The sequence below is a fragment of the Paralichthys olivaceus genome, chromosome 1 (genome assembly GCF_024713975.1).
Source record: "Paralichthys olivaceus isolate ysfri-2021 chromosome 1, ASM2471397v2, whole genome shotgun sequence".
NCBI classification, from domain to species: domain Eukaryota; kingdom Metazoa; phylum Chordata; class Actinopteri; order Pleuronectiformes; family Paralichthyidae; genus Paralichthys; species Paralichthys olivaceus.
In genome coordinates this window covers 25,229,150-25,282,334 of record NC_091093.1, presented here as the reverse complement: position 1 = coordinate 25,282,334, position 53,185 = coordinate 25,229,150, and the positions used below count along the sequence as shown (strand labels likewise).

Below are 53,185 nucleotides of genomic sequence, written 5' to 3'. Positions count from 1 at the left end.
AAACTGTTAATTAAGCAGCCATAGGTTTTCTATATACTTGTGTCCAGAGTCTTATACTTTTAATAAAAACCTTAAGATGGATTGATGGACTTTACTCTCAGCTGCCAGTTAATAAGCTGCTTTCAGACACGCACTGAACTCATTTGCGAGAACGCAAATGTCCGATTGGGGTTCCCCTTCCAGCCTCACAGTGAAAACTCTGGATAATGTCCGAATGAGCTCATGTGAGATTCACGGCAAGCGAGTTTCTAATACTCGACAGAAAAAAAACTAAAAGGATACAAACATCTCAGGGGGACAAAGCATCGCCACACACGGAGAAGATCCAGACATTGGTGTTGAAGGTCCTGCCTCCTGTGCCCCCCCCCCCCACATCTCACTGCAGAGATTAAAGATAAACTCCGGAGAACGTCTGGACCAAACTGTGCGGAGATTCTCCAGAGTTCATGTCTGAAAACCGCTTTAAGAACAGAGACGAATGCCGTCCAGCAAGGTTCTAATGAAACGAAGACACACGTGTTGATTCAGATGTACGGGTTCAGGTTCGACCAAATAAAGACACAAATTCACACAACAAATTCTCAAACAAAGCCACGTTGTGTTTAAACATATTTTATTTGTGCAGGTTGGAATATGCGCCAACACTTATAATTACAGAAAAGGTCAAAATCAGCCAGTCAAAAAACAGGAAATAACAGAGAGAGAGTCACGGGAGGTGATCTCTGAAGAAAGCAGACTGAAAGTAAAAAAATAATAAATATTCTCACTGATAAGGCAGATTCGTATTTCAATGAGTACAATGCCAAACAAAAATAAAAATGGGTTTTGGAGCTTATTGTCAGATCTGTTCAGAAACATGAAATGATTTGTATTTTTGGTTTGGTAGCAAGACGACATTAACATTTTGCAGAAGGAAGTGGCCACGAGTCACGACACACTTTACATTTCACACTCATTTATTAGTATGTCCCAGATTGTAATGTGTTTAGCTTCAGACACATTTAGGCTAATTTAATGTCAGGTGGCTTTCTGACAGATGTATTAACAGTATGATAGAACATGACTAACCCAAAGTGACAGTTATATGAATATAACAATATATGCAGTAAAATGCAGAGTACATGTTCTATTCATTGTGGATCTATTGGAAAATCTACAATGATGTATTTTAGTAGCAGGAAAATCTTTAAATCTGAAGATCATAAATTATCTGAGTAATATCAATATCGACATTGCACACAGACGTCTTTCCTAAAGTATATTTATTTACACAAACTTGAGAACTTTGCCTCAGTTTCAGTTTCCTGAGGCAAATGACGGCTCTAATGAAACACGTAGATACGAGGGAGATCGTGCTGTAAACAAACAAACAGTGTAACTGGAAACACAAACTGAACTGCGGCTGTAACACAGAATGAAATCGGCTGAAATAAACACAATTATAAAAGGAACATTTATTATAAAAAATAATAAACTACTGGATGTGAAGAGGCATTAAAATAAAAAAATACATTTACCGTAGTCTGGGACCGCGGATCAAATAAAAAAAAGAAAGTGTGTTTTGATGAGTTCTGAGCTCAACCAGTAGAGGGCGCTACAAGGCATTTCAATTCTACGTTATAAAACTTCTTTGACCAATTAAAGGTCATTTCCACTAAGTTGGTGAACTGTGTCCGAATTCCGTCCCACACACAGCTGATACCTCGCACAACAAAATGTGCGTAGACGGATGACGGATAAACTGCGATGATTTCTTTTGGCAAATGAGTCTTTTGAATTGAGTTGGAACTTCCTTCAATTCGACTTTAGGTCCTTAGTTCATTTTAGCTTTATCACACTGATGTTTGCTCGAGTGTTTTCCCATCAGTTTGGTTTTAATAACTTATTTGATGATGATATAAAACACGGTGAAACATCAAAAGATGGCAGCGTCGGCATTCGGAATATTATTGTTTGATAGAAGGAGCCAGAGACACGTCGGCCATCTTTATTTGCAGTCTACGATGCTTACGTGAATGCACTGTGCAATTAAAACAAGCTTAGAACTGCAGATTACAATCATTTCAAGAGGAAAGTAAATGTTAATTTGCTAATGATAACTATTTCTGTAAATAAGAAAATAGATTTTAAATCCTGCCCCTCTGTAGACTTGGTGATTTAAACTACGAACAACATGGCTGAGGACACGTGTGACGTACAAACGTGTTCTCGGTTGCAGGTGATTTACAGATAAAGGCCGGAGATTAAAATCTACTGTCCATGTGTCAGAGCGGATAAAACCACAACTAACAGGACACTAAAGACACTGCACATCTCATGTATAGTAAAATGGGGCCATGGGCCTTTTCTGCTAATGCACTGCTCTTACGTGAAGCTTTCAGCATTGCTCACGCTATAAGTGCCACTGTAGGTTTGTTTACTTTGCCTTTGTGGAAGTAATGGGATTTAATTGCACTTAAGCACGACACATTTCACCGGCTGCACGCAAACACCTGCTCAGATCAATTCATTTTAGTCACTTAACCCATTATGTCCGCCTCAGTCATATAATTCACCTTTTGGCCCCTCGGTGATCTTTGGTGTTATGTGCGACACACATTTAAATTTTATCACAACGTCAAGCGATCTCACTGGCCACTGCAATAAAATAACAGTTTTTTGGTGATAATGTGGATAAAATAACTTAAATGTTGGGTTTTGGTTCCTGTTATGCTTCTGTCTGCAATTTCTCCACATCTCGATGGTTCAAAAACAAAAAAAGCTAATTTCTGCTGAATGAAAGTAAAGAATTGTTTCAGCAGATCTTTTTTCTCCATCAGCTCATTTGGCCGCTTTCAAAGTCAGGTTGGCTGTACTGGTGGAAATAAAAGATATGCGACAGAGTTAAAAACTGGTTTAAAGAGACAAAAACCCTGGTTCCTCTTGAAGACTGTAAATGATAAATAGTTCGGATCGTTAGCTTGAGAATCGAAAATAAGACGGGATTTGATTCCACTGTAACGCTGCAGCGCTGCTCAAGACTCACCGGTACGACAACCTCGCAAGGTTGGATAAAAATGTTCAAGAACAAACATTAAAAAACTAAAAGAAATGTTTTTGGCACCTAAAAATTTTACATTAAAAGTTCAATTTAATTCAAGCGTGAAATCTTGGTGTAGTTATTGGACTCCAAGAAAAACATGCATTATCATTTTCTGTGCGTTAGACGACTGCAGTTCATCAAGTCCTCACTGACACCAGGAAAGTAGAGCACATAACACTGCTCCTTTAATCACTGCACTCGCTTCCTGTGGGTCAGTGGACAAACTTTCAAATCCCATTACTTGTCTATTAAACACTAAATGTTCTCTGGCCTAAATAAATCTCTGATATATTTGTACATGGTGAAGCATCCAGAGCCCTCAGGTCATCTGGAGCAGGTTTATTCACTGACAGCAGAATCAAAACGGGAGTGAAGCAGCTTTCAGTTTCTATGCTCCTCGTGTAGAACAAGCTTCGTTAAGAACCTGAAGTCAGCTGAAACTGTTGCTCCTTTAAAACACTCATGTTTTCAGTGGCATTCGCAACCTTCTTTAATATTTAACTAGGTGTTTTCATCATTGTGATTTATAAATTTAGTTTTAATGTGCTCTTTATTCTTATTTAAATTTTTTTACATAATTCTTTGTCTCTGTGAAGCAATTGGAATTGCCTTGTTTGTATTGTCTTTTTAAAAATATATATTTCCATGCCTCTACAAAGCACGTTGAACTGCCTTGAGTCTGAATGGTGGCCTACGAATAAACTTGCTTCGTCCAGGAGCGGAAAACAGGGACATCTTTTTAAGATGGGGGGATAACAAATGTTTGCTGAGGTAATAAATTAAACCAGTGGAAAACCAGGCACACACATGGGCATTTACTCACAGGCAAAAACCATAACATTCACTAGAAGGCTGTCAACAGCAAAGCACAAGATGGTTATTACAGAAGCCACCCTTAAAAAGCAGATCAAACTCTGCCAGCCTATTGCAGTGCTTATTAAGGTGTTTATTGTCACAGCTCCTTTAAATGAGGACCACTTCATTCATCAGATCGAGACGCTCACTGCATTTCTGTGTACTCTCAAAAAACGTGGGGATGAGGCCGCGGCTGGAAACCCACAAAAAGCAGAGATCTCTCTGAACTCGCTGGACGCGGAGTTTCATATTCGCTTCAGAGAATGAGGGATCTTCATTGTCGCATGTGGTGCATGAGTGCTGTTAAATAGAGACTTACTCACATTAAGTATTTAACCTCTGGTGATTTTCGTCCGTGTGCATGAAGTCACCTGCACGGTGCATGAGGACTCGATCCTGAAGACTTTGATAAGTGTCCAAGGTTAGGGATCAAAAGTCCAGGTCCATCATGGGCGGACAGACAGCAGGAGGACGTCAGACACGTCCCTGAGTCTGCTGAATCCGCCTGTCCTCCAAGCAGCGACAGACCCACATGGACACCACCTCTGCATTACCGTCATTATACTGTACGATGAAGGAATGCTCCTAAAAAGTGGAGAAAGACCTGAAATCAGTTTTATTTAACAAAAACAACTGACACTGAACATATTATGCTCATATGGTTCATAATTTAAATGTGTGTTATTAATTATTAAATTATTTACCAAATAAAAACCAAGTCAAGTTGAGTTGCAGGTTGAGTTTGGTGATAATGAACCTGAACTTCCTGGTACTTAGATCTAATCTGTACCTTATACCTTTTTCAATTCATTTAATGAAATGTGTCTTTTTTAAGTTAAATCATTTTACTATTTCAAAAGTACAGATAATGATTCACGTAATATGAATGAATCTCTCTCGGCACTTATCTTATTCCATAAATGACCTTCAAAATAAATGTCATCTATGCCAAAAATGAACGGAAGTAGCAGTAAAACACAAGTAATGAGATTTCTCATAAAAACTGAGAAATGTATATTTTAACGGCCATCACAAAATGTTTATACCTATTGTGCAATATTATTTTTATTATCAAACAGATTGGAGCCACAAACATTATTACACTGCCGTATGACGCGTGTTGTTCAGTTTCTTACTTGTATAATTATTCTAAATCTTGATTCCAGAAATAATAATAAAATACACATAACCTCAACAGGAACATCATTAAACCATCTTAAATATTAACGACCAACAGATTTTGTTTTAAATGCAGAACGTTTAAGTAATGGGTTATCAGGGCGTTTTGAAGAAATATCTTCAGAGTTTAATGATCGACATGAGTCATAACAGATCGTAAAACTGGCTCAGTGATAAAACGCAGCAGTGGCACTTACTAACTTTGTCAAAATCCAAATAGCAATATTTCGAATAATTTCTCAATGACCCACAAACAAATACAATCGATTAATTTGATTGATTTCGATCGACAGTGCCGATAAAGGAGCTCTTGAAACCGCACGGTCAGTCTGCTGATTGGTAGCTCATCAAGTTTGTTAACCGTCGCAGCGTTCACTTGTTACCGCTGCACCACTTAAACAGAGATGTCACATGTGATATCTCAATGACAACACTTCCAATCACCAGCCTCATCTGGGGGGGCTTTCCAGACCAGAGCCGGGGGTCACAGAGGTCACAGAGGGCAGCCAGGGGTGATAGGGGCGGAGCCTACAAATGAGACAAGCCGACCGAGGCTGACCATGAATTTTATTTGCGGTGTCTCAATGTCCAATTAGATGAACAAGCCTGCAGCTGGCCAGTTCAAATGAACATGTCAACAACGATTTCAACGATATCGGTGCCTAACAACAAGAGACCGTCACTGTTGTACACTGTTAACAGGAGCTCAGCTCTAAGTGACAGATCAGGCTCCACAGAGGCGTTCATGGACAAAGACTTTTCCTGGGGTGTTGAGGGTCACTAACTGGAACAAGAGCCATAAATCGTCCGGGCTGACGCAGTTTCTAGGACGATCTCCGCTCACACCACATGTATCGATATTGTTCTATTGCACGTGTCAGCCAATCAGCAACAAAAGCCTCGAATACAGAAATGTCAAATTTATGAAATGAATTTTGCTTTTGAAAGGCTTTCAGTCAGTTGCAAATGAGCAAACCTTATGAACACGAAAAGCATGTCGCACTACAACAGTGGCATAGTTTGACTCACACCTGACGTAGAAAGTGACTCCAAGGTGAGCAGAGTTGTTGTCAGCTGTTTCTTCTGGGGTCAGACAATGTTAAATGCCCCCAAGCATCATGCAAACTGGTGCAGACAATGTAAGATTAGCAACAAAGTAGGACAGACCCAGTACTGACGGTTCACTCTTCCCCTCCTGAGATCCTCCTCGTCTATTTGCAGTTGCACAGAAAAATATGATAAACTGAAGATCGAGTGTATAAAATGAAATCACACGAGGGATCAACATGTTTTTAGGTTTTTGTATTATTAAGATTCTTTCATAAAAACCTATTGAAATGAAGAAGCTGGACTATCGTTTGACTTCACAGCTCACTGCTGTAACTTTTGAGTGTTCACCACACGTGTGTTGTAATTTGATGTTTCAGAGGAAAACGACAACACATTCCAGCGTTTTCTAATCCTGCACAAACTGTAGAGATTGTGAAGGACCGGGGGGGAGCCCCATCAATCCTGTTGTCCTTCTAATGGGCAGCTGGGGTTAACACAGTCTGAGGTTAATTACTCTCATATCTGTGTGCGTGTGTGTGTGTCTGTATGCAAGTGTGGAGTGGACGCTCCTGGGTGCCTCAATGTGCTGAATACCCATCTCATCCATCATTCTTCTTTGCCTCAGTAGAGCGCGAGTGATACAGAAATAAAGAAGGAAGTCCGGAGTGATTTTTTTTTTTTTTTTTTCTAAGCGCTCCACCTCTGCTCCAGAAATTAACCCTGACAGGCCGGAGACATCCACTGAAATTTGACCTGGATGAAGGTGTGTGTCTCATCACACCAGACAAACACGCATAAACACATTCATGCAGACAGAACCTTTTTCTACTGGAAGTAATTTTGTCAAAATAAACTTAATTGTTCACAGTCCATATTTCCTTCAGATGAATTACTAAATCACACATAAAGTCACTAATAACAAGAAGCAACAAGATATATATATAAGAAATATATATGTATATTTTGACTAAACAGTCCTGTCGTACCTGACTATTTAACTCCTGTATAACCAAGCAATATTTACTCTTTCTGTGTCATAGGTCACATGTCTAAACTACTAGTCAAGTTTTAGAACTCTAAAAGCTGCTCAAGTCCAGTGAATAAACTTAAATTGTACAAAGGAAAGAACCAAACTGCAAATGCATTAAAAATCAAATCACGCCTACACGCCTATTAATAAAATGTCCTGCTACTGTAAGTATGACATGTAAAAGTACTAAACAGAGTAAATAACTGCTCCTTGTTGTGTCACTGAACGTGTTCTGACTTTCTGCTGAAGCAGTGTGTGGACAGAGGTGAGACGGGAGAAACACTCATTTAAAAGTTACATTAATCACCGTCTGGCCACATCAAAATGGGATAATCACCTGAAACTACTCTGCTCAAATAGAAGCGGCCAGAAACCCAGGGGAAATTCTACCTAACTCTTTAATTGTTTGAAGCCTTTGAAGGGTCTGTTTAATCGAAGATTAATTTATGCAATTTTAAATAACACTACGTATGATTAATACCCTCAGAAGAAATTAAAAGCAGTTTGAGGCAATTATAACAAGAGACTGGTCACCACCTCATTAGAATAATGTTAGAAGAAACATGGTGTGTGTGTGTGTGTGTGTGTCTGTGTGTGTGTGTGTGTGTGTGTGTGTGTGTGTGTGTGTGTGTGTGTGAGTGAGTGAGACAGAGAAGAGGGTGAGGAGGTAGATAGAATAACTAGGGCTTTACTGATTTACATGCTAATCACTGGCTCCCTCTGGAAACTGGTCGCGACTGGGTGGTGTGTGTGGGTACGAGTATAGAAATTAGTGCTCAGGGAAACTTCTCTTACAGGTATTTCAACTGTGTTTATCTTACACCTGAAAAAATAAACCTTGTTTTGATAAAATCAAGGATACTGGATTTGAAAAAATGAATTTGTTATCCCAAAATTGAATTTCTCCAGGATTCAAACATTGAGGGATGTTATTTGGACTCCTGCTATCATTCAAAATGTCGTGACTGAACAGGTGCTCAGCAGTAGTAGTCCCAGGATGTGTGAATGGGGTTCATGTCAATGAAGACCCAAGGGTGAAATGTGAAAACATTTGGCAACAAAAAGGAAAGTTTAGGGGGGAGGAGACACCAGTGTCAAACCCAAAAAAGCTGCAAGGATACACAAGTGTGACTGTGAAAATCCTTTTTGCACATGTAGCGACGTTAACAAACCAATTCCTCAGACACCAACACTGCTTCCAAAGTTTGAGTCAGTTAGATAATTGTCAATGACACAATCTTCTGCCCAGGAGTTTTTTAAGCTCAATACTGAAGTATCATAAAAAAAACTAACATGATATGAAAGCCAAACACAAAGGAAAGCTCCGTCACTGTTGAAGAAATCAGATTGCAAAAACTGCAAAGAAGAATAACAACCAGAATGATTTAAATGTGACGGTTACGCAACTGTTCCAGGTCTGTCCATCTCTCTTCATTTTCTCCACTCACCCCAAACCGGTCAAGGCAGATGGCCGCCCACATGGAGTCCGGTTCTGCTTGAGGTTTCTTTCTGTTAAAATTGAGTTTTTTCTCTCCACAGTCACTAAAGTGCTTACTTGTTGTGGGAACTACTGAGTTTTTCTAAGATGTTGTAAAGTTTTAACTTTATAAATCGCCTGAGATACTGGATGTTGTTATTTTTTGCGGTATACAAATAAAACTGAATTGAACCAACTGCGTTCTTCATCCAAGATGGAAATTTTAACTAAATATAAGGACAAATATGTCACTTTATCAACAGTCCACATTACGTCTCATGTCATACATGCATCACTAAGTCAGTCCATCAGTAGAGGACATCAAAAGAAAGAAAAAACTATGACACTAAATAAACTACACAGATAACTGGTGTCGACATGTCATGATGACTGAATAAAAATGAAGGGAATTATTTATGTTAACTGTTTGTTAGAAACAAACATCCACAGTTTATGATACTGGATCTATCAGTGGTCAAAACTGTGTGTGTGTGTGTGTGTGTGTGTGTGTGTGTGTGTGTGTGTGTGTGTGTGTGTGTGTGTGTGTGTTTGTGTGTGTGTGTGTGTGAACAGTCGGAGACAGGAGGGCTTCCTTTGTGAAAAACCGAGGGACTCATCTGGTGTCTCCAGGGTTGAAAAGGGGGCGAGGGAATTTGTGCGCGTGTCTGTGTGTGCATATGAATAGAAAAGCAGAATAGGAGCGCTGCATTGACAAGGGTGCTAAAAGGCTGTTTGAAGGCTGCTGGCTGGGGCGCGAGGGATGACGAGGGAGAGGGAGGGGGAGAGGGAGGGGGAGGGAGAAATGAAATGTCCATCAAATCACAATCAAAGAATATAAGGGTGAGGGGGCCATCACTGTTGTTCTTCTTCTCTCGTACATAAATCAGGATAACCTGAGAACATATATCAAATGTTTGCGTCAACAAATTAACATTTTTGAGGCTTAATGTAAAAACAATTTTCTCTCTTTCTCGTCTTAAAGCTTAATAAATAGGCCAAGAACGCTGCATACACTCGGCTATGTATTGATGGAAAAGGGGGAGGAGAGAGACAGCCTGTTTAGAACCAAAAGCAAGAAACCTCAGACAGGATGGGTCATCACCAAATACCTGCCGCTAACGTCCTGGGAGCGGGCCAATGGAAAGTCTCCTCGGCTCACCCACGTCATTAGCTTATGATGACAGGATAGTGTGTCCACAATGAAAGATGCATTAGTAAAAGGAGAGAAAAACACACTCACTTTCCTCTCTGATGACTCATCATGCGATTCTTTACAGAAGAAGGGACTTAGAAGAAATGGGAGAAAAGATCCTCTACTGACACAGGAGAAGCACTGAGATTGATACGCTCCAGACGGGGCTCGGTGAGAGATTCTTCTTGATTAATTAGAGTCCAACAAACTGACAAACGGATTATGAGTCATGGTGTATACCAACCGGGCTCAGATCAGCTCCACGCTTCCACTGGTGTTGTGTGTTTTTTGCTGAGGTATCAAATAACGAGCCACTGATTAATTTGACACATCACAATAAACTCACATGCAAAGCGCAGTAATTGGCAAGTTCGAAAGCTAAAAATTTAATTACCAAACATTGTGACATTTTGTAGTCCATTCAAAATGGCTTTTTAAGAGACACTAACAACTAAGCATATTTCAGAAAAGCAAAGAAAACGGAACAAGTGAATTGGGTTTTTATTAATCTTCTCTTTTTTGTCTATAATTTATAATTTGTCGTCTCTTTTTAACTCTGTCAAGGAAGTTGTTTTTATCTGTTAGTTAACATAATCAAGCAAAAACTACTTTATGGATGACCACAAAACCTGGTGGAGCAATGCAGTATGGGTCAGGAGAGAACCCATACAATTTGGGTGTGGATCTGGATTGGATACAGGATTCCCCCCCCCCCCACTTGGGATATAGGGTATTTTTCAACATTTTTATTGATTTGACCTGGAAATAAAGATCTGCATCTGGTCAATCTAAATGTGGCCTCATAAGTGTTGTGCGTTGGTGAGGGTATGAGCTCTCTAAGTGCCCTTCTCAAATCATCAATGATACTGTCTGCTGATACACAGCAACAGTTGTTATTCAATGACGTCAGGGACGGCTCGTCATTGTCTCGCCTCAGTCATGGAAAAAAAAAAAAAAAAAGGTTGTTGACAAACATATTTAGTCTCAGTCTTTGTTAAAAAATTCAACACTAGTTGTAACAGACTGCGTCAAGCTTCAGGGACAGAACCCATCAAGAGCAGGCATGCAATCAAACAGCAGCCCTTTAAAGAACGTCTAATAGGCTCAAATCCCAGTGACAATAACAACATCAATAAAAGCTATACCAGTGATTAGAGAAACCACATGCTGAAACCTGATGAGCAAACTAGAGCTACCGGTTGAATAGTATGGTCATAAAATAACATTATTTGCTCAGTGTGTACACTTGTGTGTGATTTCCCACATTACCTACCAGGAGAAATGAGTTGCACAGATAAAAACTGAGAGCAAATGGTCGCACTTTCTGTACAGCAGACGAAGGGGGGAAAGGGGAAATGTGGCAAGGTGCATTAACATACAGATAGAATAGGTAAGAGTTTTAATGTACTTGGGAGGCTGGGGGAATGGGGAGGTAGAGGGAGAAGTGGGGAGGAAAGAGGGAATAAGGAATAGGAGGAGGAGAGAGAAAGACAATCAGCAGGCTGGTGCCACAGAGGCAGGCATCCATGACCTTATATTTCAGTTCATCACGGGCGAAGGAAGAAATGAAAGGCCTACAGGAGGACAAAAATATAGGTAAAGGAAAGACGAGAGGGGTCGAGGAAAAGAGGGAGTCAAAAAAAGACAAGAGAGAACAGTGAGAATTTAAATCAAGAGCACAGAGATCGCAATGAATGTGAATAAATTGGGGCAGAGTGGGAATGTGGATGACAGTGCTAAGAAATGTCACCGTGTGAGTTACGATCACCTGAAGCATTTCAAAACTACAAAGATTGAAAAGCAGCCTATATGGTTGAACAATATTGTGATGAAAAGATATAACTTATAAGATATAATAACACTGATGCTTTCCAACAAAATTGAAGAGGAAACAGCAAAAAAACCCAGAGTCGATACTTTATACCACGTGAGAAGAAAAGAAGAAAAACTTCTTGTTCATCAAAGCAACAAATATTCTTTGCGGGCTGTGTGTACATGTTGTGTACTCATACATCAGTGAAGACAGACTCATTCAATTTATCAGACCTTTCAACTGATTTGTTCTGCCAAGACGATAGATGTAAATCCAATAAAAATTATCATGCACAGAAACCTTGCACTCGGAGTCCTATGCATTTTATTTTTCTATCTACTCCAAAGATTTGCAGTGGGAGATAAAACGGAGACAAACATTGAGGTCCTCTCACTCTTTGAGAAAAGAAACATTGGGTCCATCCAATCCTGACCAATCACTTCCAAGTCTATTTCAAGATATCTGTGGTCCAGATTTAAAAGGAGAACACATCTCCGTGATCCAAGACACAGTCTAATTGAACCTGCTCTGAGAACTTCTTCCTCCTGTTCTCTGTTGTGTCCAGTACGATAACAGAAAAGAAGACCCACTCTGAATAATGTTGCTCCTTATTTTTCTGGTGGAGAAAAACTCCCCAGATTAAGTTCTTTAAGATAAAATGTTCCTTTTTTTGTCTTTTATTCGACAGCTCCCATCTACTTGCACACCGACTTTAAAATTTGTGAAAACTTGCAGGAGAACTGGATAACTGGGTTTACAGGGGTCCTGGATAAAATGTGTTCATATAACAGATGATAAATTGACCATTCATTGGTGAAGGTCTTATATTGTCTGATAAGTATTGGTAATAGAAGTTTGATGTAACCATTGTCCTTTTTGGGTTTGAATTAAGAATTGCTTGTGAAACCAAGTACTGAGGGACAGAGGAAATCACAACAACACACTGTGGAAAAAGAGTTAGTGTACAGCTAGGTAAGTGTAGTTCAGTCTCATCAAGTATGATTGTATTCTTGTTCAAGGTATGAGGACAAATGCAGTTAAGATGATATGTTAGTTGTTCCTTCAGCCAAACTAAAGGCCTTCACATACTGTCTGACATGAAGACACAGTGTATCAAACCTAATAATGCCGGCAAATGGATATTTTAGGATGTGAGGTCCTGCTGGAGATGTCAGGGCCACATCTGAGGAGGCACAGGAACAAACCAGGATCCTATCGATCCACAGCAGCGTCTCAGCTAAGTTGTTGTGTAGCCAAAACTACAATAGTGTACAGTGATTACAAACAGAAGCCCCAGTATGGAAAGAGAATGAGAAAGTGTCAAACTATCAACATCATCTCCACGACAATCTTTTTTTTTTTTTTGAAAGATTCACGCAAGAATGAATGATTTGAGTAAATGGTGTCACAAACTAGAAAGGTACTCAGAGCAGTCACCTCACCAAACCACATTTAAATTCACTGCACCAAAATGCCCACAACTCATAAATATCAGTCCCTTAAACATGCCTCATTCTTTTTTTTTTTTTTTATCCAGACCCATGAGTTATTCTCTGAGAAATAAACCAAAACGTTGCAAATATCACAATGTTGAAGAAAAGTGACAAAAACATTCCTGGAACCGCCCCCTGATCCGGAACTGCAACAAAATTTAACGGGTGCTTTCGTAACCGATAGCACATCTTTCCACCAGGTGTAGTGGAAGTCCGACCAGCAGTTTTTGCGATATACTGATAAATAACAGACAGACAAACAAACCAGTAACAATGGAAGTAAAAATTGAGCAGCAACTTCCTCAAAAACAGTCCCTCACGCTCTCGCTCTGAAGAGAACCACTTTTGTCCGGAGGCAAGAATTCCCAATGAGTGTCTCGACAACATTCCCCTCTACTCCCCCTTTGTGGTGTGAGACTGAGAACATACAATCTGTTAGCAGGTCTGCATTCACACCCTCCAGCCCCGCAACACAATCCTTCCCCCGTCCTCTCTCTGTGGACCCGACTGTCGCTGTCCTTGGTGCTGACACAGAAAACCGAGCATGTTGCAACTCTTAAAAGGCAGTTGGTGCAAACTGCTGTAGTCTAATGTGTTAAAAACTGCAAAAATCTGAGTCCACGTTGGACGGTTTGGCTTCTCCTGACAGGGAGAGCTGGAACTTAAGCTCAACTCAATCCCAGAGTCACAGAATAGGGTAAAGGAATACAGGTAATTGTATGGCATAATAAAAAAACACAAGTTTACGGTTTGTTAACATCAAAGCTTTCAGTTTTTTCAAAGGCCTACTTTACCAATTGTATGCAGGAAAAAAACTAAAACATTGGACCTTCGGACCTTGTTATCCAAATGCCTGAATATATGACACGAATAATTATTTTTGTGCTTCAGAACTTTACATCTTAGAAACCAGACTCAAAGAAATGTCCCTGAATGTATTTGACCTACTGTCAGTATTATATTATCTTTTGTTTCATTAAATTGGTCCTCTTTGATTGCATTTATTTTCACAGTTTTAGATTAACATTGATTCGTCTGCGTACGTACAGTATTCAGAACCTTTGAATATTATGTGAATTGTTTAGTGGACTTGAACCTTAACAGCATCTTTTGGGTTTAAAGTTGTTGAATCACTCTGTGACACCTACAGCAGTATAAGCTCTTCAGGAGATGAATGGACATTTATCATTTATTTCTACTTACTCAAACATTTCAATATTTCCTGTTTTAATTTGAATGAAGCATGTACGTACGTACTTCAATTTTTTACTTCAATCTGTGGCACACAAATAAAGTGCTTTCAAAAAAACAGTGCTGGTCTCTATAATGCTAATTTACAGATGAGATATGAGGTCACGTAAATGACAGTAAACCTTAAAGATTTTGACAGTGAATTATGTTCTGTACAGTAACGTGTTAAATTGATACCTCTACTAGGGCTGACCCGAATGGTTCAAAGATATCGGTATCGGTGATGTGCAAATTATTATTTAGAGCTCAATATTAGTCACTGTACTTTTTTCAAAGGGCGGGCAGACAGTGATTTCTTGCACCACTGATCTACTGTTAACAGCAGGGACACTGGGACAGGGACACAGGACATGTAACAGGCCTCCAAGTTTCAACAACACTAGTAAGATGTTTTAAAAGACAAACATCTGGAACAAATTTATAATTCATAAAGGTGCCCCCCCCCCAAAAAAAGGTTTGTTTCTATAACCAGTTTGGAAAATCACCTTACAAATTGAAGTTATGGTTTAATTGTGCTGTTAAGTCAGTGCAACCAAAATTTTAACTGAAGCCTTGACAAACCCCACAACAAAAACGCACACAGACACACATGTACTCCACCACTAACCCCAAACCCAATTCAAGCCGAACCTAATAACTAAGTCTCAACTCTGAAATTTAAAAGATAACCTGCCAAAATGTCCTCACTGTGTTAATAAACTAAAAATGGTCCAAACACACTTACACTTTCTTTTTGTCCCTTGCTCACAATTTCATTAGGCTATTAAACTTAATTTGGTAAACTAGAATTATGTGACTCTTGTGCAGCAGCTAGGCCTGATCCATTCAGTTCAGCTCGAATGCAGTGAATTAAAGGAATTGTTCCTTAAGTAGATCTTAATCCTATCTCAAGGTTTCTAGCTGACCTCTGTCTGACATTTTTCATTGGTAGCAAGAAGTTCATTGCTGTTGTTTCCACACAGCAATGACAACTTTGGGGGGGTCCTTGATCCACAACAACCCAATTATTGCGCTAAACATAACAGTATCTTCCAAAACTACAGAGATAATAAATTACGTTGAATTGAATTTTTATTGGAATGCACGGATATGATCACCTTCTGTACACAGTTATTCAAAACCTATATTGGGTGGTCCTTGGAACAACTTAATGGAAGGCTTGGTTTAACTTACCATGAGGTTATTGGGGGCAGGCCTCTCTTTGGGTTGCCGCCGCATACTGAAAAAAGAGATACAATCAGTTTATATCCAGCCACCATTCAAACTGTGTTCGTAAGAGACCAAGACTTGTTTTTGTTCATTCATTTAACAGCATGAATGTTCAAGAGGAGGACTGAAACAAAACTATTCATTCCACAGAAACTGAAAGCAGTTTCATAGACAAAAAACACATCAGCCTTAAAACACAGTAGCTTTATTTCAAATGAAATCAATTAATTAATATTTACTATTACTCATAATGCAACAACTGGGGCAGTTGATTCAATATGTGTTTGTTTCTCTGTGTGTCCTCCACGGCGTGTATACACAATCTATCAAAACAACCCACACTGGGGACTTGTCTTCAGTCATGTTACTGGTTTATGTACGACAATAAATGGGCCATGACCCCAGAAGAATAGCCCGGGAGAACCTAGTGCGGGTCCTGCACCAATGCAGAGCAGGTCCCCTCTCCTCAGTCTGTCCTGAGAGAGAGGTGTGCTGTTTAAGTAAATAAAGGTGGCATGGGGATTAAACAACAGCTGGTAAACCAGCTAGAGAGAACTGAGTGCGCACACACACAAACACACACACACTGCTTGCATTTGGTTGGAGTGGGTATGCAGATGTCTGTGTAACTGTAAAGGTTAAAAGAGGCTATTGAATCCGAGGCAAACCCAATGTAAACATTGTTTTTGTCCTGTTGCATTAGATAAATCAATCACTCCTCTTTTCAGCTTTTTTTTCAATATCAGTAGCACTGAATGTACCAGCTAAAACCATTAAATCCACAATGCATTGATGCACATAAGCAAATGCACTTTAATCTCATTGTAATCCCTTATACCTAGGATTCATCTACAATAATAATTTAGCTCACAGATCTGTGTTAAATGCAGCTTGTGGTCCTGGTAATAGTTCAGTCTGGCTCTCTGGGACTCAGGTGGTTGACTGTGGCACCACAAAGTCAATAATTACTGAACACAAATAAAATTACATTTAAAACTGGAAGACATTAATTAAAACTGGTTTTCAGGAATCAAATTTATTAAACAGTGACAAAGACGGACTCACCACTGAGTGATGAAGTGAACAAACTTTTCACTGAACTGGTCAACGGGAAGAACCGGAGGATCCTGTGAAGAGGAATGAAACATCTTTAGTTTAATTTTAACCTGGAATGATAATAACATGGTACAGTGCCATTTATATCATTAGTTAGAGGTTTCAGTTTTTAACAAACTCCACATAATTTGAGCAGAACGGGAAACTGTGATCATATCTTACAAGTTGTCAGAAACTGAACTGCTGTGTGTCGTCTTCCTCGTCGTGTAAAATTTTTTCCATGTTCACAGTGGTTTCTGTTTGGATTCGGCTGTAATAAACTGGAAAGTAGTTCTAATATGCACAAAGTTCATCTTTGTTGATCTCAAGAACGAACATGAACATATCATTTTAGGATGAAGATGGAAAATTGCTGCCAAAATAAACAATTTTCTGCTGTTTGTGTTTACATGTGTGTGTTGTCAGGCTTGCTACATCCTGTCAATGGAAGGTCTATGAACCGTGTCATGTACAACATCTGTGCCAGACTGACCCTCACCTCATTAGTCCGTCCATTTCCCTCCTCTCACTCTGAACGTTTCCCTCCTTATCTCTGCCAGTGTCAAAAGTTGTAGCTTTTATATTTTATCCTCAACATCCCTGCAGACAAAATGCTGACCAATGCGTAGCAACATTTAATAAAAATCTGGATTCTCTCTCTTTGTTTCTATGCCAATAATTGTAGTACTAAGAAAATATGATTTTATAAGGTAGCACAATTTACGAGATTTGTTATATATAGCTTTCATATCCAAACATAAGGAAATAAACTGTCTCATTCCTTATAAATTAGAAAACTAGCATTAAGTAAAAATAAAAATAATAAACTGTTTTTTTAATCAGAAATTTCTTCCACAACTTTGCAAGGCAGCAAGATTTCATGTAAGTCAGTGGCTGAACTACCGGCTTGTTGCTCGAACCACAGAGGTTTGTACCAATCATCGTCCAATGAGGGAAGAGCTACCAGCAGCCATGTGGGCGTGTCTGAGGTGTGATGACTCACTGTAAAAGACAACAAAGATGGCTAGTAAAGAGGTTAGCACTGATGCTACCATAGCACCATAGATTGTATTGAAAGAAGTGGAAAGAACAGAACTTGGATTTTCTTGATGGATGAGATGTTTCTGCAGTTTTATCGACTGGCTTTGGCAGCGATTAGACGGTGATGGACAGATGGTTCATCCAATCACCTGCCAAGTAGTTTTTGAGAGCACCTGCCTTTTTCCAAACCCTCTACGAAATCTTCACAGATGGTCCAGTGTAACAAACCATCTGGCGCATCAGGTCACATCTTCCTACATGTAACACTGACTGCTGAAATGTAACGTATTGCATTCCTACACACCAGCATGTGAACAACACAGTTATGTTCATCTCAGATACAAAGGGTGCTACCTGACAAGATCAGAAGTAAGTAGGAAGATAGACGGTATGAGCCCTACATAACTTAAAATCTGCACAGCAGTGACATCCGATCTCATATATATATATATATATGTATATATATATATATATATATATATATATATATATATATATATATATAAGAAACAAAGACATAAACTACTCAGACATGAACAAAACCTATAAAGACTGGACCCACAACCAGGCGTTTATTCAAATTCAGGGAATCAAACCTCTTTACATGTGAAGCCCCTGCTGTGCCATTAAAAACACCTCTGGGCAGTGTTTGCCATTCCTTGATGCTCTGATCGGCTGGTTCCCGCAAAGCATGACGCATGAACCCATTTAAATTAACAAAGGAATGGGTTTCTTCTAATCTCACCACACTTCATAGTGCTGTGGCCGCTTGGATGAGCAATATATCATAGCACATGTATACACACGCACAAACAAATGCCCTTGAGCTCTGCACATGCCGAGCCGGAGTATACACTTTGTTTGGAAAGAGGGTACCAAATAATTTGCAACCACTGTACTATGGTGTACACAGACGATCAATTGGACCCACAGTTTGTGCAAAATGTTGAATACACAACCAATGTATGTGTTGTGTCGGCTGAATCTGATACAAAATCTCTCCCTGCACTTTCCACACATATTTGCATGCACATGCACCTTTTTGCAGACACAAACACAAACACACATTTATGCATGTATTCATGTCTCCAGCTGAGAGTAACACTGCTGCAGCTTTGATGTGGCAGCAGGCGACGGCACAAAAGACAAGCAGGCTGATGAAAGTGGCTGGTCTGTGAATTATTCCTCTGGTTGTCAATATGCTCCACTATGAGATGAAGCACACACTACAAGGGTACAAGGGTACGGGTAAATATACATGTCATTGCCATGAAGCAATTATTAGGCAAAATTAGATCAGTAATTACAGGCTTGAAAATAAAGTGGGAGATCTTTATTAGTGCAGCCACTTGCTATTCAACAAATAAGAGGAGAGAGGCACATTAATGAGAGTGGACCGCCGACAGACGGTGGGAAAAACTGAACGGAACTTCTCTTTCAAGACCTGAGCTGAACAGGGCAAGTATGTTTCTCTGTCAAACTGGAAAACCAGCTTCCATTAAAAAAGATGCATTGAATCATTTGCATTTAAGTAAAGCTACATATGATTAATTTAATTGTGTTGAGTAAACCTGGTCATATATGATTATCTGATATTCCATATGGATATTCTTCCAAATCAACAAAGGCTTAAAATGGTGAATCAAAATCTGCGTCAATCAGGTTTTGATTCTCCTTAAACACGATTCTGTGTCTTTGTGGACTGTCCTTGTAGAAAGGCAGTAAATATTACTTTTGTTCAGTTAACAATGTGCATTTTGTGACTTCAGTATTAATTTAAACCAATGCCCACCAAAGAAAATTGCTGAGAGTTTGTTCTCTACAATTAGATATTCCATTTTTTTGAAATTTTAATTTGAACTCCATTAACCTCAACCATTGAGGTGCTGGCCAAACCAGCAGAGCTAAATAAAACAAAACCTATTTAATAACTTGAAAGATAAGACTCTTTAGGAATATTATCTGGTAAAAAGTAACTTTTTTCTTCTGCTGAATTTTATCTTGATGTCATGATTTTCATGCCACTCTCGCTCCCACTGGCTTAGAGTCTTTGTCCCTTTATGTTTTCACATTTATGTTTAAAAGTCATATCTGTTGACCTTCTGATTGTTCAACTTAGTGTTCATCTGCACATCTATTGCAAGTCTCATGAGGCTCAAATATTTATTCAAGCCTTTCTCAGCCACGTTTATGTGGGACAGAAATGGGAAGGAAAAAAAAAGCAGTATGTCACACTACACCCCCAACCACACACATACCTCTAGCTACAGTAATATTAATGATCCATTCACAGGAGCCTATTACTCATTCAGCCATTACAGCAACTTTCAAATCCCCAGTGGAGAAGTCACATGCTCACACAATATCAGATCACAATCAAAGAAAACATTTGGATCAAATCTACAACGAACAATGCTGAGTAAATGTAAGTGAGACAGTTCTGATGAAAAATACAGAAGAATTGAATTATTCACTAAAAATTCTAGTTCTAACCAGTCTTCTCTGACCTCTCTCATGTTTTTAGGTTTTCCACACTTTTCTGATTTAACTCTTAATTGTTTCGTGTAAACATTCCAGGAGAAATTTCAGAAATCCATTTACTATAACATCTGACATCAACAATCCCTCCACATAGTCACTGAGACCACTGTTCTGATGTTTGATGTGAGCATTCACTGAAGTTCCTGACTTCCATAACTTTACGCCCTGCACCACTTTCACATGATTGCATGGATACAGAGGTGTTCGTGTAAAGTGCTTGATGAGTGTGTGTGTATATATCCTTGCTCTGGTGCAGTCCTCAACCTATACAATCTCTGAGTGACTTCATCTTTCAGAACAGTGCTCATCCTCCTGTCTCTTCCTCCAAATCACAGCATTAGCTGGGACAGTGAACTGGTGCTGGCTTGCCAGGGACAAAAGAGTGTTCTCTCGCCTCAAGGGGAGACGGCAAAGGGCACAGGAAAAATAGTTTGAGTGATGCCTCTGTCTCGCTGACTAATGAACAGTTCAGCCCAGGTCAATCCATTACAACCAAAAGCATTTAATTATTAATTACGGCCGATCCATAGGCAGTTAAGGACAAGTGACATTATATGTTTAATGTGTGATCTGGCTGGTGATGGGGGTATCAGAGGAGCCGGTTTAGGCTGGAGAGGAAGTGTTGTAGCATTTTTAAAATTAGTTTATGTCAGAAAAGAACTTAGGTAAAAAAGAAAAATGTACACAGACACAAGACAAAATACATCCATATATAAAGAAATAGAAAACTCTTAAGGTTAGACTCGGGTTGTGTAGCATCACGCCTGTGGCAAGTGGGAGTAGCACGTGAGACTGCATGTGTGTTGAAGACGTTCTCTTTGTAAAATCAATAAGGGGGTGATAAAAACACCAGAACCCAGAAGAAGTCATATAAGGCAGAAATGTGCCACTGCTCTGTGTATGAGGCATGTACACCTGGTGCAGTCGTCAGAATAGTCCTGCTAAACCTACTTTTGTCTGCTTTGGTACTATCTTTGAAATATACAGACTGTGTGTGTGTGTGTGTGTGTGTGTGTGTGTCATTCATGACAGGTCCAACCTCTGCAGTAATGTGTGTGTGCATATGTGTGTTGCCTGAGGCACTTGCATAGGGTGAAGGGTTGAGTGAATGGGGAGCAAAGCCGCCTGACTGGTTTGCTTCATTAGGAAACAAAATATAAGCTTTCCGGGCCATTAGGACTGACTTTAGATGCAAAAGCACATAAGACGACGACTCACCTCATCAACGATGCATTGCAGTAACTGGAGAGGCTGGAAGAGGAGAGACACAGGGAGATTAAAAAACAACAAACAAGCGAGCCAACATGAAATTTCTTTGCAATAGGGAAAATTGAGTGGGATAAAAAAGTATCTACTTAGATTAATCGAATGCAGTGAGCTCAGGCAAAGCCATCCTTCACCTCCTGAATGTTTTTATTATTCCATAATGGCACCTAATGTAATACCAGCAGTTTAAGCATGAGCTAATATTTCATTGCAGAAATGCAATTTCAGTATTTATTTATTTTTTTTTCAAATGAAGGAGCCAACCAAGAGTAACTTACTATATAGTGTGGGAGAGCTGTATCCTCTTTCACTCTGTTTTAATGCAGTAAAACTTACCATTAAAGATCCTTGGTTTTTCTGAATCTGTAGGGCAACAAAGAAAAGAGGAGACAAGCCCATATGTAATTAGTGCGTCATAATCAAGATGATACACTTGGACACATTATGATCACTCGGAGAAAATTATGTTTTTTGTTAGCAATTTGTGAGTGTGCATTAAGATCATTTACATAATGAAAATACACACATTTTAACGACCCTGCTCTCATTTGTGGAAAATGGGCTAAAAGATCCACTAATGCTCATTTAGAGTGGTACTTTCCTGCCCTCCAGGTTATGCACAGAGATGTAGAATAACTGTTACAGAATAATATGTGCAAGGTTTGCTATGAGAACGCTTACTGTGTCTATTTCAAAGGTAAAACATTCACAATAAACACTGTAGGACATGGTAAAGTACCTACACACGTAGTGTATAATTCCTTATAAAGGCACAATTTTTGGTATATCTTGAGAAACAGTTGTAATTTCCGGTCAATATCAATTAAAACAGAAAAAGAGACGGAGGAACACAAGCTAGATGAGGAAGTTCTACTTAAGACACTGCCTCAGAGACAATATCTTCACACGGCGCTGCAGTGAAACTACAGAAATCATTTAGCTTTGGTTTCTAAAACCTCCAGGTCTGAATCCACCACAACATTTTAATTCTAGAGCAAAATGTATTAGTTCATCATACAGACTGAGTGAAATAAGGCCCGAAAACTAGGCTCAGCTAAACGACAAAGAATGTTTGGTGAATAAATAGCTCATTTCTCCGGGTCTTTTGACAGTGCATTAGAGCACTTATTGATTCACTCAATTAAATACAGGTTTTCACTCTCTGTAAATACCAAGAGACTCCTAAACTGCCTCTATATCCAGTTTTGCCTGATTCAGACACATTAAAGGCAACTATGGAAAACTAATTTGTTCAGAAATAATTACTAGGACAAGATTGCGTGCTGCTCCAGGGGTTGAAATTGGATAGTGGGAGACTAACGTATTCAAGAATAATTGAGCACTTATTCTTCTTATACTAGGTAGCTTGACCACATACCAAAAAGAGATGTTTAATAATCCCACTGCATCTTTTAACAGAGTCTCTCATCACTGTGGGCTGATTAGACATTTCATTATTGGTTAGTCCTGAGGGTAAACATTGTTTAATATGACATTTACACTTAAACAAGAATTTCTAATAAGGCGTTTTTTAAAAATGTTTTCTTCTGATACCTGATTTAGGAGGAACAAACGCACTGACGCACTGTTGACTGTGGAGGGTTTGTTTATATCTTTAAAGGACTGTGTATTTTATCATCAATAAACGAATGTAGTTGTGTCAATCTCTTCTTCCTCTTAACCTGTAAACAGCCACTCCAGCAGCTTTGTGTCAATTTCTGAGAAAAAGGAAGCTTTTTTTGTGATATGAAAATACCACAGCGAGTTCAGCATGAACATAAGAAGCAACGAAATCCATTTCTTATATGTCAAACAATTTCTTTCCTTTCTGGAGGAACTCAATAAACACTTATTAAAGATCCTCAAGGATTAAAAAAACTTCAAGGGTAAGAAATCTTTATAAAAAAAAAAAAGAAGCTTCTTTTCGATTTAAAAACCATCAGTTTCAACAAGCTTGTTTTGGTTATGAGAAAGGGCATTGTTACTCTGCCAGCGAGAACTTCATGAAGAGGGAAAGTGGGGAAGTTCTTCTCCATTTTCTTTTATTATTTCTTAGTTTAACAACAACTACTGGAATTCACTCTGTTAGCCTGAGATTTACTGCTCTGAAATCACAGGCAATTAAAAATGAACTAATGACAGGAGCACTTTTCTCATCTCCTCCAAACTGCAAATCTTTCATCATTAGCCAAAAACTTCAATACCAGACTAGATTCACCAAGTGGAACATTTAGACTGACATCACCTGTTTTATAAAGTCTACATTAAAACATATTTTATCTTAAAACTCACAGGTTGCACTGGAGAAAGCAGATGGTGAGCGTCGTGTAGAAACTGTGCATTGTTTAAATATGATCTGGTGACAACAATGCTTTGAGACATGCACTGAACTCTAAAGTGTTTGGAGAATATCTGAGTGAGCCCATGTGAGAATGCAGCAGGAAAATGTCAGAAGAATTCACCGTGAGCGAGTGGGACAGATGCAAAACTGAAAGAAAAAAGGAATATGAATATCTCAAGATGAAAAGGAGGAGCCATACAAGTAGAAGACGCAGGTGAAGATGTCAACTTTTAAAGGCAAAAAGATTTAAGAGCTTTTAGCGAGGGCTGACGTAGATGTAGTTAAAACAAACATCGTGCCCAGCCTCCTGCTCTACCCAGATGCAACCCCTCAGCAGATATTGTCCTGTTGTATTGAACACGTCTGACCTGGACAATCTTCTACTGTGTGTTTAAAACACACATACTGTCCATACTATGGTTTAAGTTCCCTTCCCTTTTGAAACGCTTCTGCATCCATTACACATCACTGTGTATTACACTGTGTAATGGAAGCTCCTCAAACATGCTAAAAAAAAACTTAAATTGGTATTTCATCCAGAAATTCATTCAAATTTGAGGAAAATATGACAAAATGGAGAGAAAGAAAAACAACCACAGAGCAAACAAAAGGACAACAAATCAATCAGAAGCAATAGCGCTGGCGGCTGTATACACATCACATCAGGTCTGGTGTCTTCAAAGACTTTCAGAGCGAGCCGTGAAAAAACTCCATTAACTCCTGACAAAGAATACAAATGAATCCCGACATGTGGTGAAGTGGAATTAAAGAGACCATCTCTAATCATGACAAACATGAGGTGATGACTCCACTGTGTACACACACATACAAAAGAATGAATGAGAGATGATACATCAACCAATCCACAAATTAAAGGCATTGGCAAGCATCACACTTCCTCAGAATTTAAAGGGTGAAGAAAAGCCCCAAAGCAATGCTCAAACTGGCTTTTTCTAAAGTGCAGAAAATTCAAATTCAACAACTCTTCTGGTACCATTCATACATTAGAAACTCAGATGCCAGTGATTCTTTTCCACACTCTTGCTTTCAACAACTTCTCCCTCAGTCCTTACGAAAATGTTCTCTGTGAAGTGTAGCAGGGGGTTTTGCACAGACAGCTGTGCCAGCGTCTGCAAAAATGACAGCTAAGGCCCGAGGACTTTGGCTGGCTGCGCCTGACGAGCTGGATCCGAGCACTGTCGGCACACCACTCTGCTACAGCCTGCAGGTGAACTGTCTTGGGTACCATATGGAGTAAAGGGAAAATTAACACTGAGATGAGTAAAATTGTATGACAGTGGAGAGCTGAAACAAAAACTGGAGAGATTTTTCCAATTTTTTTTGGCCACCTCCAATTTAAGTCAATGAGGGTAGATCGCCATTCATTTAAAAAGAGAATAAATGGGTAAATGAAGGCCCCAGGCTGAGAGCACACCTTCGGTCCCTCGCACAAATGTTTGTTTTTGCTTTTCATTGCAGCATAAGAATTATCAATCAATTAATCAACACATAACATAAGTGAAGAGCTCAATCATGACTGTAATCTGCTTGACAGATGGTTGTTTACCAAGGAAGTACGCAGCCAGGTGCTGAATCAATTCTGGTAAAAAGATTGGGTTTCTCTCACCACATGATAGAGCACTAATAGATCATGAAACTGAAATAAACATAAAAACACCTACGGTGAGATATTAAAAGCCTCACATGACATCAAACTCCAACCTTTCGTAGATTGGTTTCCTCTTTACCAGGAAGAATAATTGGCTCACTGAAAATAGCAGTCACTGAGACAATACCTGAGCAAAGAGTGCAGTGGTTACATCGCACTCTTCTTCTGGAATCAACTACAATCAACTTTTACTTGACGGACGGAGCAGTTCAAGTGTTGCAGGAAAATTATCTGATGTGTCAACACACAAAACATCTAGAATTAAAAAAAAAACGTTCTGCTGCTGATCAAACCAAACAAAGTCAGAAATGGTAGCTAGCAGGGGTGTCCCAATACCAACATTTAAGTAGTCAATACCGATACCATGACATTTCCAGGATTCTCCAGACCATGATCAAAAACAAAACATACAAGGCTGCATGCAGTATTTTACTACAGTAGTAGTGACAGCTCATTCAAACATTCATCATGTATTTATAATGCTAATGTTTCCTCTAGAATTTTTTCAGCAGCGGTGGCAAAAATTCTGCAGCATGAGGTTGTTATTGTTTGACATCTCGAAACTTTAAAAACAGCACCACAATGTATGTTGGCATCGACTTGGTACCGAAGTTTAGGTTCTCGTGACATCCCTCGTAGTTATTATCCATCTGTCGTTCATGTGCTTCAGAATAAAGTCACAACTTTTGCGTGACATGACGAAGGTTTTCAAAGTTTGATTTTAACACAATCACAACATAGTTTTGAGAATAAACTCTTTATGAGATCAAATCTTCCTCTTAACGTTTCGTGAAGGTGGGTGGCCAGAAGGTAACCTGAGGTAACCAGATCGGGATAGCTCAGCTAGGGATTGGGGAGATAAACCCATCTTAAAGGCCTAATTAAGAGTTGATGGGATTGGGAAGTCACTTCTGTGGTCGGCAATTACATTTGAGCAGGATTTTAACTTGTAATGGAGGGAAAAAATATAAACCCAAATCCAATTTAACATTTTAGGTTTTATATCCATGCTGAAGGATTTTGTACTTAATTTATGTTACTGAGTTATTTACTGACTGAATTCATTTAATATACAATGGAGCTGTGAAAATGATTTTGAGAACAAATCACACTAAGGGCCGTAAATTAGTGCCACCCATAATGGTGAGAGCAAAATGTCTAAATATTTCTGTTTAAAGTTTGGAATAATCAGAAAACTTCATGACAGGAATCATCATTTACTAGGGAAGATACATTTTTATTAAATCATTATACTACATTCTAAAATAAAAAAAATCAAACACTGGATAAATCACTGAGGACATTTTTCTTAAAGTAAATCCCTGCAAGAAGAATCAACACAGGCTCCTTCTTGAGTCTGGATACGTGGGTAGAGATTAATAAATGAAATTAACTCACCTGTGGATAGGGGAACATGCCTAGTGCCAACTGTGTGAAAGAAAAGAGTTAGAGTTACAAGTAACATACAATTCTTTTTGAGACATGAAAATACGATCAATCCCTGACAATGAAATGCAGACAAGAAACAATGGCCTCAGAGTTGACGCAATACTGTGGAATTTCATTTATAGCTACGGATTGGACTCCATTAGACTACACAGGTGCTCCAGATACAGAAACCACCCGGTGTATAGAATATGAGTACACTTGCTGGTTTCTTACTGTAGATGCAGCAGGAAAATGCTGCTAAAGCCACTGATGCGTGCAGAATTTGAGACTTTCAGTCTTTGAGGTAAGCTTAGTGCCCACCTGCTGATAACACTACCTCATCAAACAACATCAGCTATTAGTTAATAACCCCCCCACGGTCACCACCTGCAGAGAACAAAATAAAGGGATAAAGACAAGCAGGACAGGATTGTAGGATAGTTGTATGTAATGAGTGTGTGTCTGTTAAGCCTAGTTTATGCTTCTGCGTCACGTCGACGCCGTAGGTACGGCGTAGACGCAGACCCCTACGCCGTAGCCTGACGTGCGCCTCCCAAAAATCCTAACTACGCGGACGTCGACGGGGACCGTAAGCGCTGTGATTGGTCCGCTCAGAACGTAAGTTCCGGCAGTTGCTTTTCCGGTCTTTCTTCCTCGTCGTAAAAAACACCTCCGCAAACGTTTTCTTTGTAGCTTGCGCTTCAACATTTGCAATATAAGCATTTGTTCTTCAATATTGATGAGCTCCAACAACAAAAACAGCTGCTCCACCTCGGTCGCCATTGTTTACTGTTGTTTACTTTACGGAAGAAAAAGCGAGGATTCGGCTATAACCACACAAACACACCGCTACACCCCCTAGCGGCATGGCGGTGAATTGCAGAGCAACGCGTTCCCTCGACGCAGAACTTCGAATGCTCAACGACCTACGGCGTAGGTACGGCGTAGACGTGACGCAGAAGCATAAACTAGGCTTTACTTTGGCTGAGGGGGGCTGGGCGACAGCTCTCCCTGACATTTGGTAATTCACTTGGGGTGGACATTTTTCATCTTGGTCAAGGGCAGCTTATTGGCAACATTAAGTTATTAAAACGTCAAAACGCTCACCATCCTTCCTTGAACATAAATAGGCCAACATGTAGGCTAAAGATCAATCCACATTGAGCGGGACTTCAAGACATTTCATTTAGCTTAATGCACACATTCACAGATAGAACTAAAGACAGCGGGGCCAGGGGGTCCACTCCTATAAAACTCCATCTTTATCACGCAGAGATTGTGTCAATAATTTTGACATGGCTCCTTTTGTGTGAACTCATCCATTATTGTTATAATTGTAATGATATAACATTATTGACAAACAAAGGCGAGGCAGAGGCCCAAATCATCTGTTATACTGCGGAGGGAGAGCTGTGGACAGGGACAGATGGAGAATCAATAGTGTCAGTGGGAAGACAAGAGACAAGGGAAGTGTAATACTGAAATTAAAATGTTATTCGAAAACGCAGGGTGTCAGTCAAGCATTCGATCAACACTATGGGGAGAGATGAACTGATACCGATTCACACATGGACACACATCAGCCACTCTGGAGACGTACAATGTAATCTACTGGATTTATTTAAACTGCCTGATGCCAAACTGTGCAAAATAAAAAAATTAATTGCTTTTACTCGACTTTAGTCTCCTCTCCAAAAATGTGCCATTCGTACCTCCATGAACGAGATTCCCACACTCCACACATCTGCGTGAATACCATACTGTTCTCCTGATATCCTCTCGGGCTGTGGAGCAAAAAGGGAAAAAACATCAAAACTGGACATTCAGAGACTCAGACTCCTTTAATAACTAATTTCTTCTCTGGTAGAAATGTTTAAACTGTTTGGTATAAAACATAGATTAACTTACTGCCATGTATGCGTTAGTTCCCACATACGTCTTGGCGATAGAATTCACCAACTGCGAGAGGAATTGAAAAACGGAATAATTAGGCTGCATATTTATAGAAATTCTAAAATATTCAGGCAACCTTAAGCAAACATAACCCTTGTAAATAACTTTTAAGACTCATTACACTGCTCTGTGTTGGGGAACAAAAACATTTTGGAGGTAAACCTCACATTACCTAAATATATTGATATGTCAGGTTGATATTTTGGGCTGCTACCCCCCACACAAGGGAATAGGAGTAAGACAAGGAGACATTAGAGTGTGTGTGTGTGTGTGTGGCACACAATGGCACATGCCATCAATGACAGGACTGTGATAATGAGAGTCTGTTCCCTTATGGCTGTTTTTAAATGCCCTACAAAGTGTGAGAGAGGGAGGGAGAGTTAATGTTTGAAATAGAGATAAACAAAAACTGAGTTAAAAAAGCACACACAGGCACAGACACACACACACAGACACACACATAGAGGGTGTAAAATTCACCTTGAAGCTTCCATGCAAGTAAAGGTAAAAAATGAATAACAATTTGCGTAAGGGGGGATGGTGGGTGGTGTGTGTGTGTTGAAAAGGAAGAGAGTCCTCAGGGTTGATGTTTTGGGGAACGCTGAAGGTCTGTCCCTGATGATTACATTACAAACACACACTGCTCCCTGACGCGCACACACACATACACACAATGACTAGGCTATTGTCTGCCAGCAACGCGGTGCCCACATCTACTGAATACATATCAATGAGGCTCTGCCGTTGTGTGTGTGCGGGTCATAATTATAGCAAGGGATTTTTTTGGAGGCTGCAGAACAATGGAGGTGGGTGGGGAGTTAATGTGATAGGAAGACCCCTGGGATAGAGCTCATGTTTAGAGTTGAAAATGAATGTGGTGATTGACAGATTGACCATATGCACACAGAGCTCCACACACGCCGCAAACGTCTGTGGAGAAGCATCTAGTGACAATGGTTTTTCTTCTCTCTTTCATATTCCATCCTTTCTCTCTTCTTTCTTTCAACGAAAGTCACACAAACAAATCAGTTTACCTGCGTGCTGACACCAAAGTCACAGAGCTTGACTTGTCCTCGGGTGTTCACCAGCATATTGGAAGGCTTGACATCTGCGGAGACAAACTGCTTGATAGAACTGCGACATCAGCACTCTGCAGCCTGTCTTTATCAACTCTGCTCTTTTTTTTTTTAAATAACAAGCCAACGTGCAACACCTTACTCACCCCTGTGAAGTATCTTCAGGCTCCACAGATACGTCAGGCCTTTGACTACCTAGAGACACAGATGACAAAAAATGTATATTGCAGTAATTTCAACAACATTCAACCAGCACACTTGTATTAATTAATAAACTTGGCTAATGTGGCTGATTACCTCCACTCCACAGGTTTCTACTTCATAAGAAAGCTCAATTTTACTTTACATAAACAGCCTTGACATTTATTTAGAATTTATATAAATTAGATTTTTGTCTACTGTCATTTCATTCTGAAAATGTCAATTGGACTGCTTGCAACTATCAACATGGCTTTCATGCTCATGTCACTGAGGTAGTGAGGGGCACGGGGGTGTGGTTAGACACGATTCCTCCTATAAAGCTGAAATCTTTGGCAGTTTCCCCCGTGTGTTAAATGTTGTATTGTTTCCCTCAGACTGGCTGTCAGGACTAATGCTGCCCTTTTCATACATTAGGGCCAGTGCGTGATTCCAGACTGATTTGTCTTCTGGAGAGGAAATGTTCTGCAATTTTAAAACCTCACATTTAGAAGGAAACTGGGTCGATTTAGTTTTTTTTTTATGTAGACTTGCCGATAGTTGAGGTATCGTGGCTGCTCTGGTCTACACATGCTTTTTAGATGTGGACAAATGTGACTTCTGTTGACAGTGCTATAGAGTCACAGTTGTTCTGGAGAATGAAGACACAGTCACACATATGCAAATGATTCAGTGGCGCTCCTTTGTCTCATGTTCACTTGTAATCTGTGTGAGCAACGGGAGGTAGAAAACATTTGCTTCCTGAGCAAATTGCAGCTCTGCTTCGCTTGTACTTCAGCTTTGGTGAACTTTAACCCGCATCACTTATGTGTGACTGGGCCCTCAGACTGATGGCTTCCATCAACAGTGGAAACTGCTTGTGCTTCTGCTCTTGGTTTCATGGACAGGATATCAGGGGAAGGCCAAGGTCTAGAGAGTGTCTCTTCTGGTGAACATAGAGTTACATCTCTGCCATTTACGCAGAGACCAAGACCATGGATTCAACAGAGTTGACGAAGAGAACCTGCCCCAAGTGTTGGAATTCAGCTATCTAACATATTAAGTAATGTTGTGGCTATTTAAGAATGCTAACAAAGGATTGAAAACTTGACTACATATGGAATTGTGGTGGGAATGACCTCAGCTATGGTAACAAGCTTTAGTAGATCAATGTTTTTGTCTTTCTACACGATCAACACAGCTTGATATGGAGAAATTCTCTTTTTCATTGAAAGAATTTCTACCAGTGAAGACGCCTTCTTGCTGCCTCGCCCTGGAAAAGTTAAGTGTGCAACTAACAGGGAGGAGACACCCGGTGGAAGACACATCAACAGAAACATTATTTTGGGTGGGAGACGAAGGAGACTTTTATCTTTGTGCAGATCTAAGTGTCCTGCTGGCTACGCTCATATGACTCCACCCGCCTGGATGAATCACTGTATTTTTTGTCAACATTACTCATTTCCAAATTTTTTAAGCTGCTTTGTGTTGGTAATTTTTTCAAGAGATTTGAGAGCTGATTCTAGCCTCTTGTCTACTGTCAACCATCCCTGATGAAAACAACCTCTGAGATAAAATTAAGAAAACACAAAAGCTCTTTGAAGTCTTGCTGCCTCAAAAGGTGCGAGTGCAACAACTGATGTGTGCAGCTTCACTCACTCACCCTCTTGGGTGCCTATCCTTCTGTGATAATTAACAACTGTGACAGTGGAAAGGAGGGAAAGCTGTGAATTAAAAATAACACTGACTAAACAGCTGTCATTGCTTGATTACGGACAAAGTTAAAGGGGGTAGAAAGAGAAGAGGAGGTGAAGACAGGAGAAGGGTAATGAGTGTGGAAAAGAGACGTGCATTTATCAACTTCAAGGCCGTTCAAATCAAAATGCTAGTTTTAACTGAGTAGAAAAGGAGGGAGAGAGGAAGTGTGGGGAGGATGAGGGGAACACACTGACTTTGTCCATCATTTCATCCAGTAGAGGCTAATTGAAAATTTCACACTCTCTTCTTTTATGTCATAAAATGCCTCTGAATAGTTTTGTATTTGAAATATGAACAGGTCATAGTGAAAACTGGACCATCGAACTATAAAAATTAAAATATTTAAATAACTGTTTTTGTAAATATCAGAAGACCCTTTATAAAAAAACGTATTAACTCAGTCATCAAACCACTAATCAGGAGTCTTAGTATTTGTTGAGAACTTACTGCCACTGCGATCCTCCCCAACACATGCTCTGGAATTCTTTTGTACACATCCAGAGAACCACCTGTAAAAGACGTATTGCTCATTAAGACACAGTTTTGCACATTTTCTTATTAAACTTATTGTCAAACAGCCTTTTTGTCAGAGCACAAATTTATGTTGGCAATGCAGGTTGTGACACTACACACATAAAACAGATCCAGCTGTATAGTAAGTCAACTAACATTTTCCACAATGCTTTTTAGCCCAGACTGGCTTGATGAAAAGAGGCATATTGGGGCAACTGAAAAGTGTGTACATTTTGGTGCAGATCAAAACAAAATTTGGCATTGAGTAATTTTAAATAAAGTTTCATAAAGTGATTGTTGGGCCTTGGGTCCTCTACTAAGTGCTCTTCTAGTTATAATTCTATTTGCTGATAATTTCATTGTATTTGTTTGTCATATCAGTAAAAGAAGAAATAAGACGTTGAATGAATGTATTTGTTTCTTTTTGCTGTCATTTCTTATAACCAAGCACAACTTAAAAAGTTCCGAGTGTGTGCTCAGAGGTTAGACAGACTTTGCTGACGAGCTGGCGCAAATGTGTGAAACAAGGGAATCGCTCCATTAACACACACTCGGACAAACACACACCTTAAAACATGAACAGTCCCCCATCTCTCACCAGTCTGTGCACACACATACAAACGCACCTACAAATGCACTTAAGTCAAGATTTATCACGCCCTTGTAGCTTTTAGCACACAGCCATGCTAAGCAGCTCAGAGAGATAAGATGTTCTCTTGATCTGCAGAAGTGTAAATGGATGCACAGCAGAGAGACCGAGACAGAGGACCGTTCCCAAAAGTCTCTTCTACACAGCTGTGGCTAGCTAAGAAAAAGGGCATACGATCTACTGGCTTAGGCTACAAAGAAACTTACCATCCATAAATTCGGTGCATATGGATATCCTGTTCTCAACAAAAAAGGCACTGAAGAAAGTGATGATGTAAGGTGAATCACACTGCAGTCAAGAGAAGAGACAATTTGATAATTAAAGCGTATTCAAAAGATATTTATCCATGAAAAAAAATAATTGGTTTATAAATCATCCTCTTTGTGAATTTGAGCAAGATGCAACAGAAGCAATGGTTTGTAAACATTTAAGTTATACGTTTCTCACAATCTTATTTAAATGCTATTGTTATTTAAATGTTTTAAATGCTCAAAAGCTTCATTCTATATTCATTTAGATGTTCTCTCAAAATAACTGCCTGGTTGCTTCACCAAGATGGCTGCCAAGCAGGGTGAACTCATTCAGTTTAAGTGAGTCTCCATGCTCACAGCATTTGGGTCTGTATGTCTTAATGTAGATATAGACAATGTGTTTTTGGCCTGTCCCTGATAAAAGATAACTCACGTCAAAGACATATGGCGATGTCTTTAATAATGGCTCTTACATCGCAGTGTCAAAATGGTTCAAGGATAACACGTGTCACAATCTTGCCACAGTATCACGAAATTTGACAATCTCACAATGGGCCTGGTGATATGAAAACCTTTGTCTGCTAACCAACTCATACAGTATGAAAGGATGGACTAACAAACCAGGGCACCAAATGTAAATGTAATAGATGTAAAATAAGAGCCAAAATGTCAAATTCTTTTTTAGCTGCTCTTATAACTATATGCTAGTTAAGTGTGACGTTGCACATGACGTAATATCCAGATCAGTGTCCAAAGCTTTGAGGCACAAGCAAACAACGATGGCAGAACCAGTGAATTTATTCACCATCGCGACTTTTATAGGGACACATCAATAAGGGTAGCCGAGCAGCAACACTGAACTCATCTCACTTAATCAGCTTAATTTGTCTTCAACAGATATTACTTCTGTGCTAAGTCTAGCTAGCTTACGACTCCGTAGTTTCTACTAAAGGTATTTCTGCTACTAAAAGTTTCTTTAGTTAAATTTCTTTAAACATCAAACTTGATGTCACACCCATGTTTATTAAATTCATGTCATACCAGAGTGGCTTGTAACTTATATTTATCCAATTACTGAAATCTCACTGTCTGTGTAGGTGCCTCAGAAAAACTCATCCACAGAAGGTGAGAAATTCCCAGAAGGTCTTGAGTAACCTCACATGCATGGTCCGTGTGTATGCTGCCTGTGTGTCCATGTATCCCTGATCCCTGGCTTACACTGTAAGTACTTCATTAGCTCGACTCATGGTTAATTAACAATGTAGATGTGGTCTGAAAGCAACATTCAGTGGAGAGAGGAGACATTGTTTTGTTTGATAAGGAGGAGATAGATCAAAACAAACCTTGTAGAGAATTTCTAATTCCGACATGATCTGCTTCTGCAATTCCACTGTAATATCCAGTGGGATGACCTGTAGTTCAACATTGAGAAGTAAATGTGTAACTTTCAATAAACAACACACAACACATTATGCTGATGTTTCAATTGTAATTACAAGGAGGGAGTTCTCACCTTGACAGCTAACACCCGTTTGCCGTGAACATGGTACGCTCTGAAGAGGATAAAGAGATAATATGAGACAAGCCTACAGAAGGGATTTGTTTGAGTTTATAAAAGTGGTACCCTGTGTTTTATGTTTTGATTTTCAGACTTCAGTCTCTGATTATAACAAAATATTTTTTTAATGTTTTCAGCATTTCAGATGAGTAGATTCTCATACATCACGCAAAATCCTCAGGGAGGCTTCTAATCTACCCCACATTCATTCTGCAGCAAGACAACAACCTCAAACATAACATTACAGCCACAGTCATGAAACAGCATCTTCAGCCACAGGAAGAACGAGGAGTCCTGCAGCAGATGGTGTGGCCCCCACAGAGCCCTGGGGTCAACATCATGGAGTCGGTGTGAAATCAAATCAAGACACTGAGATTAAATCAAGAGAAGAAGTGGGGAAAGTTCTAGTTCAAAATGTTTGAAACCAAGTACCTTGAAAACTGGTCAAAACTAATATTGGTAACTGATTAAAGAAACTATTCATTGTATTATAAATGAAAACATTTCAACTTAAGTTTAAGAATCTACAACTTCTGCCCAGTGCAGCACATTTCCCCCATCAGAATACAACCCTACCAATTAAACTGCTCTGGATTCGCCCTCAAAGATGTAACGCCACTGCGCTGACGTTGTTCTTAAATTGAAATCAGAGCAACACTAAACTTGCATTTTCAAACACAGTGCATTAAAGTTTGTTTCTCCAGACTGTGAACATCTGCTCAGTCGAAGTTGAACAAAAGTTACAATGAAATCTAAATCTGTCAGAGCCAGCAGAGGATTGTCAATTCAAATGCCAATAAAAGTGTCAGACAGTCCATGACCTATGGGTTGAATTGCAACCGTACTTTTGGAATATAAAACAAAAATGGAACCAAATCAAGTTCTGTATTAGTTGAAAATATCAAGTGATAGGTAATAATGAAAGGACATAAAAGCAGTAGAAACTCAACAGGTCTGTGAAAAAGACTATAGCGTAGGTCAGTGTCCAAAACCAGATCCAGCCATCCCTGTCACTTGTTCCAGACAGAGTTTTGAATTGCAAGTCAAGAAGGAGCCACAGACCGTCCCTGTAATGATTTAATTATCAAACTCCTTAATGCCAAACGTCGGCTTTAGTTACAGCCCGTGAAGGTTAGTTTACGCCACCAGTGACAATACCTCGGGACCTTTCAACATACAATCCTCAAGGACAAATACTGTCCAACAGCTGTCAGGTGATGGGGATGAGATGGGAGCAGTGTACGTCACACAGGAGGGTTAGCTTGCAGGCAGGCTTAGTAAACGTGATACCTGGCGACTCACCTGTCAGTGGGTCTTGCAGAGAAAATGTGTATGGTGCAAGATGTGATTAATGTATCTTAGATTAGAAGTATCGCATTGCTCTTCGGCCAGACACCTCTAAACTGGCCCAGGCCTTTAATTAATGACACCTATTAGTGCCATGTCAGGTATTACCCACAGTAAGAACAAGCACTGGTCACTGACCGCCATTCTACATGGGATGTAGTTTACACACACTAACTACAGACTTATTGAGATTTTTAAAGAAAAAAAACAACAACTTATGGACATTAACATTTCAACTTGTTTTAATTTAAAGTTTTAATTTTACACGTGGTAGCTCCACAATTTTTGAAATAGAAGAGATCTCTGTTTCTATAAGGTGTCAAAGTTCAGTTGGTTTCACGCCACACAAAAAGGAAAAAGTTTGTTAGTTCTAAGTTATTAGAAAAATAAATCAAGTTTCTTTTGTTATTTCTTTTTGCCCAAAGAGTGTTTCTGATCTTTTTTGAAGGCTCTTTGCACTTTAAGGCTGATGGCCTCGTTTCCATTCTGATGTCTCAGTCTTCCTTTGAGCTACAATCGATATCAGTTAAGCATGACTGCCGCCACTTAATTAAGATGAAGATGCTAATTGAGGCACGATCACGGGAGTAGACATGTTAACTACTGAAAGGGCAGGTTGTGTGTGTGTGTGTGTAAGGACGCCAAAAAGAGACTACACCAAGTCTTCACCACAAAAAACAGAATATGTTCAAGGATATGTCCAGACTGTGACTGTATTTACAGAACTATAACTTAAACAAGAGATGCACCTTTGTGAGTTATATAACTTTTAAGTAAGATAACTATTAAGTGCAAAGGTTTCATCCACAAGTCACAAGTCGCTGCTTGATTTCAGATTTTGTGTATAAACAATATAAAGCTCTCAGTTTATTTATTTTTTAGGTTTACACAAATGTGTTTTAAGGTCAGGCATGTTTCAAATCTGGAGATATAATGTGAAGACTCCTTGGTTAAAGCTCTATTCCCAGACTGTCCTTGACCAAGTCAGGGCAGAGCATCCCTGTATGAGTTACAGTGACAGGCTTGTGACAGCGGGAGACATGGGGACAAGGTTACATAGCCTACCCCCCGCCACTTCCCCCTGATCTGACCCCAGTAAATGTGCCCCATTGCCTGGATCTTATTTACACTCCAGCTCGCTCTGTAATAAAAGCTCCATCATGCAGTATTCATAGGGCCTCTCTCGATGTCTCTGAAGTAGGAGCTGTGGGTTAGAGAGACTGGCCTCCTGGATCAGGGCTAACGTGGTACGTTTACAATGGCACATGGACGATGCTGCTGCTTCTCTCTCCCAACAGTTATGATTGGTCCCAGAATTTCCAGACATTCACAGACCGACATGAATGTGCACGAAAAATACAGCTAAATATGCCTCACAGTAAAAGCAGCAAGGTTCACAGTCTCAAATAACAAGGTTAAAAGTTTCCTTATTTTTATATTCTACCAGACAGAAATGACAACACAACCATTGGTTTGTTGTGGTCGTCTTCTTTACGTGAAGACAAACAGCAGATGGTCGTTTTACTATGTGATGATGTAGAGGCCAGAAGCCATGTTACATTATATTTCCTTTCATAAAGAAAAATATAATTGTTTATTTGTATTCTGTGAGAGTGTTCTATCCCATTCATTTTAGCACCAGTTCCACACAGACACGTGTGGAACATTTGATAATAATTTACCTCGAGGCTGTTATTTACTAAATGTTGGATTTTAAAGATTTTGAAATGGATTTTTAGTCCTTTCTTCAACCAGGTTTCAGATTTGGTTTCCTCAGGCTTATAACCATATGATAATTTAGCCCAGTTGAGAAGACTAAAACAAAACAAGCATTTCAATCATTCAAGTTTATTTTGCGAAAATAAATGCCAAAGAAAAATATTTCTTAGCGTTCAAGTTGCGAGTTAAAGTGTTGTCTTATAGGAAAAATGGTTTCAGTTAAAGTACTTATATTTAACATTGTCTTCAGCATGACTTTCCTGTATCAGGACACCTCATCATTTATTATTGCTAATTTAACAGAAGCGTTGACTGCCAGTCTTAATAAAACTCAGCACTTACTGAAAAAGATATTTGATACTAAGTAACTAGCAATTAACCAAAGGGGTTTAGCCCTTCAATATACAGTCTAATCAATGAGCTAAAACAAACAGAATCAATGGAGAAAATGGGCTGAGAGACTGAAGGAACAGCTCTGGGTTTCTAAGTAGATGTCACCACAGTCACAGTCAGGCCAATGTGCTTGTTTTAATTGCGCTGCTGGATCCATGAGTCACAAATATAGCTTTGTGTCCTTGTTATTGTATTTATAAGCCATAGAGTCCGTTAGATTGGTGGACAAGATGGACCTCTGAGAGAGTGTGTAATAAAAAACAAAGGCCGACAGTGATGGATGGCTAGGTCAGCGTGTGGCTATAGAGAGCTGAGGTGTTGGTAACATCCAATTGAGTCTAAATGGCTCTGGGTCATAAATGGGCTAAGAGGTTAAAAGGTGGGGAGCCTTTGGTAGTGCTTTCAAACGTGATAAGCCTAATATAAGCTGGACCAAAGGGTAGAGGCTGAAGAGGATAGAGAATTGATTTCTAAGCAAGCAAGAAACCTCTTGGCGCGTAGTGCAAAGGCATACAGTATTTTATTTATTTTTTAACAATGGCCAATTTCCTGCAAAATACCGAAATATTTGTATGGTATGGCTGGTCTTCATAATAAATAAACCTAAGTAGTCATTTTTAATGTTGCACGAGTACAGTAACAAACACAGTGTGAAGTTTGGCTAATTTATCGTGAACATATGAAAACAGCTCACATCCTGTCTGACCGTCCTGCCCTATGAGACGTTCCTTTGTGATGCAGCCTTGATCAAAGATCTCAATGTAAAAGAACCAATGATCAGCCATACATCACTACAGCAATGTTAGATGGATGACATGACTGCTCCCTAAAAGCTTCTCGGTAGTTGCAGCATAGGTCATAAACCCCACCTCCGACAGGTTAGCAGAGAGACTAAAAACGTCAAAATAAAAGTCAAATAAACTGGCTTCTGTCATTTTAGTTAGTTCCCATTATACTGGTGTATGTTCAAGTATTTATATTGTAATTTGATGCTGTAAAAACAAATGAAACATCATGACTGACAGCTGCGACTGACACGACATTGGTCAAGTACGCGTATTGGTGGGAACGTACACCAGATCTTTATATGGAGTCTATGCCATATAGCTATAATTCATAGATATAATGCCCTTTTCTTTTTATTTGTGTATAGAAAAAAATACTTAAATCTCCACATGTCATCCATTTATGCATCTGACTGGATATTGTTAGTTTCCTGTGCAGTCACTTAAATAAATCCCACAATAATAAAGCTTTTGTGAAGCAAGACTGGTTAATTCTTTTGATGCTCCTAATTGCTGTGGCACAGTTTTTGTCCTAAAATATGTCAATTTACTTTTGGCATGAAAAAAGAAGCGTTTGAAGAGAGGCAGATGCGAATTGTAATAAGTTAACTAGAATTGTTAAAAGTGAAAAATCCATTCAAACCGAACACAACTCAACACAGAGGTCAGCGAGTCACCATTCTTTAACTAGCTGACTAACAACCTGTCAATAACATATCAAAGGCGATGTCAAGGGAAGAGCTATATTCAATTTTTGGAACTTCTCCTGACTGTGACAAAATAATTAAAATGAAAGAAACAGGGAAGCAATTAACAGTTACTGATGAAAATTTCTTGGAGCTGATGTCAAGGGCACCCACACAATTAACACCAATTTTGTTATATATTCACAATTTAGAAGTTCTTCTACCTTTCACAAGCAGTCTAGTTTAAAAGAGGCCTTAAACACAAGCTTCTACCGTGTCTTTTCTTTTTTATTAGGTGGCGTCGGAGGCAAAAGCCCAGTTGTCAGCGGTGGAACTGAGATCAAAAGTTCATTGTAGTCTCAGAGTAAATGTCCTTATTTACTCAAACTCATCCTTTTAATTTTTTTGTCAGTTCTGAACAAACCTGATGTGTATTTATCTAAAACAGCAGAAAATTACAGCAAATTGCTTTTAAATAAGATTGATTTTAGGATAGAAGACAAGAAAACAAATATCAAAATGAGATAAAAAACAAAGCTTTGCAAAGCAGCTGTCAATTAAACATTCAGACCTGAGGTCTGGAAAGATGCAACAATATTAAAGAATCCAAGACTATCTAGCATCTGCTAAATGAGTCCCTCATTGCTGAACTCTATGCTTGATAACAAGAAAACCTCAATTCTATTAGCTTTCCATTTAGATTAGAAGAATAAACAATTTATTTTAACTAAAAATTACTTTCCGCTTTTGTCCATATTGAATATATCATTTAAGTATTTACTGTGTAGATGGGAAGAAGTAAGAGAGCCCCTTTCCAAATGACATGATCAAATTTTCCTTCTAAGCCAAGTGAAAAACATTTTGTTAGAGGTTTTATTTACAAATTAAAAATGTGCATTAAAAACTGATGGGTGGAAACAAGTCTTATGGTCTATCAACAGCACAGTTTTTAGTACATCTTGTCACGTTTGGTGTGAATACACTGCTTAGAATTAGTGTTCAATGGCTTCATATTCAAGCCGTTGAAAATAACTTTTGGCTCTTGTGCTTAACCTCATTTTTCAAACCAGGTACGAAAGTTTTTTTTATTTGAATTTAAGTCAACATAAGATATCTGTAAATTAATATGAGATGAAATAAAACAACCTACAACACAGGTTTATTTTTTGCAACTGTATTATTTTTTTCTCATTTCAACCATGAAAATGTCAGTACCAAAGCATATGGATTTTTTTTGCTTGGCTAAATTGACAGAAAAAATGTTGGGCTTGCAATATTGGCCTCCCTCAGTGCAGTGCAACCGTTTCTAGTGCCAAACTGATCAGCATCCTGCTACAACTATGAGAGATTGGCTTTTAATGAAACTATCTCAAAGTCAGACAACAATAAAAAGGTGGTTGGAACGAGAGGGATGAAAATAAAAAAATATATAGTCTTGTGGATTTGCTGAGGAGGAAATTTACTGTGTTTCTTCGGGACCGTGTGAGGCAGACCACTGTCAAGTCAAGGTTAGTCTGAGCAGTGATCAATACTTCAATCTCAATAAAAGGGCTCAATAGCTGAGGATTGATGGAAAGCTGGAAACACAGGGTGCGGAGAAGAAAGATAAAAGAAGCAACACAAAATGCCAGTCTTGTCATCACGTTAGCGGGGCAGTCATACATTTGTCTGGTCAGAGAGGCAGGCAAAGTGCTGCGCTATAGACCGATTAAGTCAACTGCTGTCATACCTTACAGCCTAAAATCAATATCATATATGTTTGCAACCTTCAAACCAGAATAAATAAATGAGGGTAGAGACACAAACCAGCCTAATAGATGTCCCAACAAACACTGAGAGATAAATGGACAGATGACGAAACAGAGAGATAGAGTGGAAGAGGAGAGAATCCTTCATTCAAGTCTATTGTAGAGTGATTGCAGTTATACCCGCGGGTCTGTGGTGGGAAGGGTGGTAAAAAGGAACATTTCTGATTAATAGCGGATGGGTTCGGGTGGGTTAAATACGCATCACACATCATTATGTGTAAAATATTAATTACTTTTTCTGAAATGTTACAGACAAAGAAAGAGAATCTTGTGCATCCTTGCAACAAGCGCTGCGAGTGCTCATTCAGCGCTGCCGGGCCGCATCGCTGAGGCCAGACAGAGTCTAACTCTTTGTGCAGATTGCAATTACTGGTCAATGAAAACATGGGCTCCTATTTTTTTTTCTGCGCCACGGTGCTCCGTGCAAAGTGCAGTTAATTGTCCAGTGTGTGTGTCTGTGGTCATTTGGTTTTCTGGCACCTGGCGCATCTGAAAACCGGGAGACTTTGAGATGAACTGGGTGTGTTAGGGGCTGGAAAACCAGACATGGTTTTATCACTATTATCCTTCTAAAAGATTGCGCACAGTCAAGCTCTTTATAAGTCGTCACCACGAGTTAAGTACATGTGAATTTGATTCTAACCAGCCTTCTTAAGTGTAATATGTTGACAAATTGTCACCAGTAGAGTGGAATGAGTCTCTAAATTAAAGAAAATAATTCCTTCGGGTGGGTGATGGTTGGACAATTCAAGCATTCATGCGCATTCGGAGGGCATCAAGGCGATCCAGCATATCTAATGTGTTTTGTTTTCTCATAAAACTGAGCAGAATAAATATAAAAAGTCACATTCATTGGTCTAAAACTGGACACTGACTGAGACTTTGCTTCCAGATACACTTACTTGTAAACTGTGCCTCCATTTCCATGGCCCAGCTGCTCTTGATAGTTGATATCTTGAGCATTTATCTGCAGAGCAACAAACACACACACACACACACACATACAATAATGTTTCTTAGATGTTATAACATGAAGACACGTAACCAGTGGATGTGTAACTACACAAAGAGAGAGAGTGAAACAGAGAGGGGGGACTACACTGTCACTGGAGGCTATAAACAAGACAAGCATTCAGGTCACTCCAAGTTCAGCAACATATGGAGAGAAAACACAGGGACAGCGGGAGGAGAAGAGGAGATCAATACAACATTTGCTGTCCACTTTATAAAAGGACATTGTGCTTGGGGGAGTGGGGGGAGTGACTGATGTGGAGTTGATGACGATTTGTTTGCTGTCGTCATTCCACGTCATTCTTTGATAAAAAGTGTCAGGAGAAGGAGATATAATGCCGCCTGAGCTAACATGACTGATGGAGCTAAAGTTCCTCCTCTTTTGAAATTAACAGTCACAATGTTCCTGAGCACTGAAATAATTTTGTAGTTATGATACTTTCAACCTTAACTTTATTGTCACTGAGGGGAAATTTGTTTTGCAGCTAACCCTAACCCTAATAAAACCAAAAATAAGCCCCTCATCATTCATCAAGAGTGAACAGGAAATATCTAATCAACTAGGTCATCATTACACTATAATAGTTTGATGGCTCGAGTTACAAAATATTTTTTCAACCATTTGTACTTAGACCTTGGTAATCTGTAATCTGAGGGCTCTCTTACCAAAGGTGAGAGACAGGTCAGGTAACTTAACGCCAATGATCTTACGGGCAACCTGAATGATGTGTTGCGAATTATTCTTGTCCCTGATATGAGATTACCAAACCAGATGATAAAGTCAAAGGTAAGGACAGACTTACCGCACACACCAAACCCACTGAGCTTCCAGAGGAAGTGAAGACGTTGCTGTGCTTTTTTTGACAGAGCACTTCTGCATTTTCGTTGAACATTAAGTTTGCAAGAACTCAAAGAATGTAAAGAATAAATAACATATTATTTTATTTTATTTTATAACTAAACTGTTCAGTTATTGTACATTTGTTCCCTGAATATATTTCCAAAATAATTATGCTGTGTTGGTCCTCGTCCGATGTTTAAAATTAGAATTTTCGAAGGTAATCGTGAAAAACATTAACAAGCGAATAAGTGTATCTAAATATATATAATATTTTATATATCCTTTCATTTAGCATTAAAACTATGGCCTAAAAAATCTTTAGATTAAATATATATGGAATATAGATAACATTTTAAAGAAAAAATATAGTTTTTAGCATCTTAAATTGCCAGAGTTTACTCTGTCCATTGAGAAGTTGTCTAGTTATTTACCAGCTCAATTAACGCTGCATTGGAGCCCTGTATTCAAAATGGGTGAGGACCAATTGTGTGTTACACTCACTAAGGTTGCAGGTGCTCTGTCAGTGAACCAGCCTGTGTGAACAGATACCTATTTGTACTCATATGATGCCAGTGTGGGACTGCTCAATATTTTTTTATAGAGAGAAGGAGACAGACTTCACAACATACATGTCAGAATGCACACACACACAACAAAAACACACATTCCCTTCCCAGTTCACCTCAACTGATTTGATAACATGGTGAGAGGACAGAGGTGAAGAGAATGAGAAGAGATGGATGAGGGGATGGAGGAGAAGGGAGAGAACAGCTCTATTAGTTCACTGTGTTACAGCTGAAACCTGAGAGGCCAAGGGCTTAATTGTCTCCTTGACATGCTAGCTACTGTGCGTGAGTGTGTGTGTGTGTGTGTGTGTGTGTGTGTGTGTGTGTGTGTGTGTGTGTGTGTGTGTGTGTGTGTGTAGGAGAGAGTGAGAGAGAGTGTGTTTTTGTAAGAGAGAGAGGCAAATGACTGTAGTAGATGTGATCCTAACAACCCACAGACCCTGTGCTCCCAGTGTGCCACAATAATCAGACATACACTGTATTACATGCAATGAGAGTGTACTCTGGTCAGTGGAAATTAGGTGTACGATATAAAGAGATTTCAAATTCTTCTTAAAACAAAAGACAGCCTCACCTGCCCATTTGTCAAGATCCTCTTCAGCTCAGCAGATGATTTTTTTAAGCTGCAGGATGGAATACAGCACAGTGTCACTGACATTAGTCTCACATACATCTATCTACTTATTTTAGTTTATTACAGAGAGTAGCATGCTCCTCATGCCCCAGCAAGCTCACCTGTTGTTAGCCATGGAGTCTGGGACTGCATGAGTGCAGTCATTGGCTGGGTTCGGTCTTGTATTAACCTGAGGACAATCAAACACAGACATAAACGTGAAAAGGATACACACACACACACACACACACACACACACACACACACACACACACACACACACACACACACACACACACACACACACACACACACACACACACACACACACACACACACACAGAGACACACACTTGGTGGTCAAGGCCAAAAGACAGACAAGCAGACAGACAGACATATGGCCAGACCTCCTGATGAACAAGAACAAAACACAGGCTCTCGGTTCAGCCGGGAGCTTAATTGGCTTTCGTGTAGAGAGAATGGAGGCATGCAAAGAAGAAAGAAAGGGGCAACCGCATAGAGGAGGGGAAGGCATGACAGACAGCAGAGAGGAGAGGAGAGAGAAGACATTACAGGGGAGTGATACAGGCAAAACAATTTTGCAAAGGCAGGAGAAAAAATAAAGTTAGTGAATTAAAAATGTAACATCTCACTGGGGACATGTCTTTACATTGATTCATCTGCATCTATGTTTACTCCAAAGACTCCTGCTCATCCCAGATATCGAACACAAAAGGAGAGATAGGCCCCTGTATAGGCAATACTAAAAATAACTCATTTAATTGAGGTCAAAAGGCCGCTGTGCTGGGTCTGCTAAAGCACAGGGATTCTCTCTTTAATTAGTGCCCAGGAAGACCTAATTTAAACAGTGCACAAGACTCTCCTTAGCCAATTACTTTTATATTAAAATGGGAGAGAAGAGGGGAAAGATTACCAAGTGACTAAAGGTTTTAGGGAAATATCATCTCCTCAAAACAGACCCTTGACCTTATAAAAAAGAAGAAAAAACACTGACACAGATGAGTAGTTGTTACCAAAGCTCCTCAGAGGATACATTAAATAAAGCACTTTCAGTATTGGGGCTCGGGTGGGGTAATTTTATTACCGAAATGGAGATGGATATAATATGGATCATCTGGAGAGACAGAGGAGGTGTCAAGTCATTTAACCCATGGTAATTAGTAATGAGTTTCAATAGCAACATATGCCCAACATAAAAAGGGAAGGTCTGTGGAGGGCCATTTGTAAATGGGAGAGGGGGCTTGTAATGACAATTTCATGGTTGAACGATGACATCTTCTTACTGCCCGACTTAGGTTCTGCTCTAACCAAAGCTGATGTTCTTCCTTTTATATGGAATGAGAGGATCATAATACTCTGGAGGGGAATTGGGGTTTCAGAATATCACCTTGCTCTTAAATGACTGTCCCAGTGTTTAAAAAAAAACAAAAAAACAAATACATTGAGACAGACGCAGAGAGTCATGAGCTCTCCCTCAGCCACGGCCAGCTATCGCCATACATGAACATAGAGGAGGGGAGCAAGAGAATGAGTGAAAGAAAAGGAGAGCCTTGACTTCAATTGACATTTCAATAAGTGGAACACAGCATTACCAATCCATTTGCCTCAACTTCCCTCCCTCCCCTTCCCTTGTTCTCCGTGTAAGGCAGCTGAAACAATTATTGAGATACGTACCTTCAGGCCATGTATGTTCCGGATCCCTGGAGTCTTGCCGGCTGAAACAGTAATTGACTAGATTGTAGAACACATCACTGGACCATTTACAAATGTGCTGAAAAGGAATCAGTTCTTTATAAAGAAAAAAAAAAAAGATGAAATGAAATGAGGGTTACTCTGAAATTAAGTGTAGACGAGAGTGATTGAAATGTTGGGCTCTTGAGACAGCTGCTGGTAGGTGGGGAAGGAAAAACAGAATCACAGAGTTAGGGAGACGAGAAAGAGATAGAGAGACAGAGGGAAGGAAAGAGCAGCCAGATATTGAGTGAAACAGATAGAGACGATAAAATGTTTTATCGCTTTGCCCTTGGGGCCTGTTAGTGATTATGTATGACTGGTGAGAAAACTATATGAATATACAGATGTATGCATTGAAAAATCCCTCATAGTGAAAACCAGGTCAGGAAGAAAACACAAATGCCAGAAATGTGGGCACGGCTTGGTCTGAACAAGAGCTTGCAGTTTCAATGTCCTTGGAGCAAAAGAAATGACAGTCAACACAATAACAGAATGAGCCACTGAATTTTAATGTTGTCCAGAGGCTGCATTGTTATTTCTAGCAACCAAATGCTCCCTATTTCTTATTGTTTGAAAAACAGCTCGAGTGATTTAGCCTAATTTCAGTGAAACGGTTTCTGACAGGGGAAATCTGAATATTTTTATATATTCTACTTGTGATTAATTGTAAACAAATTAATTGCAGACATGCATTGAGCCTTTCAGCATTTCCAGTCCATGATAAACGGAAACATGTCACCGCTTACCTCTTGGAAAAATCTGGAGAGGGTCCGGCAGCAGTCCATTCATGCGTTGTTCGTTCATTGTGTTTAAGTACTAAAGGGGAAAAGAAAGTCATATGGTGTAAATACAAAATAGCTTGAAGTGATTATACTCAAATTCAAATAAAGATTGACCTAAAATCAGAATAAAAAATACACAATCAAATAAACAACATGAAGCAGATGAAACAAAGCTTTTGTTATTTTGCAATTTGACCGTGTCCTGCACTCCCACACAAAACACGCATATTTAAATGACGTCAGAATTTATCCACTGTTCCCAAAAACGTGGGCATGCTGCGCTGAAATCTGTTGCCGATGAGGACCAATGCCCTGTGGGCTTGTTCAGAAGGAGTGTAGCATTAACCCTTCTCTCCTGCAGGTCAACAGCTCACCAAACACTCACATCCTACAGGACTAACACGTGCACACACACTCTGGAGCCTCTCAGACGCTTGCCAAGGCAATGCAATAATTGATGTTTCAGTTAACCAAACCATCTGTTAAACTGAGAGCGCGCGTGTGTGTGTGTTTTGCTTGTGCAGCCCTTTTTTTGAAGCATCAAGATCAAGACCTTACTAAGATACAGTTAGACACTAAAGGAGTCTTTATGTAGTCCACACTTACATGTTTTCATTGTGTTTCGATTACAATCCAGTGTGAACTACTAAGTCATCATGGCGTAATGCAAATTTGCTCTCTCATGGTGTTGTGTGGGGGGGTGTGTGTGTGTGTGTGTGTGGGGGGGGACGCGTGATGGGCCAGCTTGGATGGGAACGGATCAGAATGGCTACCCAAGTGGCACAGCTGTTATTAAAAGGCCTATTTATCACTGTCAGATCCCTCCTCGCTCCTAGCCCTCTGCTTTCGCCCTCCAGCGTTCTCACTAGGCCACATCTGAACAATGGGCCCGATACCAAAAAACGTGTTGTTTGTGTTTGGAGGGGGGGGGGGGGCCCTTCACGTACCTTTAATTTTCCGCTCAGCTAGCTTATTGATTATGGCTGCAATTACCACCTAATCTGTAGTAGTTGTGTTATTAAAAGACATTCTCCATTGTTGGCCAATAACTAAACAGCGTCTGATCCCAAATACCATCGCTCAGCCGTAAGGGACAAGTGGGAGAGCGAGAGCAGAGAGCGGGCCTCATCATCATTAGCAGACTAAGGGGAAAATGGGAGTAAGAGCCACTACCTCCAGGAGGAGCTGAGCGAGGGGCGGATGAGGTCACGTGTTTTTTTAGCAGCTGACACAGGCCAGTCTTTAACTTTGTACAGTGGCGTCTGTCTTTCAAGGTGTCGAACAATGATTAGAGATGCCTTGAAGACCAGTGGGTCTCACAGGAGCATGTAGCAATCAATGTTCTCAGTGAGGGGGCATACTTTCCACAATAAATGTCCTCTGCAGACTGATGGTAATTAAGTGCTGAATTTGAGCATTAATTTTGCTCTGCAATGAGGAGCATGAATTTTCACTAAAGGCAATGTTAAGCAAGGGTGTTGAATAATAATTCAATAATAAAAAACAGTGTAGAGAGAGCACATTTAAAAGTCTGGTTATATCTAATATTTTAACCAGTTATCACACGTACAAAAACATTTACAAACACACGTTGGCACATAACCATCATGGCCGGCTAATGAAATATCCCACCTTTCACCTAACATGTGGGTTTCCCCTAATTCCTATTAATTTCACATAATGGCTGTCTGCTCACCTGGAATTAATAACACCAAGGCAAAAATCCACCAGGGTCTCTACGGAGGCCAAATGGCAAACGCAGCACACAACCACAAATAGGAAAAAAGATCCTCAGTAAATGACTGCTGAAATGCATAATGCTTACATAAAACATTTAAAATATGTGTCGTGTAAATTATATTTTTGTGAGCCCAGTATTTTCTAGGTGATCAGCAGTTTTCTGTACACTTGGTTGTCCCGTGAGAAGTAAAAAAAAAAAAAAAAAAAACATTACGGGTCTCCTGGATTTTTTGGAGACAGACTTGAAATCTGTGGACGAAGCAGTGCAGTGTTGTGGATGCTAAATACCTGTGCTGGGTGGAGTTGGTTCAAGGTAATTCATTATTATGTTGCTAAAACATGTCACATCATCTGTATAAAGAATGCAGTAGCATGGGAACAATAAGCTGCCAATATGTAATATTAAAAAACACAGTATTTGCTATTGTCGCTTCTGCCACATATACTGTAGGTACTGATTACTGGAGATAATGGCTGTATCACAATTTCACCGCTATACAGGCAACGTTTGGTCAATCATGTACTGAACTGATATGATAAATGTATAATTGTATTTTTGTTTATTAATCTAACTTAAATTATGCATTTATACATTTGCTGAAAGAATGGAGCAGAAGTACAGCACCATGAAGATAGTGGTGTTACTACAAAAAACACCAAGGACGGTAGATTTCTGAAACTTAATTAGTACATCATTGTTGTGATTTCGCTTAAAAGTGCTCCCACTCAGACAGGGGACAAAGCACAACAAGGCAGATTCACGACAGAAGCTCAAAACCTTTCGGCAAGATTTGTGAATGATAAAACTGTGGCTGAGGTCAATGCTTTTTCCATCCCTGTTTCACAACGCTCAGTGGCAAAACAGCTGTCTCTTCTAGCTTAATCACCCTGCTACCCTATGCTACTTAATGATTAAAAAGCAACCACAAGTGAATGCATGACAAAAATGGACAAAAAACAAGGAGTGTAAATTGTGCCTATGGCTCTAACAGCATCATTGTGAGCTGATGGGGGGTAAAAGACATCCACAGATGAAAGTAGATTTTGAACAATTCTGCAGCCCAGGGGGGCCGCGCTTTAATGAGGCAAAACTTTAAGTACTGAATAATAAATAATAAAAATTGACAGCTCATTTAGCTTTCAGTGTACCTCGTAGAGAAAGCCATTACAAGCCATTACTCTTACTGTCCGTGGCATGAACAGTAAGTATTGGTGGAATATGAAATGGCATGAGGTTGGGGAGCTGAACTGATGGTAGATGTGTGTTTCAATGTGAGTTACTGAAAACTACCATAAAGCTCATTTTTACCTTAGGTTAAAAACTAACCGCTCAACTGAAGAGTCGATATGTGATGGGAGGGACAGATTCCATCTGTCCCAGTTTTCACAACTTTGAACTTACCCTAGAGACTAGATACTGCTACTAACTTAATCAACTTTTACTTAATACTTATTAAATGCAAATAGGTTAATGGTGTGAAAGATATGAAAGCAGTAAGCCCCCATGTGAAGTGCTGCAACATAACAAATTTAACCACTTTGTAGGATGGATTTGTGAGAAGATGAAAATAAAAATCTATTTATTTATATACTTACATATGACAACATGGCCTTGAGTTCTTCATCACTTCTCACAGTGATTCTGTCTCCCACCTCGTCTTCATCTAAAAACAGGAGTTTTTTAAAGTATAGAAAGATTATAGAAATATAGAAAGAGACAAACATTTTCATGTGAGGAGACAGAAGACACTATGACAAGAGAAGAAGATGTTTTGAACCACCTGCAGACTGTGAATTAGTGATCACATCAAATACTGATTTGATTTAGCTGTTTTTTTTTTCATATTTGCTATACTTTAAATGAAATGCATCATTTTAAAAGCATCTTCACTTTATGCCTGAAGCATATGCACAAAAAAGACAAATCCTTAATTAAAGCCAAACCTGGGAAATTTTGTTTCAAGGGCTCAGACAGTAGTTTTAAAATGATTACTAAAATATAGGACTCTGTTTTTGTGCTATAAAAAAATACAAAACTCTGAAGTATTACTGTTTTGTGAATTTTGAAAATGTCAGGAGTAGAGCAAAAACTGACAAATAGAAATAAATATATAAATTGTAAATATGTCACAATTACAAGGATTGTAATGTCCAAAATCCAAAAGTGTCCAGATTTCCAATGATAGAAAACTGAAATATTTGTTAATATTTCACAAAAGAAAAGTTGACTATATCTCACAGAGAAAAGTTTAAGACCACGACCTCAACTCTGGAGTAAAAGTCAATCTTTAGACAAAAAAAAGAAATAATAATAATAATGTGACATTTATGACAACGATTGTCGAAAAGATTTAAAACATTTTTGGGCAAATATCACCCATTGATTGATTAATAGTTTCGGGAGTTGAACAAAGTAAAGTGAGGAGCCTTGACATTCTTCAAGTTGAACGTTTCAGCTGTGAAGAAATACAAGTGTTACACAGACACTTACATTCAAAGGCAGTGACAGTAGCTTCAGGCATGACATCTCTGATGGCGACCTGAAATGTGATTTATGACATTAGAGGCACAGGGTTAAACACTGTGGGGCTTAGGAAGACACACACACACACACACACACACACACACACACACACACACACACACACACACACACACACACACACACACAGGTTTGTATTCCTGAATGTTATTATTTAATGGGTCACAGTGTTGTAACTTCTGTTATAATAGTGGGGCTCAGACATGTTCAGTCTAAAACATTAACTGTCAAATCCAAAGTGTGTCTGGAAGTCACTGTGCAGCTGTTTCTGAAGGAGGAGAAGAAGAAGAAGTCAGTTAGCATTTCTGAGGACTCACCAGCAGGTCATTGAAGTTCAGCAGAGATGGACAGTCCACGGATGAGTCCATGTCTCCTGACGGTGTCTTTATTCGGATCACTATCGCCTCGGTGTCCATCGCGGAGAGGTTGTTCACATCGAGCGCGAGCATAAAGAGGAGAAATCAAGCCTCATGACAACAGTTAGCCTCAGCTAGCTTAACCAGCTCATTTCCTGCAGCGGCTCGCTGGCGACAGCTGCTAGCATCCTGCTCCCTCCAGACACTTGTGTTGAAGTGATGCGGGGATTTTAAAACACCGCTCGCCGCCGAGCTCGGTCTCCACCCGCGGCCACGGTCACGACAGAACCGCGGGGAAGATTCAACTTTACCCGTAAGTGTGTTAGCTTCCTGAGGCTAAGTTTGACACTGAGTTATCCTGGAGGTTTGGTCATGAAGCTAATTGAGGAAGCCGCAGCACTTCCGAATCAACATCCGCTCGGAGCTTTTCAAAATAAAACACTGCCATCTGCGTTAACAGAAACATGGACGCTTTTACTTTTCAAGTAGCTCTGGTCAAAAAAACAATATCAATAATCATCGCTATTTATTTATCATCCATAGCAACGGGTGGCAAAAGTCAAATTCACTGAAATATAAGCACTGTACAAGCACAGTGAGGAGGTGTAACACAAACTTGATTCACCTCAGATTTGTTTATTAAGTAAGTTTATGAAGTACTTTTTTGTTTTCACACAACAAATACGAATCAAATCTAATTTTATTTGTATAGAAAATATTCACAAATCACAATTTGTCTCATAGGGCTCAACAAGGTGCGACATCCTCTGTTCTTAACCCTCAACAAGAGTAAAACTACCCAAAAAATCCCATTAACAGGGGGTCTCAGAGGGACACGTGAGGGATCCCTCTCCCACGACGGACAGAAATGCAATAGATGCCGCGTGTAACTGAGAACTTCAGCAAAATAACAGTTTTTACAACACTGATTAGAAGAAACTGTTTGTAACATCACGGAGAAGTGTGTCAATGTTTAAAGTATTTGTACTAAAGAAAATGTCTGATAGAGATGAAGGGAGCAGCTTTTCCAGTTTGATCTTGTGTTTGAATTATACCTGCACATCACATGAGGATGAACGTCTGAGCTCACACTGCCACTTTTGAAGGATTTGATCTTTCAGCCTCTGTTCAATAGTTAGTTTCAACTGGTTGATGCTGCTTCTCTTCTGCAGAGGAAGGAAAGGAAAAGACAAACCACAGAATTTATTTAACCTACAACACCCATGGAGATGCACATACACCAGTTTCATAAAGGCTCAGCAAATTATTAAAATCACAGCCTTCATTCAGGAGA

At 39.5% G+C, this 53,185-nt stretch overlaps 1 protein-coding gene across 2 annotated transcripts; it reads right to left on the bottom strand.

The window, feature by feature from the left end:
• Positions 1 to 596: 596 nt before the first annotated feature.
• map2k5 (mitogen-activated protein kinase kinase 5) lies at positions 597 to 52,307 on the bottom strand. 2 transcript variants are annotated; one of them, XM_020099552.2, is made up of 22 exons: positions 51,853 to 52,307; positions 51,485 to 51,533; positions 50,590 to 50,657; positions 47,218 to 47,287; positions 46,412 to 46,452; positions 44,839 to 44,906; positions 44,678 to 44,726; positions 42,588 to 42,652; positions 34,903 to 34,942; positions 34,733 to 34,801; positions 33,345 to 33,426; positions 32,424 to 32,485; positions 30,188 to 30,236; positions 30,000 to 30,073; positions 28,921 to 28,971; positions 28,725 to 28,796; positions 26,983 to 27,012; positions 21,911 to 21,937; positions 21,527 to 21,559; positions 16,697 to 16,758; positions 15,596 to 15,641; positions 597 to 4,522 (listed from the first exon to the last, which is right to left on the bottom strand). In XM_020099552.2, exons 1-22 carry the CDS (start codon positions 51,982 to 51,984, stop codon positions 4,412 to 4,414), a joined length of 1,350 nt encoding a protein of 449 aa, XP_019955111.1. In that variant the 5' UTR covers positions 51,985 to 52,307; the 3' UTR covers positions 597 to 4,411. The 2 variants fall into 2 exon arrangements, with proteins under 2 accessions (XP_019955111.1, XP_069385446.1); XM_069529345.1 differs by lacking the exon at positions 597 to 4,522 and adding an exon at positions 11,285 to 11,439 and having other exon boundaries at positions 51,853 to 52,301.
• Positions 52,308 to 53,185: the final 878 nt, after the last annotated feature.

Coding starts and splice junctions, on each gene's coding strand:
- map2k5 (XM_020099552.2), bottom strand. CDS start 51,984: ATGCTCGCGCTCGATGTGAACAACCTCTCCGCGATGGACACCGAGGCG. Junction 51,534..51,852: donor TGAACTTCAATGACCTGCTG/GTGAGTCCTCAG, acceptor ATCACATTTCAG/GTCGCCATCAGAGATGTCAT. Junction 15,642..16,696: donor GTTCACTTCATCACTCAGTG/GTGAGTCCGTCT, acceptor CTCTTTTTTCAG/TATGCGGCGGCAACCCAAAG.